We start from the raw sequence: 72,089 nt of genomic DNA on the forward strand, positions 1-72,089 counted from the left end.
CACTGCGTGCATTCTTAAAGTGCGGGATCATAGAAAATCAAAAAATATGGCAAATGGCGTATTACTAGAAACTGGTATGCTAACAGATGGCCATCACGCAAGTTTTAGATCAACTACATATCGGGTGATTTATAAAATTACAACGAAAAAAAAACCCTCCGTAGCATCTGGGATATGCGAGAGATTCGCCGGAAAATAACGATGTTTTAATGCCGTCACAATATGAACCAACCCTGCCCAAGCAGACTACATCCCATAAAGAATGAACATAATTGCAATGCTCTTATTTCTCAAATTATAATGAGTTTAGTGTATATAAATGTGATGGAATTTTACACCATTCAAAAAGGGATATGAACCCCATTCTGATAAATAAATTCTTTTGTTGGTAAATACACATGATAGGGGTTAATGAACAATCAAGGAAACCACACTTTAAAATTAAAAAAACCTCCGGAATGATAGCATGGACGTCATTTGTTTCCTCTTGAAACGCCAAAAATGCCGCTGTGTATGCAGCTGAAAATACAATGGCGTCTTATTTTGTATACAAGCGACGGATTCCTTTTTTTTTTTTTAATCCTTGCATTTTCATCAAAATAATACCATGCAAGGGGTTTAGAGTGAGGCAATATATTAAACATTTCGCCTGAGGGTATTGAAGTAAGAGAAATAACTGAAGAAAAGATGATAAAACAGGCACTGAAGTTGTGTGAGATGTTATGGGACATCGTCTGCTTGTGCACATCATGTTCAACATGTGACGTCATATCTCAGCAGCGACCGGGGAGCTTTTCAGGTGCTATGTCGGGGATGTATCTAAATGTTTTATAATTGTTAATAATCATTACTTCGAATGTTTCCAAGCATTGGCTGTTGATAACCTTGGCCAATCAAAGTGTCACCTTTGCCATAATGACATTAACGTTAGTTTTTTTTATAACAATGAACCTTCTTTTAAGCAGAGGTAGGCCTGACAATATTTAAACGGACTGTTTTGTGACAGCCAGTCCGACGCAATTAGATATCCAGTTTTCTTTCAAATTAGGGAATCTTGTTGGGAAAAGTATAAAAAAAAAATCGATTGCCGAATACCCCCCCCCCCCCCCCACTTAAAATAAATGTCCGTTTCGGGGGTATTTTCTTTTATTTCACCGAAGTACGGTTTTCTCATATCAGAGTACATAAGGCTTATCACGGGCGCGCGCGCACGTCGACAACTTTTTCATTAGTGAGTGTAAGCGACACAGAGTTAAGCTCCATCAGGCACCTCGAAAGAAGGGGTCTTTTGAGGGGTAAAAAGAAATTGCCTAAAGCAGGGAAAGAGGGGTCTTTTGGTGACAGAATTCCCCCAAACAACATACTTTTGCAACATTTCTAACGATAATTTGCGAAACAAATAAAATGTTTATTAAAAATATTTAAAAACCGGTGTTTGTGTGACAGCCCGGCACCCCTCCCTCCCTCCCCCCCCCCCCCCGCGCCACTCATGATATTCCCAAATTCTCCGGTAAAGGGGTTCTTTTTCGTGCGACAAAGTCCGGTCCCCCTTTGATTTTCACACCGGAGATTGGGGGTGCTTTAAAAAAGAGGAAACAATGCATACGCTTACCAGAAATAACACTGAATGGGGGGGGGGGGGGTTAGAAGATGGGTCCAGGTACTCAGGATCCTCGGGTGACAGTGAGAAAGTTAAAAAATAGTCATCAGGTGACAGTTTTTAAGTAAAAGGGTCTTTAGTGACAGTGGCGAAAAGGGGGGGGGGGCTTTTTGAAAGGAAGTATGGTGCATTACTTAATCAATGTTGACTGCCCCATCCCCCAGTCAACTGTAGTATCGACGAAATCGCTTATAGTTTTCTTGGCGACTGAATGGTATAAGTCACTGAATGAAATAACACCATCTTTCTTTGAAAGAATGTTCAGTAAATGTTAAAAGTAGCTTTTTTCTACTTTACTGTTGCTTACAGTGAGATGAATTAAAATGTATGTGTCACACCGAGAAAGAGAGAGAGAGAATATATTGTGATGGCTGTGCATTATGTTTTGAAACCAAACTATGCAATGCGGTTGGAAGATTAAACAAATAAATAAGACCTAGCGATAGTGAGAGTTTAGTTAATACTCATCATTGTACTCTTATTACCTTATGTCCTCGAATTTATTCTATTACATATATAGGCAAACAGTAAAAATCGAAATATTGTATAACCGTCAAAGTATTGGATTTGCAATCCTTTCCACTTAATCCACTATCTTTCACAAATAATATTCATTTTTGATATTTATAATCCTCCCCCCCCCCCACTATAATACAAAAAATACATAAAATACCTTTAACAGGGGCAATTTTCACTGAACTGCAAACCTGCCAAAATGAAATCATTATTTCTCAGCATTGGTAACAAAAGAAACGAGATGAAGAAGAATGAACTCCACGGTGACCATGCAGAGGTGCATGAATCGTGCACGACATACACTTAATCATCATTATCCGTTTAATGAGCCATGGCATGGACACAACAATTAGTAGAATTGATGAAACCAAATTTAATTCTACTATGATTAGGATAGGTAAGTGATCATAAACTGATGAATGCAGTGTTGTGAAAGAGCAGGTAGATGATATTTTAGGAATAGACATGTCTATCAATCATTTACAAACGATTTCCACTATTCGAGGTCATTATGTAATGCTAAAATGTACCCCTAAAAGTAAGAGGAAAAAAAATAGAATGAAAAAGGCCTCCATAGTTGACGACGTCGCTATACCATTAACAAAAATAATAAAAGTGACAACGACGAATCTAATGGCAATTCGTGGAGAGCGGATAACGGACAGATATAATCAGCGAAAACGAAACTCCCACACATCCCCTACAACGGACTTCAAAGACAATCATGAATTTGATTGCGCTCTACAATGAAATCCCTGGCTATTTGATACGTGTTACTATTATCGTGTATTGTTTGGAGCCAGGGGGGGGGGGCATTACCTAATATACTTTAACACACAGTTAACGCCCTCCTGGCTCTGAACAGACAATTTGGAACGATATCAGGGGTGACACTCCTTCTCCCCTCCATCCCCTCCCCGTCTGTTTGAGGAGGGGGAGGGAAGGGGAAGAGAAGTAACAATTAGGGAGGATTGAAACCACTATCGATCATGTTTTAATTAAAATCCGTTAATGTATCCCTACTCCCTTCCCTCTAATGACTATATTGCCCCTCCCCTTCCCAACATATCCATTTAGGCTTCTTTATCTGAATAATATCATATCGCTTGATGCTAAACTCTGTCTCTCTCTCTATCTCTCTCTCTCTGTTGTCTGTATCGTCTCCCCCCTCTCTCTCTCTCCCCTCTCTCTCTCTCTCTCTCTCTCCTCTCTCTCTCTCTCTCTCTCTTCCCTATATTTCACTCCGTCTCTCTCTCTTTTTCATTCTCTCTTTTTCCCTTATCCTATCTACCCTTTTGAGCTCTCCTTCTCTTATCTTTCTCACATACTGAGTATGCTTTACTCTCTCTTTTCTCTCTAGACTAGTCCCCAAAAATTCTACCTTTAATTGCAAAATACATCCATATCACAGTATTATTTTTTTTAAACAATTATGGTTTGCATATTTATTATGTCGGTTTTAATTGTGTTATATTGTACTATATAGTAATACTTGATTTTCTTTTCTCTTTCCTCTTATTTGCTTTTTTCTTCCTTTTACTTGATGTTTTTAATCCTTTCATTTGTGATAATTTCCACATGTCGACTTTTAGCCCCGACCGATTTATCTTAGAATAATGTTTGTGTATGCACAATTATCCGATTCGCACACAATAGTTACCACTTCCGGACACAGTGAAATTGTGCAAAGTATACTTTTATTGAAAGTGCGATAACATACATGTAATATGACAGACAGAGGCAGTTTGAATAACATTTTCCTCATAACTCCTACGGACCGTATCATTTTGTTTTTACCTGTTGACAGTGTATCCAGTTATGAATTCCCTGCAAGTTTGCCCTCAGGAAAGAGAGTTGGGTAAAACCTGACCCATGCTAGGTAACAAACAAGTATAGTAACATGCATGTTTGTGGGGTAACATTTTAATCCATTATTGCGTAATTTTCCCAGATTTTTTGTAAATATTATCAAATTTTTGGTACGCTCATGATATTCTCCTTTTACTTAACAGGGGTAAAACATATCATACTCCTTTTTAGAGTGTATAATATTAACGGACCCATATAGTTTTTCAGGATACAACATTTATTTTTTTAAAGATCGGTATTGTCATTAATTTATGTTGAATTACATAGAAATATGTAATGGGTCAACGTTTAGTACCGGTACTGCAAACGTCCTCCCTTTCTCTCTCTTCCTTTATTTTGCCTTTTTTTCATGCGTCTTTTCTCTTTCTTCTTCTCATGATGTTTTATTATTATACTCTATGACACCCTGAAAGCTCATGTTAAATCAACATTTGAAATAGCCGAGGTAATGCTAGATTTAACAGTTTCAGAATCCATCATTTTAAGATAAAGGGTGATTAAACGTTAAAGCTTTTTGAATGCATTCATTATACTGATTTTATACAAATTGTAAAATCTTTCCCGGATTATCTTAATTTCGAAATTAAGTGACAGTCTAATCTTCTTTTGCTTTCAATTTACTCAATATCAAGAAACATTAAAGTGCTTGAAAGTTGGCTGAGAATAATTACCATTAATAATTGTATTGTATAATAATCTATAATCGAAATGATGAAAACTTCCTTAAAAGTTATATTCAACCAATTAAATCTACAAAATTCAATCTGAAAATCCACAACGAGATGACGGCAATTCTAGCAGGTGCATTCTAAATCATAACGAATGGTCTTATCTACCTGTGCCTCAATAGTATTCAGTGTGAGTCCAAAAAAAAATTACACCTAGAAAATTGCTAAATTTTTTTTTTTTAAATCTATGAACAGAAAATTATTATACATCTTATGAAAGAGTGTTTCATCCCAAATCATTTAGTATCATTTGGTGTGGGTTGTGTTCATGCTTGGATGAACAGGAGGCATTATTTGCGAGAGTGCGAAAATCGACTTGCGCCAAAGTTGATTATGTAATGTTGAAGTAAAATAATTGGGATTTTGGCGTTAAATCGGTCTTTGCAGATCAAAATAACATCCCTTACAAAATTATTCATGCCACACATATCAATATCGAATATCAAATATCGGCGGACATTTGCGCGCGTGTGTGTATGACTTTGCTTCTTCAAAAAGGATATGCAATGCATTTCATTTGATACATTCAATTCATTCTGTCACTCCGCTAATCCCAACATAATACATACTGTAGGCATTACTTTGGCGCAAGTCGATTTTTGCACTCTTGCAAACAATGCCTCCTGTTCATCGAAGCGTGAACACATACCACACAAAAATGATATCAAATGATTTTGAATAGAACACTCTTTCATAAGATGTATAATAATATACTGTTCATAGATGATTTTTTTAAATAATTATCAATTTACTAGGTGTAAACTTTTTTTGACTCACACGGTATATACATGTAAATACATATCTCTGGTGCCGAATTTGAATGTAAATAATATAATTATTACAATATTAACTATAGTCATTAGAAAATATATTACATTTCTGAATTTTCACATTCATCGAGAGAAATCGTGTAAAATATCCGTCATTTCTTGGATACTTGATAGACCTTTTGTTTGTTTTTTACTAATAAACTAGGAACACATGATATTACATGAAACATGTATTTGAAACTAATTTGTTTCCGATCAAAATCAGTTATTACGAAATTGTTTATACTTAAGAAATATAATCCATGAAATTCATGCTACATATAAGGCACTAAGATGTGCTTTCTATATGACAAATCGTATGTATAAGCATTACTATAGATACTAGAACACACCAACAATTTGCAAAACTTGTATGAGGGCGTGCGCACTGCAAGCCATCTTTATAAATATGTCCCGTGTAAACTTTAATGCTCATGCGTGACCACGATTCACAAAATTTGATTTTTACCACACTTCATTTTGGGACAGCATTGGTTTCTCCCGACATGTATTTCCATATCATATCTGATAAGTTTTGGTGTTGATATGGGCATTGAATGTAGATAATGTGCAAAATATTTATATAATCGTAGCATTTAAGTGTTGCAATGAATGTTTTTGTTAAATGGTGAAAACGATGACAGATACTACGTGCCATATCGCAACAGACACTGAAATAACTTTACAACATTGATTTAAAAAACACATCTTTATCACATGGCCTGTATATTATCATTTCAAGTTACAAACCTAATGTAATATTATAACCATGCTCATTCATCGAATTTATTTTATTTTCCTGAAAATTTGTCTCACATTTGATCTAGTTCCCTTCAGTCCCGCTGATCTATTTTGCTTAATTGTGTGCATCTGACACATGTTATTTTCTACTTAATATTAATTGACAAAATCTGTGAGATTACATTCCAGACAAGCATATGGGGCTATAATATGTAGAAAGACATGGTTAATTTTTTAAATCCACTCCAAATATTAGTGGAATCCACTCCAAATCATAATGGAATCCGCTCCAAATCATAGTGGAATCCACTCTAAATTATAGAGGAAACCACTCCAAATCATAGTGGAATCCACTCCAAATCATAATGGAATCCGCTCCAAATCATAGTGGAATCCATTCCAAATCATAGTGGAATCCGCTCCAAATCATAATGGAATCCGCTCCAAATCATAGTGAAATCCGCTCCAAATCATAATGGAATCCGCTCCAAATCATAGTGGAATCCACTCCAAATCATAGTGGAATCCACTCTAAATTATAGAGGAAACCACTCCAAATCATAGTGGAATCCGCTCCAAATCATAATGGAATCCGCTCCAAATCATAGTGGAATCCACTCCAAATCATAGTGGAATCCACTCCCAAGTAATGGTTTGAATCATACTCCTTGAGAGTAGATTCCGCTCTGTGTGTCTCTGTGTTGATTTCACTACTAACACGGCATAATCTGTATATGACTCCAACAAGAGAAGATTTTATCTCCGGTACATTTAAAATGGACGAAATTTACATAATTTACATATTTATTTACATTTTTTTCCTTAAATTTGATAATTATCTACCTCTCCGTCTGTTAATTATCGAAGATCTAATACGCATACTTTTGTTTAATAGTTTAAAAAATGAAATGATAGGCGTAATGGTTCAACTGAATGCGCTAGTTCCCTTTGGTAAGGCATTAATCCTCATTACCTAGTCAATTTTCACTCAATATAACTTGAAAATATTTAATGATTCCTATTTTAAACCCTCCTTTTCAAATATGGTTTAATGAATTAATAGACTAACTTACAGGTTAACAAAATTGTCCAGATGACGTAATTGTTTTGAGGACCGGTTCCACGAATTGTGTTTAATGAACTTCTCCCAGCTTGGATTCTGTGGCATGAGAAATACCCGTTAACTCGGTTCGACCAATGCCAGAGGTCGAGGTTTTCATTGCCCACTTGGACGAGTCGCCTGTCTTGCGCTTGCGGCCGATGACCTTCTGGACCTGTCAGGTGGTTAATGGCGAAATCAATTATTTAATTATGTTAGTGTTGTTTATTTAAAGAACATATCCGAACTGAAAAATAAAATGGATTAATTATATATCAACGGAAAGCTAATAAATCATAGCTTACGATAAAATCAATTATATGCCATTTTAATGTCTGTCAGAAGACTATCAGCTCTCTGAAAACTTAAAATCTAAAGTTTTGAAAAGGCGGCAGTTTTCAACCGAAAAACTTCTTATGGACTCGATGGTATCATTTTATGTGGAGTACGAAAATTCACAATGATTTTGCATTAATTAAGCTCGTCTCATCGCCTCAGCTATATAGGTAAACCGGTTGGGTCCACGTGTTGTGTCGTCACTGTATCTTCGGAAAATTCAACCCCTGTTGACCCGTAACGGGTGCGGGAAATGAGGTATTAATTTGCTTTTGTGCAATAATGAAAGGGTAAATACTTTTTGTTCATTTATTTTTGTATTCTTCATTCATTCAGTAGCCCATTTATATCAAGTTCTATTTTCATCGGATGGGATTTTAAATGAGTGCGATCGCAAGTACTTTCGAAGTATCAGCTTAAGCTCAACTAAATGTTAGTCATCACCTTTTGAAATATGACACGCTAACGGTTATCGTGTCATATTTCAAAAGGATAACCACTACTATTGAAATATCAACCTTAGGAATTTCAATAGAGTTGCGTTTCATATATTTGAATATGCAAAGATAAACAATGAGGTATTACGATATCAAAACATCATTTCCTTGGGATATACATTTAGTGTATTTAAATCTCCATTTAGTTGATTTGTCAACAACAGCTGTTTTCCATTTAAAGGCGAGGATTACAACGACATATTTCGTGATCTGAACATTTTGTTGTTGATTGGATAAAGAACAGGGAATTCATTTTTTTTTCTCGAAAGTTCTGCGATTGTCTCAAGTTGACAAAACTTGAGTTGTCCCAATCTGACAAAAAAGGGGATAAGAAAGACCTCGAGCTGTTACAACTTTATCTTTCATGGGTTAGAGACATTTATAGTTAGAATGATTTTTTTTGTACTGATCATGCAATTCTAAAGTGTAATGGGATATTCTTAATTGCTGATTATGCCATTGAACAGTCACATTCATATAACATACGCCAGACCAACAACCTACCGAACAAGAATTTAACATTACGACAAATAGTTAGGAATCTGTCAGTTTGGGTCGATTTGGAGAGGAATTGACAAATATTGATAAAATATAATAATCCGAATATCATTTACAGTTGCCCTCAAGTTGAATTATTGAAAGTTTAAGTGCCATGCCGTTTGTGATACCCTAATAAACTACCGTGTCAATTATTTTTTTTACCGTTTGAATTGATAAACTCGGCATATCCTTTCATGATTTCACACAACAAATTAATATAGATGTAAATTTTAACAGATGTTTTTGTTATGACATAATAAAAAGTAATTATAGGAAACATAAAATACGTGCCACTATATGGCTTCCGCCAATTATTTCAAAATTATGACTACTTTGTTCGTTAATCAATCAGCCCCCCCCCCCCCCAAAGAAAAGAAAACACACACACTTATAGGTAAAATGTGCCAAATGGGGATATTTATGTTAACCTATCTTCAACTATGAAATTGGGGATATTGGGATTTGAGGTGGTTTTATAAAGATTCCTTTTTTTAAAACGACAGATAAATAAATAAAACTACATTATATCAAAGAGTAACAAGAATTTAGCCTCCTGATTTTATGTATGAGTTTAATAGGCGCTGTTTAATTATCAGAATGTTAAAATCTCAGATGAAACACAAAGTGGCGCTCGAAAATGTGGCGTCCTACTATGAAAATGTAGATGTCCTTAAACTCTTTCAGGAAAAGGATAGTAGACTCCTCTCGGGTCATTTTTATAAGAAAGAATTAGCATAAATAGGAAAATTATCAACTGGGGATATCCCCAGTTGCCAGGGTATCCCCACTTGGAAGTTATGTATACATATGATTATCCCCGTTTCACACGTCTTACAAACCCACACGCCTATACGCCCACAAGCTCAAACACCCGCACGCGCACACGTAAACGAGTGAAATTTGAAGTCAATACTAAAGACAATACAGGAATCACTGTGCACGCAACCATAGACCTGGCAGTTATGTGTTATATTTATAGTTTGTTTAATATTTGTTTGAATAATTTGGCTAATGTGGGCCTATTTATAAAATGTTAAAGCCATCGGGGGTAGGGTCAGCACCATTTATATTAGATGGAAACATGTGAATTAACAAGGCCTTTGATCGGGGAGGGGCATGCGTGGTTTTCTTTGTAATTTTCTTTTTGCTATTCGATTGGAAGCAATCCCCCCCCCCCTGCGCACACACACACACATACCTCGTAGCTAGCCACTTGTTTGATTCAAGTCTATATACATATCAAAACTGTCGATTCACTAAACTTGCATAGCTTGTGATTTACGACGTTTCGCATCATTGTTTACGACGGAGCAAACGGAAACCAAAATCACTTGACAGGATGATGAAATAAGATAATCTGAACAAGCTTGAGATTAAAGAGAAGGTACAGTTCTGGTAAAGATGTGACATGTAACTTTCTGAGCTCTCTCATTATATCTATCAAAAACAGGAGGATTATCGTAATATAAATATACTATTGAGAAGGATTGCTCTTATAATGTCCTCATATTCGAAATACGACCAGAAATAGTTGAGAAAGTGATGAAGCTTCATAGTCCCGATTAAAGAGGAAGGAAGAAAGGTTTTTTGTTTTGTTTAAATGTATCTCACCTCTGGATTCATGACGCACTGAAACACGAAGAACACGGGTCCCTGATTACGAACAAAGATAATAAACGATGGTTAAGATAGAGGCAAGACGTTTATTACCTGATTAGAGTACTAAAAACAACTTTTAAAAACGTGTAACTTTTAACTGTTTGGATTAAAGGTTTGTACACAAAAGGCAATAGTCTTAATGTGAAAGGAGCATTATCGATGGGATGACATCATACATGAGAGCCTGATTAAAACAAGGCAATTTTTTTGTTCTTCAACTCTATGAATATATAGCTATGTCGATACTAGAAACGTAATCCCATGGAAACGTCATGAAACTCGAAGATGATATTTTTTGTATAGGTTTAAATCTTCCTTCTAGATTTCTAGATCTTTCTAATTATTTATGGTTTGGAACTTGCCCAGATTTTATTTCCATTCCAAATCTTAATACATGTATGTTTAAATTTTGCTCAAATATTATTCTTCTAGTTGTTGTTGTTGCTGTAGTTGTTGTTGTTACTTCTTGTTCTTCTTGTTCTATTATCATAATCATACATGTTATTATCATAATCATTCTTATAATTGTTAACATAATTATGATTAATATCATTATTGTTACTTTTATTATTGTCATTATTATTAATACATGTATTATTATTAATATCATCATAACTGTTATTAAATTATGTTGATATGTTGTAGTGTTGTAATGTTGTTGTCGTTTGTTGATGTGATGTTTCTGTAGTTGTTTGTCTGTCTGCTTGCTTGTTCTTACTTGCAGTGCGTTGAGTAGGATGAATAACCACTGCAAGAAGACATTTTTGAACGAAGCTTGTAGCAGAGCAAACATCCAAGTCATTCCCAGCATAGGCATCATGATCAACAAAGCACGAGCTGTAGCCCTGCAAATTCATAATGTATATACTTCAGTTATATTGCTACGCCCACCGTCTGTCGGATAGGAGTTTAAATGTAGGAATCGTGTAGAGGAGAGTTACCACCTGTGCACGCTAAGAATCCTCTGCACTATACAGGGAACAGAGACACGATGATTAAAGTAGTTCAGTTCCTTTTCACCTCCCAGACACAATGACATCAAAATACTTATTTCTTAATATAATTTGCATAATAATTCATTGCTACAAGACGTTTTCATTAAACGGTTGGTATTATGTTTACTTTCCGGCAGCCAATCACAGCCCATGTTTTTTTGCGCGCTTTGTTCCTTTAGTTTCCGTTTATAATCCAATTCCGGCTTTCTGTTCATTCTTGTAAATTTCTCTGGTGGATGCAAAACAAAAATCTTTAGTATTTCTGTATTTGTTGCTATTCTTCGAATTTGTAGTACTAATCATATCTTTCATCATTTTCCACATCATTATTCTTCATTTTCTTTTATTACTATTGCAAATTTATTGATGTTGCCACTCCACATCTAGTTGTCAAATGAAATGCACTATATGTAACGTCTCCAAGAGAACACCATCCTGTACATATCAGCTTCGCTGCTTTTAAATCTTCGTTATCTTATTTTTTTCTTCTACACACGGATTTTCCGGATAACATGGTAAAAAGTCAAACATTTACCAGAAACAAAGCTCTCACTTATTACGCAAATATGTCTTATGGGCATGCACAAAACAAGCATTTCCATTTCAATAAACGTCAAGAAAGTACCGTTAAAGACTTAAAGCTGTCAGTCATCGGTTCCTTACTTACAAGCAAATGCATACCTTGTCATCAGTCAAGTAAAGAAATCCTCAACATAAACAAATATAATTCAATCTTTAATCTTTCATAAAGAAGCGTAATCTTGTATTTCTCCTGTTTAGTTACAGTTCTTGACTTACTTGAGTCTGTCAGTTTCGCTCTTCTTTGTGTTCGCCTTGAGAGAGATAAATGTGCGCATGATCAGAGACAGGAGAACGGTGTTAACCTGTAACCATCGCAAAGAAATATACATAATGAAATATTAGTACGTTTTTAAATAAATCAATATCGGCTAAAAGATTCATCGATCTGTTGCCCAAATGTTCAATAATATTTACATCCAACTCAGAATGAACTATAGCACTGTGGTATGTTGTGAAGGCTCTTGACTAACATAATTATGAGAAGTCCCGGTTCGATCCTTCCTCGGTGCATACACGTCATCCTTAGATATTTGGACAATATGTTCGGCCCACATTTGTCCCTCAGTCTTGTCCAAGATCTATTTTGGCCAGAAGGGGAATAAAAAACACACCATGTTTTCCAATTCCGCAGCTGGTTTACTGGCAAAGCTATAATTATAATATTTCCTATCTTTTCTTCCTTATCATTTTTTTAATCTTTATCATTTCTTTAATGATCTTTGATATTTTCTTACAATGTATAATATGTAATGCGTATACTTGTTGAGGGGTCTTTTTTGATAAGCCAATTAGTGCTTTTCATTAGCCTGCCACTATTATTCATATGTATAATATAGTATAATAATATTTAATTTGTATATAGCGCTTAATACAAATGTCTCTACATGAAACGCTTTACAAATATACTATTGGTTATTGATTTGTAAAATTGTTTTAAAAGTAGAAATACATTATATTGAATTGAATTATATTTCTCCCGGCTTGTCGAACGTGATGTTCTTTTCAGAGGACACTTGTTACTAAAGGTTGGTGATGAAGTCATTGCCTTTCCTTTGAAATGCACGTGCCGTAACACTAGACTGTTCTAAACTGGGCCGGATATGGAATGAACATGTGCTATATTTACTCGAGACACTAAAACCAAATACCCTGGGTCTCGACCACTGGAATATTCCCAACAACAACCAAGCATTGAAGGTGAAATTCAAAGAAAATCACAATTATGTCAACCAATGTATCACTAGAAAATGGTAAGCTAACAGATGGACATCGTACAAGGTTTAGGTCAACTACATATCGGGTGATTTATATAAATACAAATACAACCACCTCCATATAGCTGGGATATACGATAGATTCGCCGGAAAAATAACGATGTTTTAATGACGTCACTATATGGACCAATACTGCCCAAGCAGACGACATCCCATAAAGAATGAACATAATTGCAAAGCTAATATTTGTCAAATTATAATGAGTTTAGTATATATAAATGTAATGGCATGTCAAACCATTCAAAAGGGGATATGACCCGATTCTGATAAGTAAAATATTTTGCTTGTAAATACACAAGATAGGGGTTAATTAACAATCAAAGAAACCAGACTTTCAAATTGAACCCCCCCCCCCGGAATGATATTAAGGACGGCATTTATTCCCTCTTGAAACGCCGAACATACCGCGGTGTGTGCAGCTGAATATACAATGGAGTATTATTTTGTTTACAATCGACAATTCCTTTATTTTTGTATCGCTGCATTTGTCATCAAAATAAAAACATGCGCGGGTTTAGAATGAGGCAATAGATTATACATTTAGCCTGCCGGTAGTGAAGTAAGAGAAAAAACTCAAGATAAGATGAAAACACAGGCACTGAAAATGTGTGAGATGTCATGGGACATCGTCTATTTGTGCAAATCATGTCCATACTGTGATATTACGCATCTCAGCAGCGTTCGGAGAGCTCTGCAGGTGCTATGCCGGGGCTGTATTTAAGCATTTTGTAATTTATAATAATCATTACTTCGAATGTTTCTAAGCATTGAATTCTGATAACCTTGTCGAATCAAAGTTTCAACGTTGCAATCATGAAAATTAAGTTAGTTTTTAAGTCAATGAATATCTACTTTAACTAGAGTATCTGTACCTCCGTTTGGTATACTACTTACCGCTACGACAAGACACACCTCTGCAAGCCAAATCCACATGGTTCCGTATTGCACGTTCAACCAGCAGCTATTGAAAAGAAAGGTGATGCATTTCAAAATTGTTACAAATAAAGTTGACTACTAGTTGCGTTATCATTATTACATTGTGAAAGAAACTGATTGGAAAGAATTTGTAAAGGTTGATTATGCAGTACATTCCAATGTAGATTTTTAGGTTAATAAGAATCAAATACACTACATACAGAAATGTCAATATGGGACTACACCCATGCACACATGTGACAGTCTTTGTTTTTTAATAGTTATTTCTTATCCATACTCTCGGTTTCTACTCATAATATATGGTTCATCATTTTGTATTATGATAATGATATATTTGAAATACATGTGTTTAATTTTAATTTGTAATATGTATGAGATGTTTTAACGGAATAAAAAAGACTTTAACAACAAGTTAGTTGGTTTGTTTTATACCTTCCAGCAAATTCACCTCATAGTTTCAATTTGGGGACATTGAATGACACAATTTTCAGAGGCATTTCTACTAGGTTCTTCTTCTAACGTAATAAACAAAGAATGGAAAAGCTCATAAATAATTGTTTTCATCTATACCAAATATTTAAACTTTCTTTCAGTTTCAAATCTGTCCTAAAGATTTAGAAGTTTGCAAGTTTGCGATTGATTGGATGACTTGCAATCAATCCAGATCAATCGCACTTCTTTTTATGAGACAAGGCCCAGGATTTTAATTGGTTTACTTTGAATACCAGTCGTTATTCTAGTAAATACTTACGCACATTCACCACCATAGCCATCAATGACACTTCCCATCATTACGGCTATCATCACACATGGAATGCCTATTGGGGAAAAGAAAAACAGAGTCCATATTATTCTCATTTATGAATCAACGCCCAATTGCATTTTTAATGATTGAACAAAAGTGGTCATAGTACGTGTTCCCATGAGCGTATTCGCTTTTTTTCTTAATGAGCCAACCTTTTGCTGGGGCCTAATGGTACTATCATATACTACCAAGAAAACCAACACTATCACTACCACCAGTTATGCTTCCAATCCTTATCCCAGACGCAAATCAAATACTACTTGACTGGGCCTTGTGGGTACGAGATGCCTTGCTGAGAGGCTATGTAGCACCACCAACACCACCACCATCACCACCACCCTCTACCAATATTAATTACTACCAATCCTTACCCCAAACGCAGAGTAAGATCACCCAACCCTTGGCTGGGGCCTTGTGAGTCCGGGAGGCCTTGCGGTGAAGCAGTGTCCCTTCAAGGATCATTGAGATGCAGTAAGCGGTCAACAAATAGTGCATGATACCAGCTATGGCCCGACAGATACCCTTTGGTGTTGGATGGGTGTGTAATAGGTAGACATAGTTATTTTATTTCTTTAATAAGACGTGTTATTCTGAGAAGAAAAAATAGATTATCAATAAACACCATTGTCCGGTATGGTTTATTGTCCCAGACATCATGGGTAAATGTTTCTGGCAAAGTTGTCCAGAATGGATATTGTATTGGAGATTGGGTACAAGTTTTGGGGAAAGTTAATGGTAAGCGAACTGGCATGGGTGATTGTCATGGAGGCATTTGGTAATTACTATCGTTAATATCATTATAATTGATGTGATTTGATTTGATTTATTGGTATTATGATCATTGTTTTTTTTTAATCATGATTATGATTACTATTATTCCGGTATTCATCCGGGAACTCTCCTAGAGGTCCCGTGTGGTTTAGCTGTTAAGCATGAGTTAATGTTCAGAGGCAATGTTCTAAAAAATGTGCTCAAGTTGTTTCCGTAGACTCGGACATATTCTCAATAGGCCTACTTGGTCAATGGCGACCTATTATTTGTTTACCTTATGTTCGGTCTGGCCCATAAACAGCATCACCAGTTGGGCCAAGGCCAGTGAGATGGCAAGGCAGATGTGAACTTTGACCTGGTCAGAGGTGTACAATCTACAGGTCAAATCATTAAAATTAATTTAAATCAAATCAATGAATAAACAATGAACTCCAAATTTTGAATTTTCTTCGAGTAGAGGCAAACAAGAATCTTAATTTAGTTGGAATTACACAACCAACATGTCAAATCGAATTAAATCACGTCAAAAAAAAATGTATAAATAGTAAATCGTCAGTTTCGTGTTATCTTTATGGCGAGACAGTTGGAACATTGACCCGGTCAGAAATGTACCACCATTTAAGCAAATGTAATCAAATTAGGGCCTTCTATTATAAAGATTTGCGTCAATCGCAACTGCGTACTTAAGAGATAGCAGTTAAAATTAATTTCAAGTTTCGATTGATTCAAGTCAATCAAAATTCTTTATATGACGGGGCCGCGATGTATCAAAGAAATTAAATTAGATCAGAACTTGTATAGATCCTTTTTTGAAAGAGGATTTTACTGTCAGGGTGTCCCGCCTCTTAAATGAGAGATAAATGTCTGAATGAATCTAAGGAAATCAATTTATTGACCAAATTTTTTTTTTATTCACCAACAGTTCAAAACCAATCCAATGAAATCCAATCAATTTATCGATAATAAATCCTCGATTTAAAATTATGATATGAACATTGGACCCCAAAATCTGGAAGCGATGATTCTGCCGAAGGTAACATATATGTGTATATATATATATATATATATATATAATCAAACCTGTCTATAAAGGCCGCCTATGTGAGACACAAAAAGTGTGGTAATTGTGGTTATTCTAGATAGGTTGCTACTAAGATAGGTTTGCCTGTATCTCAAACTTTGTGACAATTAATGTCATATTTATCTGTGATGTCCTGCTCAGGTCAAGGCTTCGTCCTGGGTTGCATGTGTTATTTTGAATGCATGTCTGTCACCGACTGAGTAATGTGATAAAAGATGAATGAAGCAAATGTCTTGCCGAATATGATGGTGCTGCGACATTGATTCGAACCCTGTACAACGTGGTTCGCAGTCCAGAGACTTATCCACTAGTCTTCAAAACCTGTAATAAATGGATGAACTTACTTGAGATAGGTGAATATGATGACGGAGAGGAAGAGGGCGAAGATGGAGATGGAATTGAAGATTCGAGTCATTAAAGTCTGGATCTGAAGGTTGGCACCGTCAATCGCACAATCCTGTATTCGATTTTGTGTTTGCAAAAAATAAAAAAAAACGAAGAAAGGAAGAAAGATCCTTCGACAGTGTCACCGACAAAATGTCCAGGAACAATTCCTGTTTTTAAATTTGTAAAATGTATGGGATAAGGGCTTGGGCTGTGACTGCATGGGCCTTAATACGTAAAGTTTAGGATGTGGTCTGTTAACTCTCTCTACTGTACTACAAAAAAAAACGTAGAAACCATTAAATTCAAATTCAATTTTGAATTAAACAGCTATTTCAATTCAAATTCAATTCAACTTTAAATGCAAACTGATGCACTTATTCGAATTAAAAATAAAATTCTAGTTCTAAATCCAATTGATATTCAGATCCAAGTATATGGCCCATGTTCTAGGCTTTAAATCTAGAATTTAGTTCGTGTAACGCTATAATTGATCACCTATATTTCACTGTCGAGTGAGAGGTCTACATGTCTTAAAAGAATAATGACAATACCTCAAACTGTAGAAGCACTGCGAAACTGGTGGTATGGTTACACGCGCAAGTGACAACACTTGTGTTGGAGGTTTGAACGTAGCAGCCAAAACGAGACCATCTAGAGATTTTTTTTTGTTTTTTAGAGAGTTAAAAAGGAATGTGTCAAAAATGTATGTGTTTTCTTGCCATCTTAGACCAATTCTACTCAGCGAGTGAAATCCTACCCTGGAGGTTACGTTTACCATAGTTTACCGTTTTGTTAACGCAACTTTCATGACCAATCTGTGTTAGCCTGGCCTGATTTACCTCTCGTAGAATGATACGTGCAATTGAAAAATATATTGTTGATTCATGACAAATTGTCTGATACACAACAGTCGTCCGGGCTTGAATTGTTAAAAAAAAAGTGAAAGTCGAATCAAATCTAATTCCTGAAAACGTAAGTAAATTGTTTTTGAAGAAATTTTTCAATTTAAACTGTTTTATGATTCATTACTTCGATTTGAAACGAGTTTTTAAATGATAAACAAACGATATCAGGTAGAAAAATAAAAAAAAATAAGGAAATCTAAACTTCAAATGCATTCTAAAAGCTTTAGTGTTAAATCAACACTCAAAAGAACTGAAGAGTGAAACAATTTTCAAAATAGTTGATTTAATATATATGATAACATGCTGAATCCAACATTATAATGGTTGAAGCAATCACGGTAAAATCATTAAGCTACCATTTTCATAATGCTTTACTTCTCGGCCCTCTCAAACAATAATGTAATATCTAATAAGATAATGACGATAATAATAATGATACTAATATTAATGTTTACCCAGGAAGCCTCATCGATCAGCTTCAATGGTAATCTTCCTGAGGGCCCTGCAATTATTATTACCCCAGCGATTACCAGGTACCAAAGTGACAAACGTGGATTAACATCTTGCAGAAAGACGTTAGTGTCGGTCTGAGCTTCAAACCCTCAACCCTTGAATTGAGTGTCAAGTTAATGAACCATACCACGACACCTCCACAGAGAGATTAGGGTGTGGTTGAAAAAAATTGCGAAATCTTACTTGGACACGTCTTCATCATAATACCGGCAAATTCTCTCCTTGAATCCTCCCTAGAAATGAAATAAAAGATGAAACTTGCACAGATTTGTTGGTTAAGACCATGAGGGTCTATTTTCCGGCCTGCTTTTCCCATTACCAGGGATCCTTTTTTTTTGTAAATCTAATCATCAATATTAAGTGCCGAAATAGACCATTTTCGTAATGCAAACAACTTTATTCTGAAGTCCCTCGATACGAAGTATTTCATTCACCTGTTACGAATAATTTGTTTTCAATAGTCAGAATGCAAATTTCACATGTTTATGTTGCTAGATAGGACAAGCCATAATGTTTGTACTAGAAGTAACAATTAATGTATGCAAATTAAATTATGTACATTGATATACATGTATTGCTAACAGGTGAATGAAATAACTCGTATCGTGGCGCTACACACAGGCATATGCATGAATTTAGTTACATTACGAAAATAGCCTATTCTAGAAATAAATTGCTCTCACCCTATCAAACGTATTGAATTTAGTAGCTTTTACCTTTACTAGAACTTTGCTATTAATAGCAAGCTTAATGAAACAGGGTCCATGTTGATCCTGAGTCTTGTCTTTAGATGGTGATGTATATTCAAATTTCCAAGTTTACTCCCATTAATATGTACATGCATTTATATATGAACAGATTATCAACCGTTTAATCTAGCCTACTGAATTGAAAGCTAGTTGAGCTAGAATTCCAGGCTGAAAAATATACCGAAGAAGAAGAAGAATGGAAAGAAAAGTGTTGTTATGACGTTCATCCACAATTTATCAAGTTACTTGTTATATAATATCAATTTCATTTGTATAAAAAAATGTAAATATTACGAAATTAGATTCCCATAACAATGATACATAAACTAAAACAATAAACGTCAAAATAAATACAGATTAGACGAAATAACACTTCTCTCTCACCGGTTCGCTGGACGCGAATGTCAGGAGTATTTCTTCATCTTTACCGAGAACGATCTGTACTCCGTGCTCGTCGACGAGGACGATGTCGAGGACAATGGAATTGATGACAAGCTTCGTATCGGTATGATCACCAACGCCTTCAACAACGTTGTTATTCTCCTTAGCACTGACACCCGGATCGTAGATAGTGGTGAGGGCGGTCACTGTAATATCAATGACACAGTATGGGATACTGTATATACACATAATAATTTGCAACATTTATGAAGCGTTTATTACCATGTTTCTAAAGCGCATACAGATAATCATAAGATAACAGGAATGAAACTAGAGAGAAAGAGAGAGAGAGAGAGAGAGAGAGAGAGAGGGAGGGAGAGGAACAGAGAGAGTTAAAGAGAAGGAGTAGCAAATTTAGCAGTGTAACTCGCTGATGAGTTGTAGATAGTGTAGCGATGGCTGTCACCGTAACATAAATTTATTATCAAATTTCATATTCAATTTCAACATTACTCATAAAATCCTAACATGTCAGCAAAGGATAACAAAAGTTAGTTATAGAGTCAAATATAAAATTCGCACAAATAAACGACTGTCAATGTCAAAATTACAATTCATGTAAATTACCACTGACCTTCTTCCCACTTTCTTATCATCTATTTCTTCTTTCTTTTTCTTTGAATAATTAACTTTTCTCTCTTGATCTAGCAAAAACTGGAACTGCAAATTTTACTTATGTAAACAATAGTTACAATAGACCGGATATAGATTTTAAGATTTTGCTTTACAAAATTATGATCTAAATCATGTAATTTTGAAAATGTACTCATGTTTTAAAATCGATTTTTAATTACAATTTGAATATAATGGCCGTAAAACTCTTTCTGCAATTTGTTTATGAGGGGAAATAATACACAAGTATGAAGAACCAACCAGACATTCTTACCTCCGACTGCAAAGGGTTTAGCAAAGGCAACGCTCACTGTCTTGTCGCCTGTCACGGACTTGATCTCAAATTCGACGGCTTTATCAGCCTCAAAAGTTTTATTTGTGCCTAAAAACGATATAAAGATGATGATGATGGTAATGAGGATAATGATGTTGATAAATATAGTAGATGTAGTAGTAATAATAGCAATAACAATAATCTTAATAATGATAATGGGAATAATAATAATTATAGTTATAATATCGATTATTTATTTGTAAATTGCAAACTGCATTATTTATGTACAAATATTTAAACAACTTGCTGCCTGAAGTTTTTAATAATATGGTCATGTTTAACTCTGAAATGCATCAGTACAATAACAGATATTCTAATAGACCACGTGTGCAATTGTTAAAGTATGAGTCGTCCAGACAGACTGTCCGACACTTGGGACCTCAACTATAGAATTCATTACCTGATGACATAAAAAAAACAGCCCACCGCTTGCCTCTTTCAAAGGCAAATATAAACAATGCCTTTTGAAATGCTTTAATATGTTGATTTTGTTCAAAATAATTACTACACCACCTGAATTATTTATGCTCAAATATTCTTTGTGTATACATTTCCTTCACACAGACCGCCTGTTTTCCTTTTGTTGTGTACTAAACTATGTTCTGTGCCTACCTATATATTATTAATTTATTCCTGGAGACCAGCCCTTGACAGGTCAATGGCCTTTGTTGGCTCCACCACAGTCTTAAGTATAAGTTCTAGGTCCTTAAAATTATTTTAATATTGTTATGTTATTTTCTTGTTTTGTTTTGTTGTGTTTAATCAGATATTGTATGTAAATAGTTACATGTTTTTTTTATGAGAAGTGAAATGAAATGAAAAATTCTATATATGGAATGATTAACAAATTCGCACGCTAAGCGCCTCCAGCTGCTCTACTTTTTGTAGTGATCAGTGGCCAAGCCTTAGTTCTTTTCTATTTCGCCGGGTGCTAAAATATGACGTCATGTGACGCTGCTAAAACGTGGGTTCAATCTTAACCTCCCTTGTAAATTGCAAAATGACCACGCATGGGTTAACCTATGGTCTAAACCGGTTTAAACCATGGGTTAGATTTAAACCCCCTTGTGAATTCGGGCCTATGCATATCTGAAAATTATTTGATCTACAGAGTCATGTGAGAGGGTCACAAAGTCGATAATACCACGGTAGATACCCAAGGGCAGTGCGTCAGAAACCAAGGTACTTAAATGGTTTTCTTTTTAATCCCATAGCGTATGAGCCTCAGGAGCAATAGGGACTTTTAAATTTGTGTGGACTGATACTTGTGACGTCCATTCAAGGCAGTGCATTAAAAGAACGTCGATCTTAGCAATCCACGTTCTCTTCGTGCAAATCTAAAAGTCCCTAATATAACCACCCATACACTATGGTACTCCCACCATAATAAGCAGTAGAGCGAAACTTAATTGTCTATTGCGGCACAAACATTGCCACTCAGGCACTCATGCACAATAGCGAGTTTTCGCTCAGCAACGGACATACCTTCGCGGACGCAGAGCACTCAGGTTTACGGCCGGTTGACATTTGAAAAATCGCACCGACCAATATTTCGCTTAGTGGGGGGTAGGGAGCACTAAAATTTGTTTTCAATTTCAAAAAAAGTGCCAACCAATATAAATTAAATTTTTTTTATTTTTTATTTATTTTTTTTTAATTTTTTTTTTTGGAGGGGGGGGGGGGGGGGGAGGGGGGTAGAAAGCACCTTGGCCAGTCCAAGGGGGAATTTAAAACTCCTAACCCCCTAGATCCGCCCCTGACACGAATGACTCTTCGGTGATTTTGTTTTCTTCAGATTATTGTTTCTGAACAATAACAACATGAATATGGATATAACATGAATTGTTTTAAAACTTGATGATAAATTGTTGAAATTTGATAAAAAGCCGTTTTGTGGCTTGGTCGAGACAAGTTGTGCTAGTCGTGTTGTCCCGTCTGTAGTGTATTGCGTGGAAGGGAACAGGCCATTTTCGTAATGTAATCAAATTTAATACATCCGTCTTTGTGAAGTTCCTCAATAAAAATTATTTCATTCACCTGTCTAGGATTCACAATAGTCAGAATGCAAACTGCATATATTAAGTGTAGCAACAACTAATGTATGCAGATTGGATTCTGTCTATTTAAATACTATTATTATTATCAGGTGAATGAAATAGTTTGTATCGAGGCACTTCATTTACTTGGGGCGTCATTGAGAACGCCCGTAGATTTGGCCAAAACCCGTTCTAGACTTCAGGGCCTCATCGGTCATCCAACTGTTACTAAAGTAACTTCTCGATTTTGCACACAAACCGCAGATTCTAATTCCGCAATGAGTTTGCGAAAATTACCTAATGACACAGGTAGGACGCAACCTTTTGACGTAGGGGGACGGAGGACTAATTTTAGCACATGATGCTTTATTTGCCTGACGTAGGATTGCGTCACTGATTGACGTGGTTTTCGATGCCTCATAATTATTTGAGACTGATATCATATACCAATGAATGTAAAGTGAACTGAAATGAATTATTGACATATTTACTAGTTACCTTAGCAAGCAATGACGGATTACGTAATCCGAACAAGATTCTATCAGATATGCAAAATTATATTTGAAACACTCTTGAGTTAATTTTCAAAGGTCTTTGTATTCGTGTTACGTTTACAGACTTATTTTTTCATAGCACCTTCTCCCTAGTTTCTACTCTTCTTTTTCCCGTTTTCTTAATAAAATTAGTAAGATTAAACGAGAACTTACCGTTTGAAGTTTGATCTTTATTTTATGAATATTTAGGAGGAAGTTATTACATGAGATCCCGCCAAGCGCATGCGCAGTCAATATTCAAAGCTACAAATGTGGCTACTCTCAATAGTAAGGAACAGGGAACTTACACTTAAGTTTGAAGTTTGGGTGGGGGAGGAGGGCATGTAATAACTTCCTCCTAAATATTCATAAAATAAAGATCAAACTTCAAACGGTAAGTTCTCGTTTAAGCTTACTATTTTATTTCATATTTCGTCGTTCGAAATTACATGAGATTTTGAAGCATAGTAGCCACATTTGGAACAACCAACATGTATGGAAAGTGAACACTGATTATGCAGATTGAATTGAATGCTTCTAATCAATGACTCACCATATTTGACAGTTATTGTAGTCTGTTCATACATGTGGCAAAACATATCACATACAAGACGTCCATATATAAGACGTCATAATGTTGCAAAAACATTGTTCGTTTCTGTATCTAGTTATTCTAGCCATCTGGTTTCTTAATCCCAGTTCTATTAATTAGACAGCTGTTCTCTTAATGCCAGTTCTATTGAAAGCCTTCTGATGCAGTTCTTAAAGCAGTGTGCTATCTTGTAAGACTGCCTGGGTAAAGTTTCTCTTGTTTTCAAAAAGGTTTCATGTAGAACTTCCTGAACGTTTTCTCTGAAGACCATCCTGCTCGGGCTAGGATCTGGTCCATTGGAAGTGCTGCCTTGGCAGCTTTTGAAGTTGATGCTGCCCGTGTTGAATGAGCCTTATAAACGTTTGTATCCACACCTGCTCTTAGCAAGCAGGTCTTGATCCAGCGAGATAAGGTTTGAGTTGTTACTCTATTATGAGGTCTGGTGTAACTTACAAAGAACGAGTTCTAATTCCCACGAAGTGGTCCTGTGCGCTGGACATAATGTTTCACATATTTTACAATACACAATCTTCTATCAGGTGGATATGCTTCCAATTTAAACTTATAATTGGTATTTCCTGGTTTGCTTTGCTTCAAGTGTTCATCCAAATGAAAAACCACAAAGCCCCCTTTCAGGGTCATCTTGTTAGTCTTCAATATATGCAAGGTTTGCACTCTCTGTGCCGATACAAGAGCCATTAGCATACATACTTTGAGTGTTAAATCTCTGAGGTTTAAGGAGTTTACTGGAGACAATTTTCTTAGAAAATTGAGGACTGGACTAATATTCCATATTTCTGTATATCTAGGTAAGACAGGTCTCAGTTGAAAAACACCTCTCATCAGTCTGGTTATAAGTGGGTGAGTACTTATTGTCTGATTACTGTCAACGAAAATCAGAAAAGTGGATAAAGCGCTACGCACTGTAGCTAAGGTTCCTGTCATGAAATGAACTACTAAGGAATTATAGTACCGTTTCCACCTCGGCTTGGAGGTAATGGTACTGCTTGCAGGTTGATGCTCTCCATGAAGCTGTAATGATATCCACTGTTCATCTGCTTAGTCCCCGATTCTAAAAGTGTTGCCGCATAACCTGCAACATAAGAGGTCAATATTAGCATTAAGAGGGTGGGTGGTGTTTAACACAGGAAGGAGTAGCAAATCTTCTTGCCTCTGGATAAACAATGGCTCTCCTTCCATCATGCTAACCAACTGAGAGAACCACGCCTGAGTAGGCCAATTAGGGACCAGAAGTAACCCTCTAGCTTTATCCTCTCTGATTTTTTGCAAGCATTTGGGGATCATACAGAATGGTGGGAATGCATAGAATGCAAAAGGTTTCCAATCTAGCGTAAATGCGTCAACTGCAAAAGCCCCAGGGTCTGGGTGCCAAGTGACATATTTCTCTACTTGAGCATTTAGTCTTGAGGCGAACAGGTCTATTTCTGGTACACCAAAGTGGGAAACTATTCTATCGAACACTTGTCTGTTTAGTTTCCATTCTGTTCGATCATTAAATTTCCTGGATCTTTCATCTGCTATAGTATTGAACCGACCAGGTACATGGGCTGCGGAGAGCCAAATATTTCGAGAAATGCACCACTGCCAAATTTCTCTCGACATCTTGTCACAATTTGCGGACTTGCAACCTCCCATGTGATTTAAATAAGCCACTGCAGTGGTATTATCTATTCTTACCATCACATGAACGTTACGCTTATTCATGCAAAAGGATTTTATCCCCAACCCAGCGGCTAGGGTTTCCAGGAAATTTATTTCATTGTTTCTTGCCCTTTCTGCCTCAAATTCATTCCAACGACCCCCTGTTTGCTTCTGGAAGTCAGTAGCTCCCCATCCAAGGCCACTGGCATCTGTGTGCAATTCTAAGTCAGGTTTTTTTTTTCTTTCTGTCAAAATGACCCCTGTTTTGTCTGAGGGCTGCAATTTTGTCCCTTTCCATTGATCTATAGTATAAGGGGCCATACTTAACCGCAGGGAAAGTTGCTATGACCTTCCCAATCACTCGTGCTACCACTTGTATTGATGGGAGGTACGTAGTTCACGTGTTGGGATGAGCACTGATTTTTTAGTGTGAATGAGGAATCCTAATTCTGAGAGGATCTTGGTTGTTGCATTCATACTCTCTTTAAGCTTTTCTTTTGTCTCACCAATAATTATGGTGTCGTCCAAATATCCTATGACTGTATGACCTGCTTGTCGCAGTTCGGCGAAGACTGGCTTCAGCAATTTTGTGAACAGTCTGGGGACTGTGCTGAGCCCATTAGGTAAGGCTGCAAATTGCCAGCGCTCACCCTGCCACATGAACCTCAAGTATTTTCTACTATTTGGGTCTACTGGAATGGAGTAATAAGCATCTTGGAGGTCGATTGATGCAAGTTAACAGTGCGGAGAAATCAAGTGCTTGTCATTGTGGATGTTATCCATCTTAAAGTGTTGTACGTTCAGACTTTGATTAAGCTCTGATAAGTCTAAGATCATACGATCATACGAGTACCCCCATCTTTCTTGGGTCTCGTGAAGATGAATTCTCCCTCTTCAAATGAGCAAGGTTCTATTACGTTTTTTGCTTGTAGAGCCAAGATTTCTTTAGTAATCTGATTTATTTCTAAAGGGCTCTTTTTGTAACCATAGAGGGGCTTATTTCTTGAGGGAACCCCTTTCGAATAATCAAATTCGATCTCATAGCCTCGCACTGCTGATAGCAGAAATAGATCTGACGTTAATTCACGCCATCTACGATAGAAATATATCAATCGACCTCCAACAGGCACATTTGAGATGCATTCTTGTTGTAATGTACATGAAGTAGAAGGAGCATTAATCTTAACATTCTCAAAATATTCATATGTGCTACTACCTCTTTGGGTAATGGTGTAGCTATTTCCTCCTTGCTGCCTGTGGCCGCTGGAAGGATTGGGTCTGTTTTCCATGCTCATCGTCTGGGTGTGTGGCGGAGCTCTATATGGTCTGCCTCGTTGGGTTCGCTGGCCTAAAAAAGGGCCTGTTGTAGTTCCCACTTGCGGGCCTGCTACTTGGAAAAGTTTGTGATGTGCCGGTGGCACGGTTCCATCCTTGTCTGCGGTATTGAAAAGTGCTGGACGCTTGCGTCCTGTACGGATGGTACTGGGGGCGGGGTGTATACGTTGTCCACGCACCACGCCAGATGCAGCTTTTTGTTGTTCTGTAAGATCTTTGACTCTCTTTGTTAAGTCATCGCCAAATAAGTACTGACTCACTGGTGTGGCAGGTTTGCATAGATGTGAGTACTTGGCATTTAAGTCTGGCTTAATCTGATCTTTGCGTAAGCAGTTGATTTCAAAGTTTGTGTTACACAGCAATGCCAATGCATCCTGTTGTGTCTCAGATAGGCTATCGGGGGACAGAGTTTGAATAAAAGCTGTGAGTCCCCTTGTCAAAGGCTTTTGGATTCTTTGCAGTTTCAAATCACGGCTTCTCGTGTGCGAGGATAGGTTTTCCCATATTGCTGCATTCACTTTGGGGCAACACAGTGGAGTACAATTGCTTGGAGGAGGGTATTTCCCTCCAGCTTCCTCCAACACATTTTCCTCTAGCTAGTGGGACATGAGGTACATGGCAGACTTTGCTAAATCATCGTGGATCACGCCACCTACCCCAGTGGGGATAGCAAATTTCTGAGCCAGCTAGGGCGGGAACTTTGTCCTCATTCTCCTGGTCTAAACCTGGTGCAACAGTTTCGTTGACATCACCCTCATCCATGCTGCCAATGTCATATGACGTAGGGCATTGGCCCATGTTTCCAGTGTCAATATGCTCAAAATCATCATCATCATGTTCAACTTGAAGAAATCTCACGTTCGTCGCAGCTGTACATGCTGTCGGTGGTGTATCCCCTGTGGGGCGAGTTGCAGATTGACAAGGCAAAAAATCCACCATTCTCTCCATTAAGGATTCCAATTTGTCAAGTCTTCCTCGTAAATCCGTGAAGTCCTCCTTTTCTTCAGGCTTTTTGCCCTTCTTTTTAGGCCCAGAGTTCTTAGACTCATTCGGGGCAGGCTTTGCCAAGACACTTTTGCGTTTCGTATCGGAGGATTTCACTGCCGATGAGCGCTTTGGCTCAGGCTTCGTAGAGGGGCCCGCGGCGGTTTCGCCCGGTGAAGTTCCGGCTTTAGCCGTGCTCAGCGTTTCGCTGGTTTTCTGCTTGGTGCTGCCTGACGGAGACGCCATCGTGTACGTGGAAATCGGAACAAAACTTCGATTTTTTATGTAAACAGCACAGATTCTCAAAAGTCTTCCAAAAACATGAAAAAGGAGAGTTTCTCTCCCTAATGAAGTATTTTTTCGAAACCGCTGGTCCGAAAAAAACGCCGAAAATTAGGTATTTTGACTGCTGAGGGAAAATAACTTTCCCGGTGAAAATCAATTGCGCGGCGAATTGACTGCGCATGCGCTTGGCGGGATCTCATGTAATTTCGAACGACGAAATATGAAATAAAATAATTTTTCTCTCAAGATGTTACAAACAAAACCGAACTCTAAATTTTACTTATGAAAACAATAATTACAGTAGACTTGATTTATATGTTAAGATTTTTCTTTACAAATACTGTCGTCTGAATCATGTAATATGAAAATGTACTAATGTTTTACAATTCATTTGTAATGTTTTCTATGTGCAAACTGATTTATAATTTTGAATATAATAGAAAACTCTTTCTGCAATTCTAATGAAGGGAAAGAATACAACAACAAACCAAACACTCTTACCTCCAACTGCAAAGAATTTAGCAAAGGCAACGCTCACTGTCTTGTCGCCTGTTACGGACTTGGTCTCAAAGTCGACGGCTTTATCAGCCTCAAAAGTTTTATGTGTGCCTAAATAATGATACAAAGATGACGATGATGGTAATGAGGATGAATATGATAGCAGCAGTAGTAGTAGTAGTAGTAGTAGTAGTATTAGTATTAGTATTAGTAGTAGTAATGATTAAGTAATAACAATTATAATACTAAAACTACACTTGTAAACAGAACAATATGAATGCATTGACGCCCGTGTTCCTAAGTGCCAAACAAAAGAATGTTTCTTTAGGACTATCTACAGCTAACACCTGTTATTTGACGGTTTGTTAATGACTTCTCTCGAAAATTATAAATCGGGTTTAATTCAAAGTCTTTTAAGATATCATACCAATTTAAGCTCGTAAATACATTCACTTACTGAAACGTTAAGAAATAAGGCAATGTCATGACTTTTTCAACTTCAGTAAAACTATTTAATTTTGTTTCTATAGTCATCTCGGCAGCACAGGTTATGATTCATCGATTTATTATATACCTCACTTAATCCAGCCATCTGATTGGTCGAAATTGCAGTCGTGATTTAAGCCATTCCCGTAAAGAAACGAAAAATGCCTAAACCGATTAATAGTCCAAGAGTAAAATCCCGGCAAAAGTGCATTTACCGGGAAAATAATAAAATCTTGCTGCGATACCCATTGGTTTGCGTGATAAAATGTTAAAAATAAAATAATAAATCAAAACATTTTATTTGAAAGGTTTTGTTTGAAATTTACCTGTCACGAGAGCCGTTCCATAAAGTTCCATACGGAGGCTGATATGACCATGCCAGGTCAGGGGTAGCAGGCGGATATAGCGACAGACTTGAGGCACGGGCAGCGTGTTGTTTACCACAGTGTCTTGGTCACTATTGCCATTGAAGACCTTTAAAGGGGGGAAAAGTATTATTTTTTAACTATACGCGTCGGCAGGGGCACATAAGGCCTACCCCCCACCCCCTGTTCATCCACTTAAACATAGGTTAACCACTAAAGGTGTGGTTATTTCGTTCCAGCGGATCTTAACCGCTTCGTTGGGTTACACTAACTTTCGTAAATACTCAAGTCGTAATCTACAAATATTCCGGTGCTAAAGTATGGAATCTATTACCAAATAACTTTCAAAATGCTCAGTCTCTGGATATTTTCAAATTATTGTACAAAAAATCAAAATCGAATCCATTGTAATGACCCCAACCTCTAAGCTTAAACCTTGCATTTGCATATATGACTATATTTTTGTTCTTTTAACTTCTACTTGATATTGTTATATGTAGCCACCATTCATATTTATAATCATTTTTGTTATGGACCTGAATTGTTATGTTACCATATTTTGTATTACTTTGTATTTATTCTGTATTTTACTTTGTTATACTTGAATTCTGAATACTGAATTCTCATTGTTACTACTTTTTATACTATGCTTTTAATACCAGGTCCAATATGTAAAACAGATTTATTTCTGATCTTGTGTACCTGTATAAATATGGATGAATAAATAAATTTAAAAAAATAAACAAATGTTCGGGGGTAACGCTTGTGAAATACACTCTCATTATCACCAACGTGTCGGGTCCAGTTTACCGGACACTTTCTGAACAAATGTACTGCAAATTTATGAAAACTCTTGTCTCGACCCGACACTAGTTTACACGAGTTTAATAATCTCGTAAAGAGTTTGTAATAAAAAAACGCCAGCGATTGACACTCATTATCGCTTCAATATTGGATTGTATATATATATATATATATATATGGGAATGTTTTCAAAAAATGTAATGGTAAAAGATTAGCATTATATACCAAGGAAACTCTTGGATTAATTGTAATCATTAGCATTCAGGCCACCGACCTTTAGTGAATAAAGGGCACGTTTTCACGAAATATAATGTAACCCAACAACGTGAAGTACCCGGCCTTTCGTAGATATGGGGGTAAGTTTTCACGGAAGGTCGTGTCACCCAACAATCCGACCTGACGCGAATAACCGATGGAACGGAGTAAGCCAAAACTTACTGGTCGAAACCTTACCCCTACCCAGGTGTTTTTACGGGGTGTGGTCGTGTGTGGCTTATGGTGCGTGTTTGTGTGATTGGTGCGTGTGTGTGTGTGTGTGTGTGTAACTGTGAGTCTCTTATGGGTGTGATCCTCAAAACTTTCTGTCATGCCCCCCTCCCCTCCTTCAGTTAAATTAATTTGGCAACGCCAGTGTTTTCGCATATGGTGCTTCTGTATCTCGTAATTTCGCGCCCAAATATCGTATTGTAAATAAAAGACCCCAGACCGACAACAGACCGAACTAAAACATTACATATACGCCTATACAACCAAGAATTTGTCGGTTTGTAGTCGATGTGTAGTCAGCTTGACGGTGTGGCCGAGGTATGAGTATTTACCTTGTCGGTGCTAGGGGTGCTGAGGTCTTGTACATTATTAAAGGAAACTCCATCAACACTGCAGGCAATCTTGAAGCTAGTTACCCACTGTGGATAAAAATCCTGACGACCTTGTGTTGCCAATCCAAAGATGCGATGCGGGGTTAACAGATCAACCTTAATGAAAAATATGAACGATGATGACTACAATGATAATGTTCGAAACGATAATAATAATGATAATAATGATACTAGTAATATTAGTAATGATAATGAATTATGTAACTGGTATGAGAATTATAATTTTCACAATCTGTATTACTATTTGCATATTGTTCTTATCGTGATTAAACAAAGTCGTCAATATATACATACTTTTCAGAATAATGATGCTCTGTAAACGAAGAAATAGTTTAACAAATATTTGTTAACTAGTTTTTTTCATTTGACTTTAAAAATGTTGTCGTTCTGCATCAAAATAGCCCATATAATTTAAGTATATGTGTGTAGGGGGATGTTGTGAGTGTGTGTGTATGGATGTGTGTGTGTGTTAGTCTCTCTCTCTCTCCCTCTTTCTTTCTCTCTCTCTCTCTCTCCCTCTCTCTTTCTCTCTCTCTCTCTCTATATATATATACATGTATATAATACATAACCCATAGACAACAGCTGTTGCAACTCTCGTGGAAATAGATACAAGGCGAAAGAAAATGAAAAAAACAATGGTTGCGTCCCCCCTTTTTAATTTTTTTAACAAAGTTTGAAAATGTATATATATATTCGAGAGAATAATGGTAAAGAGGGAAAAATGATTAAAAAATATATTTTTACATATATACTTATATGCCTGCCGATAGATGTTTCCATGCCCCCCCCCAAAAAAAAAAAAAAAAAAAAAAATTAAAAAAAAAAAAAAAATAAATAAATAAAAATAAAAATAAAAATAGAAAGCAATTAATTTCTCATCATTTTTATTTATAGATTCCCCTAATTCCAAAGAGCGGTAAATGAGGCATCAGCAAAGGTTTCTGGTATTTCTGGTAATACCTGTATCCATTGGTTGATATCATTTACTTTTGCTGCCCAGGCTCCACGTAGATTACCAACTAGGACTAGGTTCAGTCTCGCTCTTTCTGGTCCATGGTTGTCAGTGAACACGCTAGAAGCTGTCAGGCTCGAATCTGGGATGGTCCCACTTTCAAGGCCCAGAGCAACAACATCTAACGATAACGATAACGATAATAATGACAATGACACTAATAATGACCATGTTAATGTAATGTTTTATATAGCGAAAGTCAACTCCGAATGGGAATTCACAAATTCACAAACTGAAGTTTTATACAAACTGAGAGCAGATAAATAAATCATGCACTTACTACATTATTCCAACTCTATGTATAAAGTAATAAGCTAGGAAGTTATGCATATCTGTTTACATAATGGTGCGGGAGAATGACATCTATTGATTTCTCTCGGGCTCCACTTGCCTTTACATTCAAATACTGAAAATATGTTTTAGGAGAATATATGATAGCAAGGACATACTTCATTAATAATAGCTAAGTTTGGGTATTGTGCCGTTGTTGTCGACGTTATGGTGTCCATTCATGTGCGAAGGATGTCATAATTGTAAAGTAAAAACAACTACAGAAATTCCCCACGTGAATTTAGGTAAAAATCAAACACACGCTCGCAAGCACGCATATGCGTGCGCGCGTGTTTGTGTTTGTGTGTGCGTGTGTGTGTGCGTGTGTGCGTGTGTGCGCGTGTATGTTATGTGTGTGTGTGCCTGTACATATCAAAACACGATCCCAACTATTCTTAGAAAAATCAACTCAAGGGCACTTTCAATACACTATAACTCGTCCCACAGAAATCATGTTGCATATTTCAGTAGGTGACGCATAATAAAGGCCAACTTGAGTTTCTTAACTTTTTTTTTTTGGGGGGGGGGTTTATGATATGGAATAATTTTGACAATGATTTATTCCTAACAGATCTGGATAATAGCATACATTCTCAGATGTTATTGAATATTAATTTGCCAGTGTTTGTTTTTGCGTAACTGCTAAAGCATGTGCATGCTGCTATGCTTATCAACTAGGAGACCTACGCCCTTTAGTCATAAATGACAGTAATGAGGATTAATGCCCCACAAAAGGGCACTAGCACATCGACACGGCTTTGATCATGTGGTCTCACAGTTACGAGGCCATTGCGTCGCCACTAAACCATTACTGTACGCAGCGGGGGCTAGGGTAGGAGGCAGTTCCCACAAATAAAAAAACCCAAAGAAAATGCAATAAACTATCAATTTCACCCTGGTCCCCAACATAAACAAAAATCATCTGTCTTGCCATGCGCCATGGCTCAAGGCATGGGCACACATACAAAAAATTATGTTGGGGCCGGGGGAGGGGGAATTCAATGAGTTATTGATAATTTATTGCATTTTGGGTTTTTTTTTTTGGTGGGAACTGCCCCCTACTCTAGCCCCCGCTACGTACAGTCATGGTTCAGTGGCAAAGCAATTGCCTTTTAACTTTGAGGCCCAAGGATCAAAACCGTGTCGATGTGCTATATTAGTGCCCTTTTCTGGGGCATTAATCCTCATTACTGTCATTTATGACTTAAGGGCGTAGGTCCCCTAGTTTATAGTAGCATACACATGCTTTAGCAGTCACGCAAAACAACTACTGGCGAATTTTTATTCAATAAAATCTGAGAATGACTTGTATACTATTATCTAGATCTATGAGGAATAAATCATTGTCAAAATAATTCCATAAATGGGGGTAAAAAAAAAAATATTCCAACTTCATGAGCAACAGTGTATATACATATCATTTATATTTATCTCCACCCTACATAGATTCTTGATGGGTTAATGACTCTGCTGTGAGCACGTAGTCGCAGGCAACTTGGTCAGCCATCCATATACTTTTAAAGAGAAGGTTGAGTTCTCGTCATGCGATTGCATTGTGAAACAAACGTTGTGAAACCTTTTAGAATTGGTTGATCATCTGGCATATAAGTATTGGTGTGTACTGCAAGGTTCTGGAATCATCAAATTGATAAGAAATTTGGCCCAGTCTTGGTAGAGTTTCAAGCACTGTACACAGAATAATGGGACTACACATGTGGCATAAAAATTCGTCCCGATTTGTATGATGTAACATGCCATATTTAGAATATCAAGGCATTTGAAGAGCATTGCTTTTCAGGTAACACTTTTTATCTGATGTTCTTCCATGCACACTTGCATAATACAATGATAACGCTCACGAATTCTTTGTCACCTTTTCCTAAAACTCAACCTTCTCTTTAAAAAGTCATTAAGACCGTAGAAATGAACATTTTCTTTTCATATTTTGTTCTACAGTTCTAATTTTGCATGGGGGATTTGTCCTTGGGGTAGTTTACCAGGGGGGGGGGGGTAATTTTCCGGGATGATTTTTCAGGGGGTTATTGTCCTGATACGCCTCTGCAGGCAATCACAAACCCAGTATTATCATCAATTTATTACAAGACTATAGTCTACATACTTAAGATCACTGGTGGTGTCGGCGGCTGCATTGTTGTTGTTGTTGGATGCGTTGTTGTTGACGTTGTTGTTTTTTCTATTTAAATCGAAAGGATGCAAAAACATTATACTAAAAGAAATTAAGTAAAAACAATTTTATGTCAGGATGTACATCATAAATATTTAACACCACCCCTCCCCCCCCCCAAACCCCCCAAAAAAGTTTTTTCAGTCAATCTATAAGTTTCGCTGTTTTCCATGGAACTTGTTTATTATTGTGAGATCGATAGCACTTCTATCCACAACAGCCCAACACACACACACACCCACGTACACACACACTGATTTACTAGGAGTCTGCTGAAAATCCTTAAATTTCACTTGATCCCGGGAAAATTAAAACTTAACTCAATTAGAATTTGTTTCTATCAATGGAGTTTCTATTACAATGTTTATTCTCTCTATCTCCTCCCCCCCTCTCTCTCTCTGATTTTAAACTAATGCCCATGGAAATTTAGTATTTGTTTTCATGAACATATTTGTGATTCCTAAATGACACACCACTACAGGGAAATGCTGTCAACCGTGGACCAAGTTTAGTACGTGTGTGTTTGTGTATGCGTAGGTAATCACCAGCAACCGCGGACGTATCTCCTATGGGATTATCCAGGTAGCGAGCGCCTCTCCCGCGCAGTCTAAAGGGGGCGCTGTGACATTTCGCGATACACATCAGACTGATCCAGTCGATGTGGCCTACACGCTGTGACATCTAATATTCAAACGCCCCTACGTCGTAAATTTGATACGGCGGAACCGGTATCGCAACCGTGGACGGTCCCCCATTGCAGGTACGTCCGCGGTCTGAGGTAGTTTTCTATGGAGTGGTCCGCGGTTGCTGGCGTTTTCCTACGTAATCGAATATATTTATGTTGATAACTGGAGTAGGCTTAATACATTCGCATGTGTATGTGGCATTCAAGTAGTTGCTGACACTTTTACCCAGGTTCCGCCCGCTGTTCAAGAAAGAACGACTGGGTTCAAAAGTAAACAATGTCTGAATTTGAAACTTATTTGTAGCTTATGAGATAGTGGAGATAGGTAGGGCAAAAGAAATGTCTCAAAACGGCCCGAAACGGACAAAATGGTGCCTGAAAGATCACGCATGATTTTTTTCCGGAGAATGAAGATTTCAGTGACCTTGATGGGATGCTAGAGACTAGGCCTAAGAAGTTTGAAAGGAATTTGGATTGAGGAAGGGACCTAGAAAGTGCTCGCAAGCAGTGCGTTCAAAACGAATTGGATTGTGGTAAATGAAGAACACGTGAACAGATCGACGCGTGCTGTAGCACTGCTAGCCTTCCATAGTAGCATAACCATGCATAGTATAAAATGGCGTCTAAAATGGCCCCCTTGACAGATTACAAAAATCTTGCTTCAAGGTGCACTGCGTATTGCAACTCGGAATGTCACTGCAAAACTTCAAGGGGGAAAAAGGACGAAAAGAAACTGAAAGTAAAAATGACGTCGTAGCTGATACGTGTTATAATCGGGCAGAAACTCGGCGGAATTCGTATAGTGACCCTTGTTCAGATGCGATTTACTCAACATTTTACCGTGTGAAGATTTACCATACTTGGTATGATTCGAAAGGGCACTTCATTGCCGGAGTATTGACAGCATTGTCATCTGCGCGCAATGTACTGCATGCATTTGTCGGGCTGTTACGTGATGCGTAATAAATTCATCATTTTTGGCGATAATTTTTCGCTGACGTGATCAAATGTTATCAAACTAGCAGAGAGTTGTCAGGTGTATGAAAACATGTGTCTGCAAACTTTCATTGACGTTGGTATAAGTATTGTCAGTTCAGAGCAGGTTGAAGTTATTTAGCAATTTTCTTGAAAACCGCGAATTGGGAGGGCAATTTTCTCAAATCCGGTCAGCGCTAGGGTATATATTTTTTATCTTCAAATATCTGAATCCAAAAAATGGCAAGGTTTTGGCCAGACACGATGTAGCTACGGCCACAAAGAGAAAGCTAATTCCCAGAAATTTAGAGGGCGTGGAGCGTGGAATTTAGCGTGGCAATGTGCAATTTAAGATACCGAGAGAAGAGGTATCTTCTCTTCTCTTATAAGAGGTATCTTATAAGAGGACTCTTTTTTCTGGGGGGGGGGGGGGGGTCTCGAAATTTGAAAATTTGACATTTTGTTCCGTTTGGGGGGGGGGTCAGGAAACCTTTTTTAGGTCAGCCATTGGTATAATTTGTTTTTTCTTCTAAACACACAAGGGGGGTTTGCTTCAAAATACGTACATTAAAAAAAACGAAGGGGGGGGGTTCAATTATTTAGTCAACAGAGTCATGTAAAAAAGATCACAAAGTCTATTAGCCGTCAATGCAATAATAACACGGCAGATACAGAAGGACAGTGCGTCAGAAAACACTGCACTTACTGCACTTTTCTTTTTAATCCCATTTATAGTCAAGTAGGCGGTACCATAAACCATGTACATGACCTGGAAAAGTTGATAAGTACAAGGTTTTTTTGTTGATTTGTGTTTTAGATGGGTATTGAAGTAAATTCAGCTTGGTTGCCAGCTTGTTGTATTTTGTATTTTGGTTGCCAGCTATGTGCAATATGTAATAATGTTGCTAATCCCAATCCAGGAAGCCTGAAAACATGGATAATACGATTTTTCAAGGGTTTTCTATGACAAGGAATTAATTTATGACACCAGTTTTTTATTCCAAGTAATTAATTGTCTTAAATAGCACAATGAGCATAATGAGCTAATAAGTATGCGTACAATATATGGACTTCATTGTCATTGTTTATCTATAAAGCATAAAAATGGCGCAATGCAACATTGTAAATCACTTTTGAAAGACTAATCATTAATTCATGAGAAGATATTCCATGTAGATGTAGTATAATTAGCCTAATTAGCATAATAATCTAATTAGCATACATGAGCAATATGTAATAATGTTGTTAATGTTAATCCAGGAAGCCTGAAAACATGGATAATATGACTTAATGAAAAGTCGTATTATCCATGTTTTCAGGCTACCTGGATTGAGATTAGCAACATTATTACATATGCTAGTTAGATGATTATGCTAATATGGCTAATAAAAAGTTGCCCAAGGTTGCCAAGTTGGCAACCAAGCTGAATTTTCTTCAATACCCATCTAGAACACAAATCAACAAAAAAACCTTGTACTTATCAACTTTTCCAGGTCTGAAAAACTTCTACAGGACTATGACGTAGGATTGCGTCGCTGACTGACGCGGCTATTGATGCTTCATAATTTGTGAGACTAATATCATATAAAAGTGAATATATAATGAGCTGAATTGATTTACTGACGTATGCACTAATTGCTTTTAAAATCAATGACGGATTACGTAATCCGAACAAGCGTCTATCACATATAAGAAATGGTATTTGAATTGCCCTTGAGATTCATTTCAAAACTTATTTTGGATCGTGCAAAGCGTATTGAGTAAGATAGTTGTGACACGCACACATGTACGCGTCTTGTGGAGGGAACTATTTGGAGCTCCACAAATTGACCTTTGATAGCGTACATGTGTGCGTGTCACAACTATCTCTCTCAACACGCTATCGGATCGTGGTGATCGTGTTTTAATTAGGATAGACAACACTTGACTATCTTAGCACACTGGTAGAGGGCTCAACCGTGGTCTAAATTTGATTTTGAGTGTATTATTATTTAAAATCAGTAAAATCAATAAATCACTAAAAATGAATAATACTATACAGTATAAATTCAAGTAAGATTATATAAAATTACAACATGCATTTTCTATACGATATCTCACTCAGAGATCTAACTCATTTCAGAAGTCTCCTCTTAATGTTATGATTTCTTTTCTTTTTAAACATTGGCTAGGGTGAGTATAACATCTCCATTGTCAAATTGCATTGTGAATATATAATTTGTTCTTCTGCATTGACAGAAGCAAAAAAAGGTATGTTATAGATGTGGAAACCTAAATTCGTCCTTATCAGGGTGTTCCATCCATCAAATGGTAAAGAAATTAATTTGAGAGTTTTTCTCTGAAACTTACCTGTCACGTGAGCTGTTCCATAGAGCTCCATACGGAGGCTGATAGCATCATACCAGGTGAGGGGTAGCAGGCGGACAAAGCGACAGACTTGATGCACGGGCAACGTGTTGTTTACCACAGTGTCCTGGTCAATATTGCCATTGAAGACCTTTAACGGGGAAAAAGAAAAAACTTCTTGACGGTACGCGTAGTCAGGGGCACAAGGGGGTCTACCCCCCCCCCGCCTGTTCGTCCACTTAAACATAGGTTAACCACTAAACTTGTGGCTTACTTCGTTCCAACGGATCTTGATCGCTTCGTTGGGTTACACAAACTCAGTGTCGTAAATACTCAAGTCGTAATCTCCAAAAAGTTTGGGGGTAACGCTTGTGAAATACACTCCCCTTATCACCAACGTTTACAGGACATTTAAACATCTACTGCCAATCTATGAAATCTCATGTCTCGACCCAACACGAGTCTAATAATATCGTACAGAGCTTGTACGAAAAACGCCAGCAATTGAAACTCATTATCACGTCATTATCCGATTGTATGGGCATGTTTTCAAAATGTCAAAGATAAGCCTTATACCAAGGACCATCTTTGAGTAATTGTAATCATAAGCATTCAGGTTACCCGACCTTTCGTGAATAAAGGACACGTTTTTACAAATGGGGGTAAGTTTTCACGGAAGCCAGCAGTCCAACCTGACGCGAATAACCGATTAAACGAAGTAAGCCAAAACTTACTGGTAGAAACCTCACCCCTACCCCGGTGTTTTTACGGGGTGTGGTCGTGTGTGTAACACCTATGGGTGTGATTCCTCATACCCTTATTCATGAATCTGGCAACTCCAGTCTTTTCGAAAATGGTGTCTCTGTATCTCGTAATTTCGCGCCCTAATATGGTATTGTAAATAAATAGACACCAGACCAAACTATAAAAAAATACATATACGCCCACGACCAAGAATTTGTAGGTTTGTAGTCGATGTGGAGTCAGCTTGACGGTGTGACCGAGGTATGAGTATTTACCTTGTCCGTGCTAGAGGTGTTGAGGTCTTGTACAGTATTAAAGGAAATTCCATCAACACTGCAGGCAATCTTGAAGCTAGTTACCCACTGTTTACAACAACCCTGACGACCTTGCGTTGCTAATCCAAAGATACGATGAGGGTTTAGCAGATCAACCTTATTGAAAAATGTGAAGGACAATGACGATTATAATGATACAAATTATATTATTAATGATAATGTATAATTAATATGGTAAGATAATTATTATTTCCATAATCTTTATAGTTATTATCACATCGTTTTTTATTATTTAAAAAAATAATTCTCCGTAGACGAAGAAATTGTTCTACAATTCTTTTCATTTAGGGCTTTGTCAAGTAATGATTTTATAATATTTTTGTTATGCATCATGGTCATAATGGTGGAATAAATATTTTTACCCCAATTTATGGAATTATTTTGACAATGATGTATTCCTAATAGATCTAGATAAATAGTATACATTCTCAGATTTTATTGAATAACAATATGTGAGTGTTTTTTTTTGCGTGACTGCTAAAGCATGTGTATGCTACTATGCTAATCAACTAGGGGATCTACATCCTTAAGTCATAACTTACATTAATGCCTCAAAAAAGTCCTTTAATATAGCTGATCGACACGGTTTTTATTCTGGGGCCTCACAATAACGAGGCCATTGCTTAGCGACCGAATCATGACTGTAGTGGGGGCTAGGGTACGTCGCCGCCCCTTCTCTTAAAATTAATTTTAATCATTCATGCGTGAAAATGCATTATATGAGTTGCATCAAATGAAAGAAGAGGATCTAAGCTTTACAAATAAGTGTCATCTATCAATTATAATTGTGATTAAGTTATGATAAAACAGCGATAGTTCTCGTTTTCGTTTTTCTGGGTCGCACTATAATTTACATGCACATACTTATGCTTGTCGACAGATGTTTCAACTTGTTCTCCCAAACCAAAACAAATAATGTGTATATGATTTGTTTTTAGAATTTTAGAATGTTTCTTGTATTTCTGGTAATACCTGTATCCATTGGTGGATATCATTTACCCTTGTTGACCAGGCTCCACTCAGAAGACCAACTTGGACTGTGTTCAGTCTCGCTCTTTTTGTTCCAAGATTGGCGTTCCACATGCTAGAAGCTGTCAGGCTAGAATCTGGGATGGTCCCACTTTCAAGGCCCAGAGCAACGACATCTAACGATAATGATGATGGTGATAATGATAAGAACTATAATTATGATAATGTTAATTTATAATGTAATGTTTTATATAGCGAAGGTCAACTTAGAATGGGAATTCACAATTTCACAAATTTGAGTTATACATATGTATATAAACTGAGAGCAGATAATTAAATCATGCACTGACTACATCATTACAACTATAAGTATAAAGTAACAGGCTAGTTATACATTTCTGTTTACATAATGGTGTTAAGGTGCGGAAGAGTGGCATAATATATTGATTACTCCCATGCTCCACCTGCCTTCACATTCGAACAATGAAACAATGTTTAGGAGAATATTTTAGAGTGTTTTATTAAAATAGCTTAGTGTTGCAGTCGCGATGACAAAAGCCACAAAGACACATTTATATTTGTTTCCCCCTCCCCCTCCCCCCAACTCGATTTGCTCCATTTTCTTTTTTTTAAAGTGTTGGGACATTATCAATAATAATTAAAGATAAATCCATATCGCCTTCATGAGACGAGGCTCGTAAATTGTAGTATAATTATTGAGCGATCTAAACACATAGCAGGTTATGTTTTGCATTTCAATGCTAATTGGACAGAGTATGGGAAAGAGAGGATGACAGAGAGAAACAGGGGGGGGGGGTAAAGGTAGAGAGAGGGAGAGAGGAGGGGTCTTACCATTGAAGGTCAAGGAGAATAGTAAAGGGCAGCAATGACATGCGTAGAAAAGGGAAAATGGGTACGTTTATAGTCCATTTTTTCGCCTAGAATCAGGGTTTCAATCGTCTTTCCGGCAAATGTTTAAGGTGATAAACGAAAAGCCTTTTTCAAACGCCTAAAAAAGTGTGTTTTGAATTTCTGAGAGATGATAAACGCAAAGCTGTTTTGAACCCCACATACAAATCGGACGTTCCTAGGCTAATTTCCAGTTCAGAGAAATAGCGCGGGCCATGTGCTGTGCAATGTTTTCGTACAAGGATATGTATGTACCCGTCCATAGACCATAGTTCATTGTTTTTTGTATGCATTGCATTGTTTGTCGTTTACGTTTACTTTTGTATTAGGGACTTTTAGATTGAGTGGACGAGAACACGATGAACGCCGACTGTTCATGCGTGTCAACGTACTTAACTACCCATGTTGACTACAATTAGAAATCTTTTAGATTGCACTCGACGATATACACGCATGCAGGAAGTAACACTACGAACATCACGGACAAAGAAAGAGGACAAAATATACAGTTCCTCATTCTACCCTCAACAAACCCTCAATATGTATGTATGTGTATGTACTAGATTTAGGAAAATCAAGGTTGACGCATTCTCGATCGCCGACTTAGACGACGTAACGCATGCGCAGTGCCTTAAAATGACGTCACACGTTGCAGTCAAAGCTGATGACGTGCAAATCTAAAAGTCCCTATTGCCATCGCATGCACATACCATTTACTACTCTAAGAAGATCGACAACATTTCGCTGTTTGTTATCCTTAGTTCAGACCTTTACTTTATAATTATGTCTGTGAATACGAGTGTAAAGGCCAAGTATGCCCATGTTAGCTGTCTTGTCATTCCTCGTGCAGTAATTTAGCAGCAGCATGAGTACCAATCGTTGAGCACATATCATCGCCAGAGACATGTGTCGAATACGAAAATTTTCTCCCGACATGTTTACAAACACACACAGACAATAGCGGAATTAAAAACGAGCCAGACTTTTTAAACTTGAATTTTGAAAGTGACAATATTACTAGATGTAGCCTAGTACTAGTTTGATCGAAAATATTTTTTTAAACACGCGCTCTATAGTTGACCTCCGAGAAACGGTCTGCTTCCCGGGTCAAACGGCGCAAAGCAGCTGCGCAGAGACAATGCCTTTATTTTGTTTATCGTGAAGAGACGATAAACGGACATCCCGCAAATCACGTTCGTATAGTGGGGTTCAATATGCAAGCCACGATGGACAGAGTAGGAGAAAGAGAAGGAGAAAAAGAGAAAGGTGAGAGATCATTCAAGGAAGAGATGTGGGAGAGACAGAGGTGGGAGGAGTTCCACCATATTGAATGTCACGGGGAATAGTAAAGGGGCAGCAATGACAGGCGTGGAAGAGAGAACATAGGAGGAAGAAATGGACAGAATAGGGGAAAGAGAAGAAAGAATAGATAAAATTAAAAAACATGGTAACCATGGTAAAACCCTTGTATAACAATTAATGGTACTCTATGGTAACCGTGGTACTTGTCTCTAACCATGGTACAACCATGCAAGAACCAAGGTGCATGGCTCAATACCATGTTTGTATGATTCTAACCTTGGCTCAGTACCATGGCTGTATTGTATTAGCATGGTACATGCATTTTTCTCCTTTTGTTTTAGAGACTGTACGGGAACCTTCCGATTTTCATTTCTACGGCATGTGTGGTCACATATTTTGCGATGCCCGGGAGGTGCCCGGGCGGTGCCGTACGGTGCACTGAACTATGTGTCTTCTGACCTCAGCACATCCTGTATTTAAAGCTTCGTTGTATATTTTGAGATGCGGCCGTGAGGGACCCGCACGGGCAATATTCATTTTTAAAAAAAACCCGGACGGCAGACGCCCGGTGTTGTGCATAATTATCACCGGGGCTCTTGAGTACCATGGCCGTTTTGGATTAGCATGGTACATGTGTTTTTTCTCCTCTTGTTTTAGAGACCGTACGGGAACCTTCCGATTTTCATTTCTACGGCATGTGTGGTCACATATTCTGCGATGTCCGGGAGGTGCCCGGTGAAAAATGGTCGAGTGAAATGCTAGGCGCCCGTAAGGGTGTCGGCAGGGTGCCGGCCGGTAAGCTTACGGGCTCCGTCCGATGAGCAGGTGCACCCATGGCTCCAGGAAGGTGCCCTGCCGGGGCCCGGGCGGGTGCCGTACGATGCACTGAACTATGTGTCTTCTGACATCCGCACCTCCTGTATTTAAAGCTGCGTTGTACATTTTGAGATGCGGCCGTAAGGGGCCCGCACGGGCAATATTCATTTCAAAAGGTCCCCGGACGGCAGACGCCCGGTGTTGTGCATATCACTGGGGTTCTTGAGGGGCCCGTGAGGGAGCCGTAGGGAAAACGTACGACACCTTTCCATGGGAGAACCATGGTAACGAAAGGTAGGGGAGAACCATGGTAATGAAAGGGACGGGAGAACCATGGTAACCATACCATGGTACAGAGAACCATGGTACCGAGAACCATGGTAAGCGAGTGGTGAAAACCATGATTACCATGGTACATTTCTATAAGGGGAGGGGAGAGGATAGAGAGATGGAAGAACCAACGATTGAACGTCACGTGAAATAGTAAAGGGACATCAATGATAGGCGAAGAAGAGAGCACAATAGGAGGAAGAAAGGGACAGAGTGGGGGAAAGAGGAAGAGAGAGAGAAAGAGGGGAGAAAACAGCAATGTGAGAGAGAGAGAGAGAGAGAGAGATAAAGGGTGAGAGACAGATTGAGAGAGGAGATTTACCTTTAAACGTCACTGGGAATAGTAAAGGGGCAGCAATGATTGACGTAGAAAATAAAGTAGGAGAGAATTAGAAGGAAGATAGGAAGATAAGAAGGAAGAGGGAAGATAATTAAAGGAAGAGAGGTGGGGTAGAGAGAAAGTGGTGGAATGAGGAGTCATCATTAACCATTGAATGTAGACGTTATAGGAGAAAGAAATGGAGGGGAACGAGGGGGAAGAGAGGAGGGGAGACAATGAAAGAGAGAGGGTGAGATAGAGAAATAGAGAGAGAGAGATGGGTGGGAAGAGGAGAAGGAGCCTTACCACTGCATGTATTTTCTTGTGCCAAAGGAGCCATTAGTTGACTGAATACTATAAGGGTACGAAGTACAGCTTCTCCCATCTGCAAATCAAAAATTGAACATAATATAATTTCAATAAATTGAAAGCAGTGCAGGTCGGTTCACTCAATGAAAGATAATAGGGACTTTTAGATTTACACGACGAGAACGTGGACCGCCACGCGTGACATCATTTTAAGGTAATGTGACGTCCTTTTAAGGCACGGCCTAGTGCCCTAACGCAATGTCACACGCGGCAGTCCACGCTCTCGTCGTGTAAATCTAAAAGTCCCGAATGTAATCTTTAGTTCTTTTCCCCGTATAGCACATTGCATGTTTTTGTATATTATGACACTGAGGTTTGTTTAAGTCCTCTTTAATACGCATGTTGAGCGCATACTGGACATTTAATGAATGCGTGGAAATGCGTAACTTATCTGTAATAGGTCAAATTAAAATAATTAAAACTTACACAATTTCACAATTTGTTTTATTTGCTAGCAAGCTACCTACGCCTGCAGGTGTGATGAAGAAAGTCAATACCATACCTTTTTATTTCATTTCGTCTGGTTGGTCCTCACAGAATAAAGCGGGAAATATTAATAACAAATCATGGGGAAGGTGAATTAAAAATGGTTTTGATTGATTAATTGATTGAGTGAAACTGTATTTATTTAAAAAAAAGTTACAATAACAATAAATGCACGGCAGCTCGATACCTGTATCGAGAGGTTTTTTTTCTTTCTCTCTTTTGTTGTTGAAATAAATCGTTTTATCGGACAAAGAAACATTTTTGAAAATTCAGACAATGATTAAGAGTCGGTACGACGAATCGTCTTCTTCCTGCAATAATTTAATGAAACGTCAAAACTTCCGCGCTTGGCGCGGGAGGGGGGGGGGGGGTAACTGAATTCAGACCAGGATTAAGAGTCGAAAGCAGTACAACGAATCGTCTTCTTTCTCTAATGTAACAAAATTGATTTGGAGTCGTTGGACTGACTGGTTATACATTGTAACACGCTGTAAAATAAAACTTCTATACATGTTTTGTTTGCTTTCATTGAGAAACAAAATGATGCTTTAAACTGTGTAATAATTTAGACTAACCAACAATTATATTTTTCTCGAATACAAAAATCTAAACCGTCCTTCCAGACAATATCAGGAATAGTTACATAAATGAGAGGCAGGTATTAAAGTATACTTACTAAAAAAAAATGACAAATTTGATTTAAAAAATAGTTGAATTTTGAGAGGATTTTGATCGTTTGATAGTATTATTTAATTGAGTTTCCAAAATTATTTTCAGTGACGATGTTGCTTTTTTTTCTGGAAATGAAAACTATGACTGTATGTATATGTATTTTTCAAATAATTTGTTATGATCATGTTCTGTATGTATAGTATTATCATGATCATATATTATTATTATTATAAATATTTTATGCTTTCGATCATCGCTATTATATTTATTACGTTTATCTTATTCTGATGTTTTATATGATATTCATTTGTATATGTATTCAAATATGTTATTCAGAGATTTATTTTCAATAAATGGCCTGTCAGAGGGTCCAAAAATTGAAGAAGAAAAACAAATATTTCTCAGCATCGGTAACAAAAAGAAACGATATGAGAAAGAATGAACGCCATGGCGACCAGAAGAGCAATGAATCGTGCAAGACAAACACATGTACCATCATTTTCCATTGAATGGGCCTTGCCTAAGATTAGGATTTTTCATTATTGAATAGACACACATAAAAGTAGAAAATGACCTCCAATTAAAGGAAGGCCCACGAGAAGAAGAAGAAAAAAGAACAATAAAGAACTAAAAACAAAGATACAAATTAGTTTCATGAATATACATTCAAACGTATCAGGATAATTACCCCCTGGGCAATCACCTCACGGAAAATAACACCCCGGAAAACTACCCCCAAGGACATTAACCCCCCCCCCCCCGGGAAATTACCACCAGGAGAATTACCCCCCGAGGACAACTGCCCCCGAGGATAACTATCCCCCCGGGACAATTACCCCTGACGACAATTACCCCCTAGGACAACTACCCCCCTCCCATTAACAATAACCCCCGAGGAATATGTAACAAAAAAATAATGCGAGGAATAATGCGAGCTTCTTTTCGAATTGCTATTTACAAAAAAAAATCATAATTGTTCATTTTCTTAGTTCATTTCAGTCTTTTAAATTATTAATTTGATGTGGGGGTGAAAGTTGCACGATTCACCGGTAGTTTTGCCACTTTTAGTAAAGAACAGAAATTACATTTCTTTGTCATTTTATAATCTATTGCGCGCAGATGAGTACGCGTTACAGCCTCTCTAACCAACAATGGCACAACAAGGAAATTAGGATGTTAGAATTTATTCATGCATCCTCTGTAATTGTTCAATCAGCTGATCATGTATTTGTCTTTGAATGTATAATCGGGCTCATCCATGATCCACAATTAAGGTTTTCTTCACGTTATCTATATATTTCTGTTGTCATGCTGAGGTATAATATGTTTTCTTGTAAGGTAAATTATTTTGATGTACAAATTGTCTTCAAGTTATATGTACGGTGCCATGTCAAAAGAAAATAAATATCTGCTCACTGGTAATTCATCTCATTTGATTTTGTAACTCCACCGCAGCGTTTTTCAACCGGGGTGCCGCAAAAGAATGTTAGTTACATTTGGAAAACGTTGATTTTTTGGAACAACAAATATCAGAAACGGTTAGAGTATATAATTACATGAGAAAATAAAAATTATAAAATAATAAGGTGTCTTTCTTCCTCGCTCGCTGACAATATTTTGACAGCAAACCGCCCGAATATATATTAAATCTTTTATCTCGAGATTACTTTATTACCACACTCATTACATTTAAAAGCATGATTAATAAGGGCAACGAGAGGCCAGAATATCCTCATATTTGTGTATCAAGGTCATGACCAAATATGTCACTATTTATTCATGTACATTGAGGTGCCCGCATACAGTACTTTGAATCGTTTTTAGTGTTTTCTCCTTTTTTGATTCTTAAATGGGCCCATACGTGTGAACATAGCACTTGCCGAGTGCCAGAGTCATGCAAAATAAATAGTCTGTGACCACCTTGAGATTTGGGAGAACATTTTTATTTATAAAGAGAGTACCGTGACTAACAACTACATGTATTTCTTAAATTTGTTTTAGATGCTTATTATCGATTTGTAATATTTTGTTGGAAACATCAATGAATTTGAAATTTGAATTCGAATTTGAAATAACACTGCTCCACAGAATTGTATTTCTATGCATTTTGAGAAGCGCTGGACAATAATACCTAAAACTTACATCCTACGTGGAAATCAGCAACCGCACTGGCGTTGCAATAATTATATTAAAGGGAAATGTGTAGTTACACACTAAGAAAAAATGGTGCAAGTATGCACCTTTAGGGGTGCAAACCGAGGCAACACTGGCAGCACCTAGAGGTTAAATCCTTCACCCTTTTTAAAGGTGCAATCCTGCACCCTTTAAAAGGGTGCCAGATTGAACCTTTTAGGGGACACGTTAGTACCCTTTATGGTTCAATCCTGCACCTTTATGGGTGCAACCCAATGCAACACTAGCAGCCCCTTTATGGGTTCAATCCTGCATCCTTTAAGAGGGTGCCAGATTGCACCTTTTAGGAGACATGTTCGTACCCTTAATGGTTCAATCCTGCTCCATTAGGGGTGCAAACCGATGCAATAGCAGCACCTAGGAGTTGAACGCTGCACCCTTTAAACGGTGCAATCCTGCACCTATGCTCGAGGAATACTCGTGAAATTTGCTCGTACACAAATACATATTAAACATGCATGTTGTTTCTTGGTTAGTAATCATATAATCAATATATCTATTGCTAAAACGTGAATGTAATTGTCATGATCAGACAAAATATTCTATTGGCAGTTAATGTTTGCCAAAGGAAAATAAAAATCACAAAATTGATGTGCATTGTCATCAGCGGTCAAAATACACGGGAGCGATGGGCGATTCGCCCCCGTGAGCTCCATAATCGCCCCCGTCAGGTTGCTCACGGGGGCGATTGCAAAATTAAAAATCGCCCCCGTGAAATTATAAAATAAAGATTATCTTTTCTGATATAACTTTAACACAATATTGAGTATCAATTTTCAAACCTTAAACCAATAAAATGGAACTTCGATTCCGCTTTCTCTCCCATCTCTTTGAGTATTACCGATACAAACAACGGAAGCTCGCAGTGCAGCTAATGCGCATGCAGCCGTCAGCAGTGGCTATACTGCGCCGGTGGTACCGGTGTGCACGCTGACGCCCAATATCTGCTGGAGCTGGAGACGATCGCGCAAGGACTGAAACATGGAGAAGTTTTTCGTTGTGAAAAGTGTTAATCCTCTGAAATCTGGTTATTCTAAATGACCAGCAAATAATCTAACTCGACCAGTAAATCAATTTTGAGAAGAAGATCACCAAATATAATGCAGAGACGGATCGATCTTGGCGGTTTAGGGGGTTTAATTTTGCACCCTTTTTTGGTCGATAGGGTTCATTTTTGTGGTAAAGGTGCAAAATCTTATATTGCACCCTTTTTTGAACCCCTTTTCCTTCAATAGGGTTCATTTTTATGTAAAGGGTGCAAACTCTTATTTCGCCCTTTTTTCTTAGAGTGTATGAGGAAGATAACGTGCTATAGTATTTGAACGAATATGAGTTCATGCATGGGATCATATTATGAGCTCGTAGCCATCTCTCAATGTGTCATATCGTATTTTGCTATTGAATCCTGATTGTCCACGGCACGGGGTAGTTGTCTTCGGGGGGGGGGGGGGGGTAATTCTCCGGGGTAGTTTTCGGGGGGCAATTGTCCTTTGGGGTGATTGACCAGGGGGTAATTGTCCTAGAACCGATCTATGCCACTGTTTACATCTATGATATTCAATATATACACTAGCTGCACAGTGTATGGCTTATTATCCTCCCCTCTCGCTCACTTAAAGGTAGGCGGGCACGTCTACAGGGAGGTGATGTTTTGACCATGTAACAAACGTATAATCTAAAGAAAATCAATGAAAAGAAGTTGAATTTGGTTCAAGGACTTAGATGAGCCGGAGGAGAGGGGAGGATAATAAGCCATACGGCTAGTGTTGTATATTGAATATCATAGATGTAATCAGTGGCATAGATCTGTTATTAGCCTTGGGATGATTTGGTATTTAGTATATCTGTATAGCGCTTAGACATATTTGTATTAAGCGCTATATAAAAGCGGAATATAATTTTATATTATATAATATATAATATAACATAACATATTACATATAACATATTATTTACATGTATAACAGTATACAAATAAATAGTAACTTTAAAATCTAATAGTAGGGGATTTCCTATCAGTCATTACGAGTATATAACCTCATTTATGAAAGTGAATTTGGGCAGTATTCATACTTATCACTTACGTGATATAATTATCACTTGTATTTCTTTACTTATTCATTTATTTATTTATTTCTGATATTTATACAGGGTGGCACAAATCACCAATTTACATTTCTCCTATCGTAAAATTTATTGTCAGTACAGAATAAACTTCGAATCGGGTTTTAATAGCATATCACACTTTTCATTGCGTACACTTTAACAAAATACTCTCTTATTCTACTTCTTTCTACTGTCTTAACAGGCTATTCTATATAACTCGCTCATCTTGCAATACATTTTATATTGTAACTTGGTATGGGCTTCAAGTGTGAAGACACGAATTAACCCTATTTATTTGATGCAAAAGAAAGCGCTTCGCGTAGGTGCTGGCTCCCATTATACAGCCTATTCCAACCCATTTAGTTTTTATTCAATTCAATTATAATGAAAATTTATTTTGTTATACAGTAGGCTTGCGGGTGCACCATGTGAGATAGAGAGGGAGGATTGAGGAAATATTACCGAGAGTCCTTTTCAGGACCCCTCAATCCTCCCTCTCTCTCACACATGGTGCACCCGCAAGCCTACTGTATATCTACATCACCATGCAAGCCGATACTTACAAGCAGTATTTATTTAGTTCCAAATCAATTTGACAACATATTGGACATCTGTTCAAACAATACAATTTATACGTAGGAACATACATATAATTAAAGAACTTTTATTACAAGGAAGAAGGCGCAAATCCCGAATCTAAAACCATGAAAATTGTTTTTGTAAACGCACAACAGAGTTTGATCTTCATGTTTAAATACATTAATAACCTGCATTTATTAACATTAGCATATTTTCATTCTAATTTTCATCATCGTCATCATCAACATCATCAACATCACCGGCGTTTTGTTCTCCTTTTTTAATCATCAACCCCCCGCCCCACCCCCCCCCCCCGTTCCCCCTTCCCTTGTCCTCGGGCTTATCACACTATCAAGCAATCGCTTATTGTAAAGCCTTTCTTCTTCTCCAGCTTTCTTATATAATAATTTTTGGTATTGAGTTATCAGTTAAATTTGATTTAATGGCATCATTTAATATATTTTTATTGTATTCGTGATCAAAAATCTTGTCATATATGAATTTGTTATATTGCTGAAATGTAATTTGATCTGTATGTTGCAGAAGAAAATAAATTCAATTGAATTAAATTCACTACTCTGTGCAAAACCTTGATTTAAATGTATACATTTGTATTGAAAGAAATAAAGAAAGATATAAAATTACCATGTTGATTGTAAAACCTTCCGATGTCCAATACTGAGCCTGCATGCACATATCCTTTACACCGTTCTCAACATCATCGCCATCATCAACATCACCGGTGTTTTGTTCTCCTTTTATAATCATCAAACCTCCCCCCCACCCCCGCTCCCCCTTCCCTTGTCCTCGGGCTTATCACACTATCAAGCAATCGCTTATTGTAAAGCCTTTCTTCTTCTCCAGCTTTCTTATATAATAATTTTTGGTATTGAGTTATCAGTTAAATTTGATTTAATGGCATCATTTAATATATTTTTATTGTATTCGTGATCAAAAATCTTGTCATATATGAATTTGTTATATTGCTGAAATGTAATTTGATCTGTATGTTGCAGAAGAAAATAAATTCAATTGAATTAAATTCACTACTCTGTGCAAAACCTTGATTTAAATGTATACATTTGTATTGAAAGAAATAAAGAAAAATATAAAATTACCATGTTGATTGTAAAACCTTCCGATGTCCAATACTGAGCCTGCATGCACATATCCTTTACACCGTTCTCCTGCCAATTATCAAATGCCAACGTCAAAAGTGTTTATTACCTGGATAGGCTGCGCTCCAAACTATTTCCCACAATACACGTTACCATTGAATCGATACCTATATTTAAAAACAAGTTCAAACATTTTTTTGTGTGGTACCCATGGTGCTCCGGTTTGCACGATTCTGGCAAATTTAATCGATAGTTTTTAATGAATTTACTACATGTAAGCAGGCGCGCTGGAAGCAGTTTGGGATTGGGGGGGGGGGGGTATTTTAGGTATCAAATTACGGTCAAATAGGGATATTTAGATACCTTATTTGTAACACTGGCGGGTCAGTAATTGGCGGGGAGTCCAGGGGCAGAGCCCCCGGAAGCTCAGGGGTTTTAAGTATTTAGATGAGCATCCAGGGGCCCTCTTTTAAAGGCCATTGATGTGGTCGAGGGGGCAGAGCCCCCTGAAGCTCAGAGGTTTTAGATATTTAACTACGGTCATATGAGCATCCAGGGGCCCACCTTAAGGGCCTTGGTGGGGTCCAGGGGGCGGAGGCCGCGGAGCCCCCGTAAGCTCTAGGGTTTCAGGCACTTAATTACGGTCAGATAAGCATATTTTGATACCTTCTTTGTGACACTGGCAGGTCACTAATTGGCGGGGAGTCAAGGGTGCAGAGCCCCCGTAAGCTCAGGGGTTTTAAGTATTTAATTACGGTTAGATGAGCATCCAGGGGCCTGCCTTAGGGCCCTTGGTATGGTCCAGGTGACAGAGCCCCGGAAGCTCGGGGTTTTTAGGTATTTAATTACGGTCAGATAAGCATCTAGGGGACTGCCTTAGGGCCCTTGATGGGGTCCAGAGGGCGAAGCTCTCGTAAGCTCTGGGGTTTTAGGTATTTAATTACGGTCAGATGAGCATAGTTTGATACCTCATTTGTGACATTGGGAGGTCACTTATTTTCTTCTCTCTCTCATTCTTTCTTTATCTCTGTAACCTACTTTTTCAAAAAGTGAGAAGGGCTGGGGCCCCCGAGCCCAGCCGTTCTGCAGGCCCTGACATGAAGGCTTCTAAATAAGCATATTTTTCGCCCGGCTGTAAATTTGGGAATTTCTAATTTTCCAACAAACGTATAAAAAGGTATGAGAAAAAATACCCCAAAATCATGTCATATCAGCAACTTTTGTAAATCACTGGTATCGAATAAGAAATAACACCCCCCCCCCCCCACAATCAGTACGCCAGCGTTCAGGGGCTAATGTCTTCTCGCACGCTTTCCCATCCTCTCAAAATATTTTTACTATATGTGCGTATCGCTATCATAAAAACCTCCATTAATGAATATAGGTGGCATGCCGAATGTTTAGGATATACAATTCCTGTTAACTTTCCTTTTCTTTGAAAGGAATTTTATTTTTTGTTATGTTCTTTTGGGTTAAAAATACAAACCATCTTTACTCCTTTACTGCTTTTTTTTTTTTTTTTTTTTTTTTTTGGGGGGGGGGGGACGTTCGGGGGGGGGGGCCAAAATGCGTTTTGCCCCCCCCCCCCCACCACTTCCGGCGCATATGCATGTAAGCGAAAAGAGTGTATAAATCATATCTCTTCCCTCCCAGAGCTTCTCGTTTTCTGTCTCCTTCCCTTTCTCCCTCACATTTCCTTTCTATTCTATACTACATGCGACGCATCTCTCTCTCTCTCTCCCTCTCTCTCTCTCTCTCTCTCTCTCTCTCTCTCATTTGTTCTTTTCTCTGTTTTTCCTCATACTCCATTTCTGAGAGAGAAGGGGTGAATGTTCAGAGCACTCTTATTTCATCTATTTCAGGCATTCTGTGCATTCTCGAGATTCAATTTGTAATGCCAGTTTTCAATTTTACATGTCAGTTTTGTTATCCCTATAATTGTTATTATTTGTATTGCTGTATTTTCTTTTTATCCTCGAATGTATTTATATATGTTTATGTTGCTTGTATGATTATATATGTCACTCGCCAGTAGAGAACGAATTTCCGTATTTTTTAAATCAGACAATAAAATTATCTTGAATCTTGAATACAAAAACCCAATGATATGTGTACAGAGTCTAAAATGCAAAAGCTTATTGTCTGATGCAGTGATCGGAGCACGCAACCATAGTGATAAAGTTTTTTTTAATTATGGGCGGATTGATAATTCATAATGCGGTGTGATGTATCTAGGTACAATATGCGTAAAAACAAGTGAATGGATTAAATAATCGTAATCAATCACGCCGAAAGTGGGCCGAGAACAGACTTTAAAAGAATCAAGCGAGAGCTATTTCAATAGCCTTGTGCGTGACGTCTCGAATGAACAAACATGACAATAACTTCATCCCAACACGCTTCCACCCCAATAAACGAATTCACGTGAAAATCGCGTCAATGTCAAGGTATCGACTTGAACAGATTTACGTGCTTCAAACACTTGACATAATACGTGATTGTGTTCACAGTTGCATCTGTTCCAGTTGATGAACTAGTTAATGCCAACTGGTAACTCTGGAAATTGAAATGGGCTAAATGATCCAGTTGATCCAGGCCAGTTAGAATTCAACTGGTCTAGCCGAGCCAGTAGAACCATTTGGTAAAACTTCCAACCAGTTGAACATCCAGGCTAGTTGAAAAACTGAATTAATACTTTACTTAGTACTTGTTAATTGCGAATGGCAACAACACTTTAATACTGGTTCGTTTGTATTTCCAATGTAAAGGCATTGGTAATATAATTTCATTAATCTGTTGTTATTGGTGTTGGCGTTTTAAATGGCGCTTTTCAATCTTGACAGGTTATCTGCGCCACGGCGTTCCTTCTTTGGTGCATGTTCATCTTTTCGAACTTGATCTCATGCCTCACTTTAACTGATGGGGGTCTGTCTTTCCAGATTTCTGTTTTCGAGTTAAGAGTTGGCTCACCTGTCTCAGCAAAGTGCTACTGTGCAAGATTAATTATATTTAATTTCCCTTCACCATTAGTCGTGCATTTTAATCAAGGATGTTATCCTTATGATTTTAATAACTGATGATATTCAAACATGTTAATCATAATCGTAATCATAATATACTCACAGAGGAAAATGCACTAGATCTATATAAACATTTCAAATCTGTTTGTAGCTTTGATATAATCTAAGAGAACTCTAAAATCCGATTAATTCCCTAATAATTTTACTAAATCTAACGTATTACATTTCAACCGTCTTTGCATTATCCTTCTTTCTCTTTCATAGTACTTGCATTGTATGGATTACAATGGTTACATAGTCCATCTTCATGTTGATTAATAATGTGCTGATAACAATTTAATTTGCATTTCCCTAGTCTCAACTGATATATTATTACTTCCTCCTTTCTATTAAAATTTTGAATATATTTTTTGTTTTTGTGACATTTGGCTGAACTCACCCTAATTGCCTTCCATTTAATGAAGACTCCTATTGAAATTGCCAGATCTCTTTATAAACTGAAGACATGTGGTGTGTCAGCTCTTCCTTATGTATAACATTTCTAGTTCTTTGTTTTCCTTCCGCGCTCCATTTTTGGCGAGATTGTCTGCTATTTTGTTTCCTCGAACACCGCAATGGGAAGGTATCCACTCAACTGTCTGACTTTTTTAGTATTTTAACTTTATAGTTATTATCAGCAACAAGGGTATTTTGAACTTTTTGGCTGCTTTCTAGAGCCTGAATTGCTGACAATCAATCTGTCAGGAAAACTACTGACATTCCTCTACAATCTTCAAGCCATTCCAAGGCCATTACTATCGCTACTAATTCTGCCCTCTTTATTTTTATTTATGATAACTTATAATTTTTTCTTATGCCCAATTCTGGTATATAAAAACCCGATCCAGTGCTTTTGTCCACTAGTTTAGATCCATCAATGTATATTTTTTAAATAACCTTTCCATCTTGTATGTATTCTTTCTAATACGCAGTTCTTCATATCTGCAATAGAACTTTGTTTCTTCTTAATAATTTGTTGTGTGAATATAATAGGAGATATTGGGTGTTCAATAACACCAGAAAGGTTCGATTAACACTCTTTTACTCAGTTGCTCAACTTTAAAATCAGTATTGCATGCTCTTTTGATAAAAGTACCTTGACCTGGTTTCCAGGCAAGTTGCTCATAATACCAGCATGGTTCTATAATTTGTAAAGTTGGATGGTGGCTGTCTTTATTTGACAATAAGTAAAACAAATACTTGTCAACAAATATATTTCTTCTTAAAGGTATTACAAAGTTTTGGTATGGGGTCATGAATTTGGTTCAAATTAACATATTGGAAGCGCATGCGTTCCTACAATATTCATTGATCGTTGTACCGGTTGAAATCGAGTCTAAAGTTATGACATTATAATGAACTCTTTATGATGTATAGCTCCCTCTCAAGGTCAAAATATCACCGGTAAATTTGTATATTCAATTTTTCTCTAAAACAGAAGTGTTTTAGGGGTTATTTTTTTTAGTGCTTATAATACATCCACAGGGGCATCCAAATATATTAAAATTGTAAAGATTCAGTATCCACCCAATTTTCAAAATTTCCCAAAACTTTGTATTACCTTTAATTGCAATGGACATTCACCACATTCCACTTGTAGTGCGTCGAGTGAGGTATTATAGACAGCTCCTGTTATAATTGTCAACGCTTGATATTGGATTGAGTCTAATTATTTCTTTAACGTACAGCTTGCTGAATCATATAATTCACAGCCATAGTCCAATATTGATCGTATTAGTCCTTTGTTTACTATATAGAACATTTTACTTTTCTTGCCCCAATTTGAGCCCAGAATACATCGCGAGTCGCAACAAATTAATACACCAGTTTACGGTTGTGTGCACCATTTAAATTGGCGAGTAAACAAAGCCAATGACCTAGAGGTCATGTATTCATGCGTAAATTTAGATTGCTCCCATACAAATTATGATGATATCACTACCTGCGCGGTGCGTTGTGCGCGCATATCATCATTTGCATGGGCGCAATCTTAATTTACGCATAAATACAACTGACCTCGGGTCATTGGCTTTGTTTCAGGGCCAATGACCCGAGGTCAACTGTCTGCGCATGCGCACTGATACAACCGTAAACTGGTGTATTCTTTTGGAACATTTCTCTTTTATAATTGTAATGTGCGTTTTCCACGTCAACCTGACATCAAACCAAATACCAAGGAGTTTATATTCCTCATATTGTTAGTTCACTTCTTTTTTAGGTCTGTTGGTAAAAACCATTGCAGCCGACCTTTGTGTTGAAGTATTCATACTCCAAGCTTTACACTACTGTTCAATTTCAATGATGGCTTTGTGCATTTTAATTATCAAAAACTCCAAATTTCTGCCGTGGCACCACACGGCTATATCATCGGCATACATTGACCTTTTGATGGATTTCTCCATGATTTTTAAGTCATTCAGCATAATATTGAATAAAATCGGGCTGATAACACTGCCTTGAGGCGTTCCGTTTTGTAAAATATACTGGGAAGATAACTTACCATCAATTTTAACCTTACAGTATCGATTTAGTAAAAATGTATTTATCCATCGTAATGCTTTGAAATTTGTATACTATTCCTTTTCTCCATAGAAGATCATAAGCCTTTTCGAGGTCAATGAAAACAACTATAGTATATTCTTTATTAGGTAATCCCTTTTGTTCATCTGTTTCTAATCTAAGTAGTTGATCTATTGTACTTCTGTTTTTTCTGAAAACCAGACTGTAATGGTGTGGGAGTCACCGAGATGGGTCGATATGACGAAGGAGTAGTCGGATCTTTGCCAGGTTTAAGTCAATGTTTCCATATACTTGTATTTTATTGAAATTATTTTAGTTCATAGTTTATGTTTCCCTTATTCATGTTTAATTAAATGTAATTTAAAGGAAGTAGTGAAATGTCCTAATAACTGGCAATTTATATTTGTTGTATTTTCGAAATGAATTGCATATAACTAAATCATCAGTAATTAAGAAATATGCTGTAAATTCAGATAAATTGTTTTTAAAAAAACATGGATCTACACGCACCTCATATTCAATATGCAAATGATGTCAACTGGTTCAAATGGAAATATGCCAACAGTCAGTCATTAACTGGTGCAACTGGTGTTTGTGTGACAGCCCCCACTACGGGGTCGGATGGACCGCATGCGTCACACTGGAGATTGGGGGGGGGGGGTGTGCTTTCAAAAAGAGGAAACGTGCATAGTCTTGTCGTAAATATCACTGATTAGGGGGAGGGGGCGGGGTGACAGAAGATGCGTCCGGGAATCAAAGTCCTCGGGTGACAGTGAGAAAGCTAAAAATAGACATCAGGTGGCGTTTTTAAGTCTTTTTGATAGGAATCATGGTGCATTACTTAATTAATATTGGGGTCCTCCCCCCCCCCCGGGTCAATCGCTTGTCATTCTTAAGTATGTTAAGTATGGCGACCGCATGGTATAAGACATTGACTGAAATATCAACATCTTTTTTTGCTGAGTTCCGTTTGATATGTGATACAGTGTGCATTAATATTGAGTAGGTACATCAGTATAGCGTTATGTCTAGATCTGCATTATGTTGCAAATGAGTGATTGATTCCTTTCTTTCATTAATATTCAATGCAAAAATAACAAACCACAATACATTTTACAAACGTTGACATATCTTAAGGTAAAAATGTGGAAAAAAGTAATCGTAAATCATAGTAATTAATAACATAAAATAATGTTATGTAAATGTTCAATATAGCTTTTTTCTACTTTTGGTTACAGTGAGAAATGAAATTAAAATGTATGTGTCACACCTAGAAAAAAATTGAGAATCCATTGTGATGGTTGTTCATAATGTCTTAAAACCAAATAATGCCTTGCGGTAGGAAGAAGATTAGCAAAGAAGAACTTTTTCTAACTGAAAGTTTGTTTGGTTTGCTTTTGGGTTTATCTACTGTGCATAGAATAAGCAAGTGATCATAAACTGATGAACGCAGTATTGTGAAAGAACAAGTAGATGATAATTTAGGAATAGACATGTCTATCAATCATTCAAAAACAATTTCCACCATTCCGGGTCATTATGTAATGCTAAAATGTACCCCTTTAAAGTCAGAGGAGAAAAATAGAAAGAAAAAGGCCTCCATAGTTTACGAAGTCGCTATATCATGAACAAATTAATAAAACTGGCAATGACGAAGCTTGATTCATCCAAAAGCTACTACTTATATCCAATATCAATTTTTGTCATTAATGAATAGACATGTAATTGAACTTAGACAAAAAGGGGAAACAAAAGAAAATGGCCTCCAATAAGATGAAGACCCACGACAAGAAGAAGAAAAAGAAGAAGAAAAAAGACAAATTAGTGGTCATATTTTGGTCTAATGGCAATACGGTGAAAGGGGATAACGGACATATATAATCGGCAGAAATTAAATCGACATTAAATCATATTTTATAACTCCTCACTTTACCCCCTACCCGTCCCCTACAACGGAATTCAAAGGCACTCGTGAATTTGATTGCGCCCTTCGATGAAATCCCTGGCTATTTGAGACGTGTTACTATTATCGTGAACTGCTTGGAGTCAGGAGGGCATTAACTCATATCCTTTAACACACAATTAACACCCTCCTGGCTCTGAACAGACAATATTTGGAACAATATCAGGGGTGACACCCCACCTCCCCCCCGTCCCCCCTCCCCGCCTGTTTGAGAAGGGGGAAGGGGAGGAAAGAGGGAATAGAGGTAACAATAAGGGGGATTAAAACCGATTTCGATCATGATTTAATTAGAATCCTTCAATGTATCCCTACCCCCTCCCCTTAGATGACGATATTGCCCCCTCCCCTTCCGAACGTATCCATGTGCTAGGCTTCTTTATCTGAATAATATCATATCGCTGGATGTTTCCCTTTTTTGTCTGTACCGTCTCCTCCCCCCCCCCCTCTCTCTCTCTCTCTCTCTCCCTCCTTCTCTTCCCCTTTTCCACTCCATCTCTCTCTCTCTCTCTCTCCCTATTTCCCTCTCTCACTCTTTTCATTTCTCTCTCTATTTTTCCTTCTCTCTTTCTCCCTTATTCCTTTAACCCTGTGGATCTCTCGTTCTCTTATCTTTCTTACATATACTAAGTATGTTTTACTCTCTCTCTCTCTCTCTCTCTCTTTTCTCACTAGACTAGTCCCAAAAACTTCTACCTTCGATTGCAAAATACATCCATATCATAATGTTATTATTTGAACAATTATTGTTTGCAGATTATGGCTGTTTAAAGTGTGTAATATTGCACTAGTAGTAATTGATTTTTGTTTCTCTTTACTTTTATTTGCTCTTATTTCCTAGTACTTGGTGTTTTGAATCCTTTCATTCGTGAGAATTTCCACATCTCGACTTTTAGCCCCGACGGATTTATCTTATTTGTTGTATGCACAATTAACCTATTATCCGATTCGCACACAATAATTAACACTTCCGGACACAGTGAAATTGTGCAAAGTATACTTTTATTGAAAGTTGCGATAAACTTCATGTAATATGAAAGACAAAGGCAATTTGAATAATATTTTCATCATAATTCCTAAGAACCGTATCATTTTGTTTTCAACTGTTGACAGTGTATCCAGTTATGATTACCCTGCAAGTTTGCCCTCATGAAAGAGAGTTGGGTAAAACCTGACCCATGCTAGGTAAAGCATACAAACATGCATGTTTGTGGGGTAACATTTTAACACAATATTGCGTAATTTTCCCAGATTGTTTGTAAATATTATCAAATTCTTTTTACGCTCATGATGTCCTCCTTTTACTTGAAGGGACTATGTCCCATTTGCAGGCCAAAAAAATGAAAAAGTTAAATTCCAACTGCATTTGAAAGATAATACTAATCTAGAACTTCCCTAAACAAGGTGGGGCTTGAAAATGTCTTCAAGTGGAAAAATAACGACTATTAGTTGTCAAATCGACTTTAGGGCTATAGAGTCCAAAAGTAATAGTCTTGATTTTCAGACAATTGTACCGAATGGTCATACGTTTTATGCTGCGCAAAGATTCAATCAGTTTAATCTTCGCCATCACAAGAAGTGGGTTATTGATGTAGACAAATACTCATGTACCCTTTACAACTCTTTTCATGTATGTTATTACCAAAGAAGAAAAAAAGCCAGTCAGTCACTCAATAGTGTCTGACAGTGAAGTCTAGCAAGTAAACGGTTTTCCTTGCATAATTTGATTATGAGGACACTGCTAACGTTTAAATTTCACAGATAGGACATACATGACATATTCATAATTCCTGCAAAGTTCTAGAGCATTTGAGGTTGGCTGCAAAAGGGACATAGTACCTTTAACAGGCGTAAAACATATTATAATCTTTTTTAGACTGTGTAATATTAACGGACCCATATAGTTTTTCAGGATACAAAATTTATTATTTTAAAGATCGGTAATGTTATTAATTTTGGTTTAATTACATAGAAATATGTAAGGGGTCAACGTTGAGTACCGGTACTGCAAACGTCCCCCCCCCCTCTCTCTCTCTCTCTCTTCCTTTATTTTGCCTTCTTGTTCATGCGTATTTTCTCTTTTTTCTTCTCATTATGTTAAACACCCTAACAGCTCTCGTCAAATCAACATTTAAAATGGCAGAGGAAATGCTAGATTTAACAGTTTCAGAATCCATAATTTAAAATAATAAATGTACTCTTGGGAAAATGGCCTTTGTAAAGGGTGATTTAGCGCTCAAGCTTTTTGAGTGCATTCATTATACTGATTTTGTAAAATTGTAAATTCTTTCCTGGATTTCTTTTAATTTCGAAATTAAGTGACAGTCTAATCTTCTTTTGCTTTCAATTTACTCAATATCAAGAAACATTAAAGTGCTTGAAAGTTGGCTGAGAATAATTATCATTAATAATTGTATTGTATAATAATCTATAATCGAAATAATGAAACCTTCCTTTAAAGTTATATTCAACCAATTAAAGCTACGAAATTCAATCTGAAAATCCACAACGAGATGACGGTAATTCTAGTAGGTGCATTCTCAATCATACGAATGGTCTTATTTATAGCCTCAATAGTATATGTACATGTACATACATCTCTCTGGTGCCGAATTTGAATGTAAATAATATAATTATTACAATATTAACTACAGTCATTAGAAAATATAGCCTATTACATTTCTGAAGTTTCACATTCATCGAAAGAAATCGGGTAAAATAACCGTCATTTCAAATATACTTGATAGAACATATAGACCCTTTGTTTTTTTTACTAATAAACTAGGATCACGTGATTTTACATAAAACATGTATTTGAAACTACTGTAATTTGTTTCCGATCAAAATAAACTATTGCGAAATTGTTTACACTCAATAAATATAATCCATGATATTCATGCTATATATATAAGGCACTAAGAGATGCTTTCTATATGAAAAATCTTATGTATAAGAATTACTATAGATACATGAATACACCAGAAATTTGCAAAACTTATATGAAGGCGTGCGCATGGCAAGCCATCTGTATAAACAAATGTCCCGTGTAAACTTTAATGCTTACTCGTGACCACGATTCACAAAATTTGATTTTTTTTTTTTTTTTTTTTTTTTTTTTAACACGCTTCATTTTCGAACGGCATTGGTTTTTCCCGACATGTATTGCCATATCATATCTGATAAGTTTTGTTGTTGATATTAGCATTGAATGTAGATAATGTGCAATATATTTATAACAATATTTCAAATGTAAATGACTTTGTCAGAATTTCTGTAATAGTTGCATTTGACTGTTACAATGTAATATATTTACAAAAATAGAGAAAACGATGACGCATACTTCATACCATATCGCAACACTGAAATAACTTTACATCATTGATCTAAACAAAATATTTATCACATGGCCTGCATATTATCCTTTCCTTACAAACTACAACTTTGAAGTGTAAGATACAAATAGTACAATATTGATAAACCAAATACGTAAATTAGTGAAATACCATTTGACATGCCTTAATGTCATTTCGGGGAAATAATTTATATATAGCAAAAAAGGGCGCAAAGTTTGAAATTTGAAAAAATATTAACGTGTGATTTGATATCCTTACGACTACCTCTCGTGATTTTTTTCAGTCATAAAAATGCCGATATCATTCAAATACCCTTCACATTTACACGAAATTCTTATTTTTCTCCTTGAAATAAATGTCAGTAAACTAAAAAAAAAAACGAACTAAAACTAAATCACGAAAACATATTTAATAGAAGAGAAAGTGAGAATTTCGTCATTTAAATAGATAACCACATGCAATGTATACTATCCAGAAAATACATCATGCGTAATAAAAATGTCGTCTTTGATGAGCCTGATAAAAAATTCAGAGTGAAAGACTCATTTATGAAAAACATTGAATAGTTAGAACACGGGCATTAGATTATAGACTTTTTAAAGTAAAGCAATGTTAATTACATACGTTACTACTAACGAAAAAGCTATTAAAAAAATATTTAAAAAAGTTATTTCATTGCTCAATACACCAATATTAGTAAGCTGAATAAACAGAATATCAGAAAACAACAACAAAATATTATAAAACTCTCATAACCATGCTCTTTCATCGAATTTCTAATATTGTCCCGAATATTTGTTATACATTTGATCCAGTTCCCTTCCTCCCCGCGGTTCTATTTTGCTTAATTTTGTTCCATCTTCAATTTGGTCGATTCGTCCTATAACATTTTAATTTGAGGTTGTGCCCCTTCCACCCCTTACGAAAAATGTGGATCCACAAAGCACGTTTTTCTATTTTTTGTCAGGGAGCCTCATGGGAATTTGATATACATCATATTTCTACTTATTAATCGACATAATCAGTAACATAAAATTCGGACAAGCACATAGGCCTAGAACATGTAAAAAGACATGGTTTGTTTAATAGCATCCAATTCAAATAATAGTGGAATCCACACTCAAATCCTAATAAATTCCACTCCAAAATATGTGACCTCAAATTTTTTTTTAATTTTTGTGTGTTCTATCTTACTTCTGCTTCTTTGTTTTTAATTTACATGCTTTTATGTGATCGCCTTTAAGCAATTGATTTCAAGTGGATTCGTGCCTTCCAAATCTCACATACATATATTATTATTATTACAAGTAACAGCAACGTATGATGCCGAAGCAGTGTCTTGGACCACGTAAAGGAAATCTTGAAGATCATCCCTAAAAACGTTTGTTTGTTTCTTGTTATTTCCGTGATATAAAAATAATATAAAATAAAAAGAAAGTAACAAAAATTACAAAAATTACAAAGGTGCCCTTTTGTTGGTGTCCCCCCCCCCCCCACACACAAACACACACTTTGAAAGACGGTCCGTCTCCCTGAATAAAAAACATAAACCTATATACATAAATCATAGAAAATAAACTCATTTCAAAAGCCATTTTAGATGTACAGAAGACCGCATGTTGGTTAGAAATACATGTTCATGTCCCTGATAGCAGACTGACGTCTTAAAGACGTCATAAATTGGTCGTAAAGTGGTAAACACGTCGTACATCGTATGGACGACGTAATTACGACGTCATTATGACGTCTTTATAAGACTATTTTTTCCAAGATAATTTTTGTCGTATTAACGACGTCATGAAGACGTCATTTTGACGTCTTTAAAAGACTATTTTTTCCAAGCTATTTTTTGTCATATTGACGACGTGATAATGACGTCATTATGACGTCTTTAAAAGACTATTTTTTCCAAGATAATTTTGTCGCATTAACGACGTCATAAAGACGTCATTTTCTCGTCTTTAAAAGACTTTTTTTCCCAAGCTTATTTTTGTCGTATTGACGACGTGATAACGACGTCATTATGACGTCTTTAAAAGACTATTTTTTTCAATGTAATGTTGTCGTATTGACGACGTGATAACGACGTCATTATGACGTCTTTAAAATACTATTTTTCCAAGCTAATTTTTGTCGTATCGACGACGTCATTATGACGTCTTTAAAAGACTAATTTTTTCAATGTAATGTCGTCGTATTGACGACGTGATAACGACGTCATTATGACGTCTTTAAAAGACTATTTTTTCCAAGCTAATTTTTGTCGTATCGACGACGTCATTATGACGTCTTTAAAAGACTATTTTTTCCAATGTAATGTTGTCGTATTGACGACGTGGTAACGACGTCATTATGACGTCTCTAAAATACTAATTTTTCCAAGCTAATTTTTGCCGTATCGACGACGTCATTTTGACGTCTTTAAAAGACTATTTTGTTTCCAATGTAATGTTGTCGTATTGACGACGTGATAACGACGTCATCATGACGTCTTTAAAATACTATTTTTTCCAAGCTATTTGTTGTCGTATTGACGACGTCATTACGACGTCATTATGACTTCTTTTAAAGACTATTTATTCCAAGATAATTTTTGTCGTATCGACGACGTCATTACGACGTCTTTAAAAGACTATTTTTTCCAATATATTTTTTGTCGTATTGACAATGTCATTACGACGTCATTATGACCTCTTTTAAAGACTATTTTTCCAAGATATTTTATTGTCGTAAGGACGACGTTATAACGACGTCATTGTGACGTCTCTAATAACTTTTTTTTCAAGATAATAATTGGGTTAAGACTACAACATCTAATATGAGCATAAGTCAAAGTAAATAGGGCAATTATCAGAATTACAAATAGGGAACAACCCCCCCCCCCCCGCCCCCCCTTAATTGTCATTAGTCATTAATAGTGGACCAATTTCACACCAAGGTCTGCAATATCGATCAAGACTATACATGCTTGCATCTAGTTTGCTATTTCAAACGGGAATGTGTACGTACGTGTGTGTACAGGTACATTCAGCACTCAAGGCAATGCGTAGGACCATTGCACTATATACGCTGTATTTGAATTCAGAGTGAAAAAGCCGTTGCAAGAAGTATCGTCCTCCTGAATACTCTCGTTTTCTCCTGCAAATTTACAGTATGGGTAAGTCCTAGAATTACCTAATTTATTTACGAAAAGTACATAAATCTATAGTTACTGTTTTTTATTCTGAAAAGTTGATATGTAGATCTAGACTCTTTGTTACTGTAATGCATGATCTTAATTGTCAGTGATAGTGAGCTCGGACTTTCAACATTTGCTGACTAGATTCGAAATGTTTGATCCCATATATGTATTTTTATTTAGGGTTTTGATTGATGGGATGCATGGCATGGGGCATCATTTAAAGCAAAAAAGTTTACTCATTTGCCTACACATGGGCTGCATGGCTTTAAAGGGAAATCTAACTCGAATATACAACTGCTCTAAAACTGAAAGAAAGCAGAAAAATAAGAGAAGCAAACTGATGAAAGTTTTGGCACTAGGTAGGTCTACTGCTAAGTCACACCTAAGATGGATAATACATGCAGTCACTCCTTTATTCCAAGCAATACTGTAGATCTACTACTAGTTCAGAATCATATCCAGACTTTTTGACCAGTGACCCATGGCGTGGCCGGTGAGAGTCCTAAAAATCTAAAACATAGGTCTAGATCGGCCTACCCCAAATCAAGCAAATATTCATGAAATGTTCAAATAATGCCGGTCATGATTTAAAAGTCGTTATGTTTCTAACCTGTTTCTGGTCAATTTTTCTTATTTTGGGGGGGAGTATTTTTCGGGAAAAACGTTGATTGTAGTATACACTTTCTGACAGGTTGCACGGCAAACCGCTGCACAATACAAGTGCATACAGATGGAGGGTTGCGGGGGCACGTAAGTCTGCGTGAAGTGATCTACCTCCTCATTGTACGGTAGATAACTTCACACAGGCGTGCACCCGCCCGCAACCACCATCGGTATGCACTTGTAATGTGCAGCGGTTTACAGTGAAACCTGTGAGAAAGTGTACTATAGTACCGGCCCAGGCCCAGATGTTTGAAAATTGAACATTGCGTGTCGATACGTAGAGGAATAAAGCAGTGACTTGTGTCACAACCATGTAACCTTAAACAATTTGTTTCTACAGTCTTTAGACAGCAAATTTAGCTTATAGGCTACCGTATACAGAAATCTTATCTGGAAATAATCGGTTAGACCTGTAAATGGTAAACAAAATTCTTTCCCCACAGGCTGTTCAAAGAAGCTTGTAGTATTTGTGTTGCACATGCATACATTATCAACCTTTCATTTTGTTTTAACTTTATTTATTTTCTCATTTATTTGTAGGCATCTTTTTTTAACATCTTTCGTCAAAGAAGTGGATTCAAAGCACATTGTGGCCTCAGTATATTGATGTGAAACCATGCAGAAAATGCTACTTTCTCTCAACCTTGTGGATGTTCCCTACTTCCCTAAGGATCAGCAGCCTCTTGAAACAGGTGAAGCCATTATCGGTAAATGTGTACATGTACTTGTATTATTTCTGTACATTTATTTGTCATATTGTGCATGATCACTGAGACACTGACGAATTAGACACTACATAATGGTTCATTTCATTTGAAAGGCTTATTTCAGTTATTTGTCCTAAGTTTCAAATATATTTATAATTCAATTAATTTTAGATCACTAAAACCTGCAGGTATGTTGCAATAACCGACAATATTATGTGAGTTTCAAACAGTGTTTTTTTACCCTTCAGCATAGGTCAAGGAGCTTTCATTCTACCCTCATCAGCAAACTACAGGAATGCCAGTTTTCAGGCAATAGCCTGAATTCAGGCCCTGAGGAGTTATTTTCATACCATAGTTTAGGTTTTTTGTGTACAAGCTAGCTCATTCTAGGTGATTTTTCAGGTCCTCTGATCAATTCTAACTGGCATCCCTGAAACTAGAATTGTATTGATAATTAACCAAACAAAATCCTGAATCATGTTTTGCATTGCCCACAAATGTTTAAAACCCAAAGGTGTGTTGACTTTATGTTTGTGAGCAATAAGAAATTATTTCTGATAAATCTTACCAAGCAGTACTTTTCTGACAGAATTAATTATTTACGTTCCAGTTTTAAAATATATGAAAGTTTTTCTTAAATTGTATTCCTTTCTTTTTGCTTTATTCATGCATTAGAATTCCTTGCGTCTATGTTCCTTGGATCTGAAAACAGTGCATAATGCAGGAGATTCCACCCAAAAGCTAACCCACAAGTCCAAGCTGAAGTGGAATATTTCGCAAAATTTGATCTACACTCACCCGATAGCTTTACTGCTAGAGAAAGGTTATTTTTCACTTCATTATACTTTATAGAGAGAGATTGGGGGAGGGGGAGGGGTGAGGTGTAGCCACAAACCTGAATGGATAAGCTGTAGAACTGAAATTTCCAGTCATGTTACTTGCAATTTTAATGAATTACAGGATTTACGCACTGGCATAATAACGATTTGGGTAAAAGTCTAAAAGATTCCAGTATTTTGAGGATATTTGTAATTACTATTCATGAAGTTGACCTGTTTCATAATGTCTCATGCTCACCCCCTCCCCCCACCCCATCCACTTCATATCAGTTCTTAAAACATGTTGCAAATTATATATACATTGTTGGTAATAGAGAAAAATTGAGTGAGGTAAATGCAATACAAATCGAATCCATTATTAAGCAATTAAGACTTGTTCAGGTACGGCACGTGAACCTCCAACAAATTTCAAAAATGATGCAGTTTGGTTTTATGTGTAAAGTGAATGGCAACAAAGGACCTACCGGTGCGTGTCTTTGTATGTTTTGGACTGCGCAAATTCAGTGAGCTCTTTTTAATAATATACACTATGTAAAGCGTATTGAACTCTATGTCAGCATTTAAAAAACTCTGCGATTTTGACTGTTTTGCAGCATCATATCTGAGCAAGCCTTAACGGGACGTGGTAAAATTGTTCAGATGAGAGACAATTGTGCTAAGGTATTGACTTCAATGCTATATGTACACTTAAAGATAATCTGAAAGTTTGAGTGAAAAAAGACCATTATTGATGATAAAAATTGGGAACAACTGATCTGATCGATTCCTTAATTCTTCCAACTATATTATTATAATTTAATTAAATTTTAGGTGAATGTAAATCATCACAAAGAAAAGAATTGGCTCTAATAATACCTTAGATTTTTAAAGGCCTGTTTTATATCTTATTTTCATGGAAAAACGGTTGGGGGAAAATTCAAAAATTTATTGGGAGAATGAAGTGTTAAAGAGTGACACACAGTGGCGCCTTCAAAGAAAACCATAAATATCTTTGTGGTTTGAGAATTCTTTGGTAGTTAAAAGTATAAAATTCTTGGATTGTATCTGTGATTTTGAGAGCACTATATGGCTTACCTTTATTGAATTCGCTGTTAAAATTTAAGTTAAATTAATATTTTGTGAAACTCCCCCCAGGAGTTTCAAACGTGCCAAATGAATGTTGTGACATTAGCAATAGAATGTATCTCTTTGTGCTAAACTTGTTCAGCATGTTTGCTATTTTATCTTAAACTTGGAAATATCTTCTGAATAATTATTGCACAGTCACCTTGGAATTGCCCAACAAAGCCACTCGTACTGGCGGGAATGTTATCTGATAGAAATTGTATTTTTATACTTGAACTTCAGCTTCTGTATTTACAACAATTTTTTTTGGATGATATTTATAAAATATGAATGTTGCCACTAATGCCTTTTCTTGTATTTAAGTCATGTGCCAGTAAGAAGCAGGTTTCTAGCACAGAAAATAGGTACAGTTGAGCTGATATCTGCACAGTTTTCCAATATGCTGTATCGCCAAATGTGAACATCGTGGTTTCAACGGGCAAGCAACCATCATCAGAAAACTCTGCAGGTATCAGTGAAGCTGTCCCTGTTCCCCTTGCTGCCAACTTGTTCCTTTTGAGTGTAAGAAATAACTTAGCTAAGCCATGTGTTTATCATTTGTGCCATTTTTCTCTTGTGTGTGATTTAGATTGTATAGTTTTATACTTTATACTGAATTCTTGCCATAAACTTAGATATTCCCCTTGTATGTAACAAGTATTGATCTTTCATGCTCAGGAATTGTTTCCAACAACCTTTTGTTTTATGTTATAGTCTTTATCTGCATTAAAGTATTGGGGTTGTGAGGAGCAGTGTTGCAGCATGGAGAAGAAATAGAGCTGCACTGATGAATGCCCAGCTTTCCACTATGCTGTTTTGCTGAATATGAGGAACTTCCCCAGTCTGATGTTTTCTTGTCTACTAAACAACTGCGGGTATCAGTGTAGCTTTACCTAGTCTCTATGCTGCTAACCTGCTTCTCACAACCGCAAGACTTATAAGTTAAGCCAATATATATCATAGTTTCTTGTAACTGAATTAAATTTGAAATGAAATAGCACAATTTATAACGAAACAAATATATTTGTGATGGCCTGTTAACTTTCTTAAAATCAATTATGAGACTGACAGAAATACACTAGGTATTTATACAGCATGTTTTGGAAGAAGTTTCAGGATGGTGATGGAAAGATTTTGTATTTATAGAAGACAAGTTAGATAGAAGAAGGTATAAACATAAGTATTCTATATTTTTATTATCCATTTTCATACCATATAAATGAACATTAAAAATATGAAAATTACTTTCTGTCTGGCATGTGTATATATTATGTGATGCAATATCTGTTGCTCTATTTTTACTGTGTGAATGTTCAGAATGTATTCATGAAGTGACTTTTACACTTTCTTCCTTCATCAGGTGGTCATATAGATGTCATTTAGAGGACACAAAAGACGTAAAGATCATGTAAGGATAAAAGGTACATCGAAATGACCAGTAAGATGTAAATATCACGTCAAAATTTGATGTCCATACAACGTATACATGACGTCTGTATGACGTCTTTCTTGGGTAAAAGTTGACGTCTTAAAGACGTCTTTCTTGGACCAATAAGACCAGAAAAAAATATGACGTCCATACGACGTCTTCCATGGTACAAGTTGACGTCTTAAAGATGTCTTTCTTTGACTAATAAGACGTTAAAATCACGACAAAATATGACGTCCATACGATGTCTTTCTGTAGTACAAGGTGACGTCTTAAAGACGTCTTTCTTTGACCAAAAGATGTAAATATGACGTCCATACGACGTCTTTATATGGCACAAGTTGACGTCTTAAAGACGTCTTTCTTTAACTTATAAGACGTAAAAATCACGTCAAAATATGACGTCCGCATGACGACGTGCGCGGGTGCAAAATCATGTCTTTTTGACGTCGTGTTATGTTGTCTTAAAGACGTCTTTCTTTAACTAAAAGACGTAAATATGACGTTCATATGACGTCTTCCTATGGTACAAGTTGACGTCTTAAAGACGTCTTTCTTTGACTAATAAGACGTAAAAATCACGTCAAAATATGACGTCCTCATGACGACGTGCGCGGGTGCAAAATCATGTCTATTTGACGTCGTGTTATGTCGTCTTAAAGACGTCTTTCTTTAACTAAAAGACGTAAATATGACGTTTATATGACGTCTTCCTATGGTACAAGTTGACGTCTTAAAGACGTCTTTCTTTGACTAGTAAGACGTAAATATGACGTCCATACGACGTCTTCCTAAGGTACAAGTTGACGTCTTAAAGACGTCTTTCTTTGACTAATAAGACGTAAAAATCACGTCAAAGTATGACGTCCTCATGACGACGTGCGCGGGTGCAAAATCATGTCTTTTTGACGTCGTGTTATGTCGTCTTAAAGACGTAGTACAAGACGTAAATATGACGTGATATTTACCAGTCTCTGCTATCAGGGGTAGTTATTCCATGCTCAAAGTTGCTTAATACATACAACTTTAATTTCATGTTTGCTTCTTTATATTTCTCTCCCTTTCTCTCCCTCTCTCTATCCCTCTCGTTTTATTCTTATCATAATTCTTTTTAAAGATACTATGTCCCTTTTGCAATCAACATCGCATTCTGTAGGACTTTGCAGGAATTATGAATCTGTCATGCATGTCATA

The 72,089-nt window shown here is 36.9% G+C and overlaps 2 protein-coding genes and 1 long non-coding RNA gene across 4 annotated transcripts; 1 reads left to right on the forward strand and 2 right to left on the reverse strand.

Moving 5' to 3' along the window:
* Window positions 1-10,391: 10,391 nt before the first annotated feature.
* On the reverse strand, window positions 10,392-28,227 carry LOC105445490. The gene is made up of 15 exons (XM_030981396.1): window positions 27,697-28,227; window positions 26,879-27,593; window positions 24,974-25,093; window positions 20,780-20,887; window positions 19,837-20,039; window positions 18,887-18,936; window positions 17,837-17,936; window positions 17,243-17,355; window positions 16,092-16,191; window positions 15,418-15,568; window positions 14,993-15,059; window positions 14,200-14,266; window positions 12,248-12,333; window positions 11,173-11,299; window positions 10,392-10,448 (listed from the first exon to the last, which is right to left on the reverse strand). Exons 1-15 carry the CDS (start codon window positions 28,225-28,227, stop codon window positions 10,392-10,394), a joined length of 2,595 nt encoding a protein of 864 aa, XP_030837256.1.
* Window positions 28,228-28,283: 56 nt separating this feature from the next.
* LOC115922477 (lactadherin-like) lies at window positions 28,284-40,995 on the reverse strand. The gene is made up of 8 exons (XM_030981397.1): window positions 40,912-40,995; window positions 39,853-40,008; window positions 38,837-38,984; window positions 32,288-32,433; window positions 31,238-31,393; window positions 29,577-29,724; window positions 28,768-28,875; window positions 28,284-28,291 (listed from the first exon to the last, which is right to left on the reverse strand). Exons 1-8 carry the CDS (start codon window positions 40,993-40,995, stop codon window positions 28,284-28,286), a joined length of 954 nt encoding a protein of 317 aa, XP_030837257.1.
* Window positions 40,996-66,024: 25,029 nt separating this feature from the next.
* Window positions 66,025-70,855, forward strand: LOC115922656. 2 transcript variants are annotated; one of them, XR_004063535.1, is made up of 4 exons: window positions 66,025-66,129; window positions 67,357-67,523; window positions 68,199-68,346; window positions 70,827-70,855. It is a non-coding gene; the product is annotated as an uncharacterized LOC115922656 (long non-coding RNA). The 2 variants fall into 2 exon arrangements; XR_004063534.1 differs by having other exon boundaries at window positions 67,357-67,508.
* Window positions 70,856-72,089: the final 1,234 nt, after the last annotated feature.

Source organism: Strongylocentrotus purpuratus, unplaced genomic scaffold, assembly GCF_000002235.5.
Source record: "Strongylocentrotus purpuratus isolate Spur 01 unplaced genomic scaffold, Spur_5.0 spur5_scaffold_12, whole genome shotgun sequence".
Lineage (NCBI taxonomy): Eukaryota > Metazoa > Echinodermata > Echinoidea > Camarodonta > Strongylocentrotidae > Strongylocentrotus > Strongylocentrotus purpuratus.

Coding starts and splice junctions, on each gene's coding strand:
- LOC105445490 (XM_030981396.1), bottom strand. CDS start 28,227: ATGGCGTCTCCGTCAGGCAGCACCAAGCAGAAAACCAGCGAAACGCTG. Junction 27,594..27,696: donor ACCAGGAGAATGAGGACAAA/GTTCCCGCCCTA, acceptor ATGTCCCACTAG/CTAGAGGAAAATGTGTTGGA. Junction 17,937..18,886: donor TATGATGAAGACGTGTCCAA/GTAAGATTTCGC, acceptor AAAAATCTCTAG/ATGGTCTCGTTTTGGCTGCT.
- LOC115922477 (XM_030981397.1), bottom strand. CDS start 40,995: ATGTGGAACGCCAATCTTGGAACAAAAAGAGCGAGACTGAACACAGTC. Junction 38,985..39,852: donor ACACCTCTAGCACGGACAAG/GTAAATACTCAT, acceptor TCCCCGTTAAAG/GTCTTCAATGGCAATATTGA. Junction 31,394..32,287: donor GTGGAGCCTGGGCAGCAAAA/GTAAATGATATC, acceptor TTTTTCATTAAG/GTTGATCTGTTAACCCCGCA.